Source organism: Antechinus flavipes, chromosome 2, assembly GCF_016432865.1.
Source record: "Antechinus flavipes isolate AdamAnt ecotype Samford, QLD, Australia chromosome 2, AdamAnt_v2, whole genome shotgun sequence".
NCBI lineage: Eukaryota > Metazoa > Chordata > Mammalia > Dasyuromorphia > Dasyuridae > Antechinus > Antechinus flavipes.
In genome coordinates this window covers 642,219,463-642,287,894 of record NC_067399.1, presented here as the reverse complement: position 1 = coordinate 642,287,894, position 68,432 = coordinate 642,219,463, and the positions used below count along the sequence as shown (strand labels likewise).

General features: G+C 44.4%; 2 protein-coding genes across 51 annotated transcripts in view; both read right to left on the bottom strand.

Annotated features, from left to right (window-relative positions):
• The window catches only part of LOC127551997 (stomatin-like protein 1), an 18,701-nt gene extending 880 nt beyond the window's left edge, over positions 1 to 17,821 (bottom strand). Inside the window, exons 1-3 of the mRNA XM_051982321.1 lie at positions 16,606 to 17,821; positions 6,942 to 7,163; positions 1 to 4,134 (exon numbers count right to left, since the gene is read on the bottom strand). The exon at positions 1 to 4,134 is cut by the window's left edge and continues 880 nt beyond it. Coding sequence (XP_051838281.1) covers positions 3,941 to 4,134; positions 6,942 to 7,163; positions 16,606 to 16,780 — 591 coding nt within the window. The 5' untranslated portion in view covers positions 16,781 to 17,821 and the 3' untranslated portion in view covers positions 1 to 3,940. The remainder of the gene's footprint in view (positions 4,135 to 6,941; positions 7,164 to 16,605) is intronic.
• A 7,357-nt stretch (positions 17,822 to 25,178) lies between these two features.
• On the bottom strand, positions 25,179 to 66,652 carry LOC127551993 (stomatin-like protein 1). Of its 50 annotated transcripts, none has more exons than XM_051982292.1 (6): positions 66,075 to 66,652; positions 53,621 to 53,730; positions 51,878 to 52,027; positions 50,303 to 51,001; positions 48,864 to 48,912; positions 25,179 to 25,375 (listed from the first exon to the last, which is right to left on the bottom strand). In XM_051982292.1, the coding sequence occupies exons 1-4, from the start codon at positions 66,217 to 66,219 to the stop codon at positions 50,705 to 50,707; spliced, it is 702 nt and encodes a 233-aa protein (XP_051838252.1). In that variant the 5' UTR covers positions 66,220 to 66,652; the 3' UTR covers positions 25,179 to 25,375; positions 48,864 to 48,912; positions 50,303 to 50,704. The 50 variants fall into 50 exon arrangements, with proteins under 50 accessions (XP_051838252.1, XP_051838245.1, XP_051838251.1 ...); XM_051982285.1 differs by lacking the exon at positions 25,179 to 25,375 and adding an exon at positions 25,885 to 26,028; XM_051982291.1 differs by lacking the exon at positions 25,179 to 25,375 and adding an exon at positions 33,751 to 34,015.
• Positions 66,653 to 68,432: the final 1,780 nt, after the last annotated feature.

Sequence of the window (68,432 nt, the reverse complement as noted above, 5' to 3'; positions counted from 1 at the left end):
CACCCAAAAGTCATGTTTAAGATTTTGAATGACCCAGTAAGATCAGGAGTGAAACAAGGTTGCCCACTCTCACTGTTACTGTTCAATATTGTATTAGAAACACTAGCCTCGGCAATAAGAATCGAGAAAGAGATTAAAGGAATTAGAGTAGGTAAAGAGGAAACCAAATTATCACTCTTTGCTGATGATATGATGGTATATTTAGAGAACCCCAGAGATTCTACTAAGTTATTAGAAATAATCTACACCTTTAGCAAAGTTGCAGGATACAAAATAAACCCACATAAGTCATCAGCATTCTTATATATCACTAACAAAATCCAACAGTCAGAGTTACAAAGAGAAATTCCATTTAAAGTAACTACTGATAGTATAAAATACTTGGGAATCTATCTGCCAAGGGAGAATCAGAAACTTTATGAGCAAAACTACAAAACACTTTCCACATAAATTAAGTCTGATCTAATCAATTGGAAGAATATTAAATGCTCTTGGATTGGGCGAGCAAATATAATAAAGATGACAATACTACCTAAATTAATCTATTTATTTAGCGCTATACTGATCAGGCTCTCAAAAAACTACTTTAATGACCTAGGAAAAATAACAAAGATTTTGAATGAGTCTCCATGTTACAGCTGGACTGTCCATCATGGCAGACATAAGAGCAAAAACTCTCGGGCTTTCTTGTCAGGAAGGAGGCATAAACTTGATCAGGCAGGCAGAAGCTAATCAAAGCTGAGAATCCCTTTGGTGTGAACTTTGTTTCTATTGGGAAGACAGAGAATTGAACCTAAGTATGGGTGTTCCACTGGTGAACCCCTGGTGAATCTGGTTGGGGTTTAGTGTGAGTATAAAAGGGCGAATTATGCTGATGGACCTACAAATTCAATTTGTAGTGGGTCAATTGGGTGGCAGGCACCCAAATTCAAAAGTATTCAAAAATTCAAAAGCTTTGGTATAATCAAAAAATACTCTAACAATATCTCACAAAAGGGAAAATAAGGTTGCTTCAACTAGACCCATGGAATGCTATTTAGAAAGGAAACTTTCAGTCTCTCCCCTTATTTTTCAAATGAACTGAAATGAGAGAGGGGAGGGGAGACCAATAACTTGGGTTTAATTAAACGGGGACTTGCATCCAGATCTCCTAAGACTGCTAATTCTATTTTAATATCTTAATAAGGATCAGCATTAAGTTTACTGATCTGTTTTAAGAAACTACTGTTTCTCCCACTAAAAACACTAAGTATGATGATAAGATTAAACTTTAGGTCCCTACAGAGCAGGCACGAATTAAGCAACTGAATGGGATTTAGGTTCTTATAGTGGATGTAGACAATAATAAAGTTCAGTGCTTTACCAAGATGGCGTGCCCTATCCCCACATGTGGCTTTGGATTTAAGGAGCTCCTTTGCCTCTTCAAGCATTAAGTGACAGGCCTAAGGCGTGACCGTTATCATCCTGTCTGGCTTTCTCTGGATATCTTACAACTTATCAATATCCTTCCTGAAATATGGCATTAAAACCGAACATAACCCTTCATTTTACAGAGAAGAAAACTGAAGTTTAGAGAGATTGTGATTTCTCTGATATCATACGACTAGTAAATGTGTGAGGGAGGATTCAAACATTTCAATAAATCTCAAGATCTACTCAAGCCTCAAGCTATTTAACTGCCTGTTTTTATTCAAGCTCTCAATTAAAAAATAATTTAAAAAAATCTGTCCAATTTAGGTTTTAACATTTTATCTTTTTCAGGAGAGAAGAGGAGGGTTCAGATCTATTTCATCCATAAAAGGAACTCTCAGTGTGCAGATTCCCTCTACTGATGCAAACTGTGAACCCATCTATAATTCAGAGAGTTATGGGGCATAGAGAAGTTAATGACCTGCTCCTGGCCATTCAGGAAGACTTGGATCCCAGTCTCCCTAGCTTTGTATCCAAATGAAAAGTGAAAGTATGGCTGTGTCAAGAATGCTCAGGCACGTGCTAACATCACAAAAAAAATACAAAATAAGAATAAAAAATGTCTTTAAAAAAAATGTTTTCCAATTTCTTGTTTGGTGAATAAAAATAACGTCCTATATAATTGCACATTTGGCATTTGGTCAGCTTAAAAGATGAAAACTAAAGTTCCTTGGGGACACACCTTGGGGATGCACTATACCATATCTGGTGGAAAGAAAGGGAAGGGAGCGTCACTTTTCCTTGTAAGGACAGGCGGGCCACCTTCCAAATAGCCCTAAATTGCCCTCCCTCAAACTCCACAACTAACAAGAGTAGTTTTGGTTTCCTTTCACTTCTGCTTCTCTACCCACCCTTTCTTATTTTTCAGAAACTGAAACTCTTGAGTGATGTTACCCATGTCATAGTTCTCCTTTCCCCTAAACTACGCTCCTTCCTGTCCCACATCCTGCTTCTTGTTCGTTCTCCCACTTGCCAAAAACATGTTCTTTGAGACTTGGGGCACAGAGGTAACTTTTTGCTCTTCTGGAAAGGGCCACTGGATTAGGAGTCATAAGTATAGGTCATCTTCTTAACCAGATTTACCACTTTGGGCAAGGCACTTACCTTCCCAAAGTCTGCTTCTCCATTTAGAAGAGCAGGTAGCCCAAGAAGTTCTCTGAGATCCTAAGAACTAAGCTGTAGACTGCAGTGATTCTCAAATTTTTGTTCTCAGTATCTTCATGTTGTTAAAAAACTATCGAGGATCTGTTCAAAGAGTTTTTGTTCACATGGGTTATATTTATAGCTATTTACTATATTAGAAATAAAAAATCATTTTGAATTTGTAGACCCTCTGAAAGGGTTTCAGAGACCCCAACAATTTTTTGGACTTTACTTTGAGGACCACAGCTAGAGTATCAAAGTGGAAGATCCAGCTGGTAAGTTTGCTAACAAAGCTGGGATTCCATGGCTCCTGGTCCTGGGATTTTTCCACTTGACTAAACTATTCCCCACCTTGGGGAAGACAGGAGCAGATCAGGCCCAGGGGAATGAGACTCTGGAATCTGTGATTTTCCTGAACTTTTCACTCCTTTACTTCCAGGATGAAAACAATGGCAGGAGAACCCGAGATTCATACCCTGTTTGGAAACACAGGTGATTTTTAACTAGCTGGGTGGGCTCTGGGATTCCTCCACAGAATCTGCCTTTCTTTCTCGATTTTAAACACACAAATCAGGTTTTTTAGTCTTTTAATTTAAAACACAAACAAAAACAATTCAGTCTAGAGCCAGGATCTGTAAACGTGCCCCACCTCCCCACCTCCCCATCACATGCAGCATGGGGAAGACAGACACCCCTCAGTCCCAAGAGGTTGCAGACCTGCTGGGGAAGGGGCCAGCCCCTTCTCCCCATTCTAAGGCGTTGCCAGGGCCCCAGAGCCCCCAGCTTCTGTCCCTAGTCCCCTGGTTCCTCTTCTGGATTCCATTGGTTGTAGGAGGCCTGTCTTCCTGGGCTGAGCTGGCAGTGTTCCCCTCTTCTTCCTTCTCCTCTTTCTCCTTCTCCTCCTCCTCCTCCTCCAAGGTCCAGCTGAAGCTTTCCCCATTATTGCAGTTCTTGATCATTACTGCCTTCCTGCTGACCTCCTGCCACACAATGTTCCCAGCAGCACACTCCAACACTGGGTTATAGATTGCCGGGTCATGCTCCTGGGGTTGCCCAGGGTGGTCCTGTCTCCACAGACACGGCAGGAGTCCCTGGAGAGCACACATTGGTCTTCTCCTGCTCCGTGGTGTCCCCGGCACAGGGCTGAACCTCAGGAAAATATCACAAGAATGAAACTGGGTGAGGAAGACGGGAGAACCAGAGCAGGAAAGGGCAGGAACCATCCCCTTTGCCAGTGCCATTTTATATTCCAAAGAAGTAGCCAACAAGCACCTCAGAGGGCTGGGGACTCGCGCAGGGGACAGAGGCAGACCTTGCCGCTCTTCCGCTACCCCATGGCTTTCAGGAGCAGCTCCAGCTTCATGGCCACGTTCAAATCCCCCTTCACCTTCAGCCGCCCGCTCATATAGGCTCCGAGGGGCCGCAGTTCCCCCGAAAACAGGGCTAGCAGATCGGCCTCGGTCATTTCCAAAACGACATCTGGGCTGCCTTCAGGCGCCCCGTGCCCGATCTTCCCGCTCCCTGGAGGACAAAAGAGAAGCGGGGGATGCCGTTAGAAAGACTTCAAGAGATTGGGTTAGTCCAGTCCTTCTGGAGAACAACCTGGACCTGCGCCCAAAGGGCCCTCTGACTCAGCAGTAGCACTAGGAGGTCTCCGTCTCAAAGAGATCAAAATAAAAAGGAAAAGGAGCCACACGTACAAAAATGTAACAGCAAAGAATGGAAATTAAGGGGAGGCTCAGCAGTTGGGGAATGACTGAAGTGGTGCTGTACAATTGGGATGAAATATCAGTGTGCTCCAAGAACTGACAGGCAGGACGATTCCAGATAAATCTGGGAAGACCTAGATGAACTGATACAAAGTGAAGTGAGTAGAACCAGATCATTGTACACAGTAACAGGAAGGCTGTGTGATAATCAATTGTGAAAGACTTGGCTGTTCGGATCAAGGCAATGATCCAAGACAATTCCAAAAGAACGATGATAAAAAATACCATTCATATGTTTAGAAGAATTGTATATGTTTCACTTATATTGGATTGTTTGCTGTCTGGGGAAGGGAGGAAGAAAAATCTGGAACACAAGCTTTTGTAAGGGTGAATGTTGGAAACTATCCTTGCATGTTTGAAAATAAAAAGCTATTATTAAAAAAAAATTCATCTCCAGAGAGGTAACTGATGAATTTTCAGTGCAGACTGAAGCATATTATCACATTTGAAAGGGCTTTGGAAATGGCAAAGTGCTTTATTATTATTATTTTAAAATTTTTATTATTTTGCTCTTCTTGAAGTAGGTAGTTAAGCATTTATGTGTCAGGTGCTATGCTAAGTGCTGGAAAGAGGGTTTGGCATGAGAGGACCTGAGTTCAAATTCAAGCTATGGCCTTTACTGGACGACTTTCAGGAAATCCCTTAACTTCTATCAGGAATGAGGGTGTCTGTCTCTAAGAGCTCCTAGGGACTGAAATCAGTAGATTTGGATCCGGAAGGAAGCAGGGTGGCTGAGGCTGTCTAGCCCAACTCCCTCATTTCAAAGAGAAGAAAACTTGCAGAGGTTTTGCATCCAACCTAAGATCAGCTAGTTAAGCATCTGAGGTAGAATCTGGAACCAGATCATCTAATTTCAAAGCCAGTACTTCCCTCAAGGTACCCTTTCAGCCCATAGAGGCAGCAGGGCCATGTAGCAATCAAAAACTGAGCCCGAGGTCCTGGGTTCAAATTCTACCTCTCATTACTATCAGTTCCTCATAGTCTTCTTCTATAATGAGGAGGTTGGAGGAGGCCTCCTAAATCCTCTTTCATTGATAAATCTATGAATCTTGGACTATTTGACAGCTTAGTTTCTTTGTGTTTTTCCTCACTGCATCCTTTCTCAAAGGATAAATGAGACCTGAATCTCAAGAGTTTGCTAGGAGATGACGTGAGACAATGTGTGTAAAACTTTTTGTGACCCAAATGTGGAAAGAAAGAAGGAAATGTGCATTTATTAAGAGCCTACTGTTTTCTAAGCACTGTGCTAAGTGCTTTATAAATATTATCTCCCTTGATTCAAACAGTAACCCAGACAGGCGGGTGCTATTATGGTCTCCACTTCACAGCCAAGGGTAAACCAGCAGGGAAGTGGTCCCACAACTAGTGAATTTTTCTAGTCTCCCTCATTTCAGTCCTGCTGCTCTAGTCACTGAACCACCAGCTGGGGACTATAGAACGCAGACATTATCCAGATCATTACCTTCTTGTCTTTTCTAAGAGAGTTTTCCCTTCACACTTAAAGTTCTACGGACTATTATTATCATCATAGTTGTTGTTGGCATTGCTTTCTCTAGGTCTCAGGGGCCTTAGATGGAATCCAAAAGACTTCTGGCCAATCATCATACAATTTGGGAGACTTCCTTTGGGGACCTACTTATCCATTGGTTTTAGAAATATTTTGGTAGCAAATGAATAAATAATAATGGCTAATATTTATGTGGTAGCTAGCTAGTGCAGTAGATAGAGCACCAGGCCTGGAGTCAGGAAGAACCAAATTCAAATCTGGCTTCAGATACTTACTAGCTGTATGATCCCGAGCAAGTCCCTCAGTTTGATCATCTGTAAAATAGGCTAGAGGAGGAAATGGCGGACCACGCCAGTATCTTTGCCAAGAAAACCCGATGTTCACAAAGAGTAGGACACAAATGAAACTACTAAATGATAACATTTCATATGTGGTTCTTTAAGATCTGCCAAGCACAAAATGGAAGGAAGGAAGGAAGGAAGGAAGAAAGGAAGAGATAGAGAAAGGAAGGGAGGGAGAAAGAGAGAAAGGAAGGAAGAAAAGGAGGGAGGAAGGGAGAAAAAAGAAACAAAGAAAAGAAATAAGGAAAACTTAAAATAAAAATTAAAAAAAGCACTTCACATATAGTCTCTTATTTGACGCTAAATGCAGCCAACTCTCCATTATCCAGAGATATAGACAACCTAAAACAATGGATAATCTCCAATTCCTTCCTATTCACCTTTGCAAGAACAGAGTAAGAGACACCCACATTCATCCACATAGTATCTCTCTACTACCCAGTACAGTGCCTGATACAAAGGAGGCTCTTAATATGCTGTTTATTCAATTGAACTGAATTTTCCAACTTCCCAAACTCCATTTGGCTACACTATCCTGGCAGGATCCAGCATCTCCTGGGATCATAAAAGGGGAGAAGTGGCAAAAAAAATTATCCAACTCCAAAATCATCTCTGAAATGGATGGATTATAGGGCAGATTGTCCCCAAACTGAAAAATCAAGATTCATGTTCAGAAAGGGACCCCAGAGGAATCTGGAAGGGCATCTCTACCTGTAGTGAGATCAATGAAGTAGGTGTTATGGGCACTGGTAGGCAGGAAGATGTTGAACTGGTAGCACGCTTGGACTTGACTGACCAAAGCTTCAGACAGAAACAGCTCCACGGCGGCCAGCAGCTCCTCCACCGTTGGCCTTTTCTCTGTGCTGCCATTGCCAGTTGGGTTGTTGGCAGAGGGGGGCGACCCTTCTACTTCATTCACTATCTCCATGGTGTCTAATAAGCAGAAAAATCAGATAATGGGAGAGAAGAGTGAGCAGATGGTTGTGTTCGCCAATTGCTGATCCAACCCAGAACTGCAGAACCTCAGTACTGGAAGGAACCTTAGAAACCCTATTAACCAACACTCACCTACAGCCAGCTATAGTGAGGGTTAAATGAGATAACGGAGCTAAAGGACTCTGCAAAGTCCTTAAGGGGCTGGGTAAAGGCTAGCTATGGTCATATTATCTTAGGCTTTCTATTTCTCACCAAACAACTCGGGCAGTGAATAGAGAAGGGAGCCCCCAAGTCAGGAAGACTAGGTTCTAACATTTACTGACTGTACAAATTTCTTTCTTACAGTACTCTGAGCAACTCTAAGACTAGATATCATAGAAAAGGGACCAACCTTCATCAGCAGAGATGCTTTGTCTAAGAGCTCCTAAATCAATTTCCTCCCTTCCTTCTCTTCCACCAATTGGTCTCTTTTTCAGACCGAGTTTCAAGAAAACGAGGGTCCCAAGATGGACCTTCCATGTCTCCCCCATCAGACTCTTTAAAAGAAAGCTCATCTATCCTCTGAATTGATTTTTCCATTCTGGGAAGTCTGCCAACCCCATCTCATACTGCCTTTCCCAGCCCCTTTATTTCCTATCAGATCAACGCAGCATTTCAACTTCAGTATCCCCTGGCAACATTTTCTACTGGCCCATCTTTTGAGGATCAAAAACCCAGTGGAAATTGCCCAAAATAAGAGACGAGGGGCAGAAAGTTATTGACAAAGGGGAGGGTTTATGGAGTCAAACTCGCTTTGGGAGCCCCAAAGAAATACAGATAAAAATTTGGGAGAAGACAAGAGGAAGCGGAGGGAAGCAGAGCATGACCTCAGAGACACCATCCTCAAAAGCTTAAAGATTCCTAGAAGAATCACAGGAGAGTCTTTAGACACCCTGATGCCGACCTTTCTCTCAATTTACAATCCCTTCCAGACCTCCCTGACTGGTGGATAACCAGACCCTTGCAGAGACAGCGAGCCGGCTCACTCCCAAGGCAAGTCCCATTGGGTAGCTGTTATGCTGAGCTGAAATCTCCCTCCCTTCCCCATTGGTCCTGTCTCTGTCCTCTGGGGCTTTGCAGGATGAAGCCCGTTCCTTGCCCTGGTACCATCTTTTCCTATATCTGAGCCACAAAAATGTGACTGGACAGAAGGTGATGCTCCAGGACGTGCTTGCTTAGCTTAGGGGACAACTCTTCTTCCCCTTAAGTTTAATTCCCTACAATGACCCATTCTCACTACCTTCATTACTTTTGTTGCTTTCCTCTCTACCTGCATGAAGAATCCTGGGATGGGATGAAGAGTTTCTCATCTATCCCCAAACATCTGGCTGCTGAGACTTTTTGATTTTACTCCAACACGGTTGGCAGGGCAGTTTTTAGAGCTTCATCTGGTACCAGGAGAACTGAGTTCAAATCACACCTGACACTAGCTCCGATACTGGCCGGGTGAACATGCAAAAGATACTTCACTTCTTTGCCTCCATTTTCTCATCTATAAAATGAAGGGGTTGGACCCAATGTCTTTAATCCTCCATCCAGTTCAAGAGCTCTTTTCTCGGACTTCTGGCCAAGATGGCAGAGAGGAGGCTCACAGCTGTGTAAGCTCTGCGTTTTTCTCTCAGAATCCTTTTCATTACAAGCCTCTGAATTAATGCTTGACTGAAAAAAAAACCCACAAATAGTTACCAAGAGAAGCCATCCTTGAGATTCTCCAAGAAAGGTCTGTTTTTGTGCGAGGGCGGGGACGGTTTTAGATCAGGCGCAGGCTGAGGGCAGACAGGCAGCAGCGGCGAGAGTACGGCAGGCAGCTCAGAGCCGAGCAGACCAGAGGGGGGTGGGGTGTGATCGCAGCCATCTCTGCTGGGAGAGCTTTGCTACAGGATTGGACACTTTGCCCTGGCAGCAACAGCCTAGCAGAGAAGCTAAAAACACCGGGTGGGGGGGGGGGTGAAGAATACAACCTCAAACAGCTGGAGTCTCTCGGGACCTGGCCACCCCTCCCCCACAGTGTCTAAGCACGCTCTCGGATCTCAGAATGCAGGCGCAGCAGCCATCGCTGTCCTGTTAGGGCCTCACTGCTGCCCCCCGCAGTCTGTAGAGGAAGCTCGATAACACCACCCGACCCCTCCCCCAAAAAAGCAGACTCCAAATTAGGGGTGATTTCTTTTTCTCTTTTTGCTAGTTTGTCTTTGATTCTTTGACAAAATGAGCAAAAAACTGAAGAGGACTTTAACCCTTGACAGCTTCTATACAGATAGAGAACAGACTCTAAATCCTGAGACTAAAAACAGACAGTCCCCAGGTGAATCCCCAAAGGAGGAGATCATCTGTTCCTCAGCACAGATGAACCTCATAGAAGTAATTAAAAAGGCTCTCACAAGGGAGCTAGAAGAAAAATGGGGAAAGCAGAATGAGGCTTGGCAAGACAGGCTGGAGAAGTCATCCCACTCAGTTAAAGAGAGAGTGGATAAAAAAATGAAATCCTTGAAAAATAGGATTAGTGAACTGGAAACAGAAAACAGCTCTCTAAAAAACAAAATTGGCGAAATGGAAAAAAATTCCACAGAACAAAAGAACTTAATGGAACAATTAGAAAAATATTTTTAAAAAGTGAGTGAAGAAAATACTTCATTGAAAATTGGACAATTTCACTCCCAAGGCAAGTCCCATTGGGTAGTTGTTATGCTGAGCTGAAATCTCCCTCTGTTTATGCTTTTCTCCCTTCTTGAATTGAACTGAATTGAACAATTGGAATTGAATGACTCGAGGAGACAAGAAGAATCAGTCAAGCAAATCCAAAAAAATCAAACAATGGAGAAAAATGTGAAATACCTTCTGGGAAAGACAACAGACCTGGAAAACAGATCCAGGAGAGACAACCTGAGAATCATCGGACTTCCAGAAAAGTATGATGAAAAAAAGAGCCTGGACACTATTTTCCAGGAAATTATCAAAGAGAACTGCCCAGAAGTCATAGAAACAGAGGGTAAAATAGACACTGAAAGAATTCATCGATCACCCACTGAAAGGGATCCTAAAATCAAAACACCAAGGAATATAGTGGCCAAATGCCAGGACCCTCAGATGAAGGAAAAAATATTGCAAGCGGCTAGAAAAACCCAATTCAAGTATCGAGGAGCCACAATAAGGATCACCCAGGATCTGGCAGCATCCACACTAAAAGATCGAAGGGCCTGGAATATGATATTCCGAAAGGCTAAGGAACTTGGTATGCAACCAAAAATAACTTACCCAGCGAGAATGAGCATCTTTTTCCAGGGAAGAAGATGGACATTCAACGAAGTAAGCGAATTTCACCTATTTTTGATGAAAAAGCCAGAACTTAACAAAAAGTTTGATCTACAAATATAGAACTCAAGAGAAATCTAAAAAGGTAAAGATTAATCTTGGGAACTATATTTCTGATATAAAGAGGTATAAAGAATACATGTATACCTTATTCTAGAACTGATGTGGAAAGGACATTGTACCAGAAAAAGGGGAAAGTGGGGGTACTACATCTCATGAAGAGGCAAAGGAACCTATTATATCTGAGAGAAAGAATGGAGGGGGATGAATATAGTGGGTATCTTACTGCCTTCAGAATTGGCTTTAAGAGAAAAATTTTAGACGTATTCAATCTATGGTGAAACTTCTCCCACCTCATTGAAAAGTGAGAAGGGAAAAGTGAAAAGGGAAGGAATAAGCTAAGGGGAAGGGAATACGGAAACTGGGAGGGAAAGGGGTAAGATAAGGGGAGGAACTCTAAGGCGGGGGGAGGGATACTAAAAAGGGAAGGCTGTGAGAAGCAAGTGATGCTCACAAGCTTAATACTGGGAAGGGGGGTAAAGGGGAAAGAAGGGAGAAAAGCATAAACCGGGGTTAACAAGATGGCAAGTAATACAGAATTGGTCATTTTAACCATAAATGTGAACGGGGTAAACTCCCCCATAAAGAGGAAGTGGTTAGCAGAATGGATTAAAAACCAGAATCCTACAATATGTTGTTTACAGGAAACACACCTGAAGTGGGGAGATACATGCAGATTAAAGGTAAAAGACTGGAGCAAAATCTACTATGCTTCGGGTGAAGTCAAAAAAGCAGGGGTAGCCATCCTGATCTCAGATCAAGCTAAAGCAAAAATTGATCTAATTAAAAGAGATAAGGGAGGGCACTATATCTTGCTAAAGGGTAGCATGGATAATGAAGCACTATCTATATTAAACATATATGCACCAAGTGGGGTAGCATCTAAATTCTTAAAAGAGAAATTAAGAGAGCTGCAAGAAGAAATAGACAGTAAAACTATAATAGTGGGAGATCTTAACCTTGCACTCTCAGAATTAGATAAATCAAACCACAAAATAAATAAGAAAGAAGTCAAAGAGGTAAATAGAATACTAGAAAAGTTAGATATGATAGATCTCTGGAGAAAATGTAATGGAGACAGAAAGGAGTACACTTTGTTTTCAGCAGTTCATGGAACCTCTACAAAAATTGACCATATATTAGGACATAAAAACCTCAAACTCAAATGCAGTAAGGCAGAAATAGTAAATGCATCCTTTTCAGACCACGATGCAATGAAAATTACATTCAACAAAAAACCAGGGGGAAGTAGACCAAAAAATAATTGGAAACTAAATAATCTCATACTAAAGAATGATTGGGTGAAACAGCAAATCATAGACATAATTAATAACTTCACCCAAGAAAACGATAATAATGAGACATCATACCAAAATGTATGGGATGAAGCCAAAGCGGTACTAAGGGGAAATTTCATATCTCTAGAGGCCTATTTGTACAAAATAGAGAAAGAGAAGGTCAATGAATTGGGCTTGCAACTAAAAATGCTAGAAAAGGAACAAATTAAAAACCCTCAGTCAAACCCTAAACTTGAAATTCTAAAAATAAAAGGAGAGATCAATAAAATTGAAAGTAAAAAAACTATTGAATTAATTAATAAAACTAAGAGTTGGTTCTGTGAAAAAACCAACAAAATAGACAAACCCTTAGTAAATCTGATTAAAAAAAGGAAAGAGGAAAATCAGATTATTAGTCTTAAAAATGAAAAGGGAGAACTCGCCACTAACGAAGAGGAAATTAGAGCAATAATTAGGAGTTACTTTGCCCAACTTTATGCTAATAAATTCGACAACTTAAATGAAATAGAAGAATACCTCCAAAAATATAGCTTGCCCAAACTAACAGAGGAAGAAGTAAATATCCTAAACAGTCCCATTTCAGAAAAGGAAATAGAACAAACTATCAACCAACTCCCTAAGAAAAAATCCGCAGGATCAGATGGATTTACATGTGAATTCTATCAAACATTTAAAGAACAATTAACTCCAATGCTAAATAAACTATTTGAAAAAATAGGGATTGAAGGAGTCCTACCGAACTCCTTTTATGACACAGACATGGTACTGATACCTAAACCAGGTAGGTTGAAAACAGAGAAAGAAAATTATAGACCAATCTCCCTAATGAATAGTGATGTTAAAATCTTAAATAAAATATTAGCAAAAAGATTACAGAAAATCATCCCCAGGATAATACACTATGACCAAGTAGGATTTATACCAGGAATGCAGGGCTGGTTCAATATTAGGAAAACTATTAGCATAATTGACTATATCAATAACCAAACGAACAAAAACCATATGATCATCTCAATAGATGCAGAAAAAGCATTTGATAAAATCCAACATTCATTCCTAATAAAAAAAACTTGAGAGCATAGGAATAAATGGACTTTTCCTTAAAATAGTCAGGAGCATATATTTAAAACCATCAGTAAGCATCATATGCAATGGGGAAAAACTGGAACCTTTCCCAGTAAGATCTGGAGTGAAGCAAGGTTGCCCACTATCACCATTATTATTCAATATCATATTAGAAACATTAGCCTTTCAATAAGAGTCGAGAAAGAGATTAAAGAAATTAGAGTAGGCAATGAGGAAACTAAACTATCACTCTTTGCAGATGATATGATGGTATACCTAGAGAACCCCAGAGATTCTACTAAAAAGATATTAGAAATAATTCATAATTTTAGCAAAGTAGCAGGATACAAAATAAATCCCCATAAATCCTCAGCATTTTTATACATCACCAACAAAATCCAAGAGCAAGAGATACAAAGAGAAATTCCATTCAAAATAACTGCTGATAGCATAAAATATTTGGGAATCTGTCTACCAAAGGAAAGTCAGGAATTATATGAGCAAAATTACAAAAAACTTTCCACACAAATAAAGTCAGACTTAAATAATTGGAAAAATATTAAGTGCTCTTGGATAAGCCGAGTGAATATAATAAAGATGACAATACTCCCTAAACTAATCTATTTATTTAGTGCTATACCAATCAGACTTCCAAGAAAATATTTTAATGATCTAGAAAAAATAACCACAAAATTCATATGGAACAATAAAAAGTCGAGAATCTCAAGGGAATTAATGAAAAAAAATCAAATGAAGGTGGCCTAGCTGTACCTGATCTAAATTATATTATAAAGCAGCAGTCACCAAAACCATTTGGTATTGGCTAAGAAATAGATTAGTTGATCAGTGGAAAAGGATAGGTTCACAAGACAGAATAGTCAACTATAGTAATCTAGTGTTTGACAAACCCAAAGATCCTAACTTTTAGGATATGAATTCATTATTTGATAAAAACTGCTGGGATAACTGGAAATTAGTATGGCAGAAATTAGGCATGGACCCACACTTAACACCATATACCAAGATAAGATCAAAATGGGTCCATGACCTAGGCATAAAGAACGAGATTATAAATAAATTAGAGGAACATAGGATAGTTTATCTCTCAGACATGTGGAGGAGAAAGAAATTTGTGACCAAAGATGAATTAGAGACCATTACTGATCACAAAATAGAAAATTTTGATTATATCAAATTAAAAAGCCTTTGTACAAACAGAACGAATGCAAACATGATTAGAACGGAAGCAACAAACTGGGAAAACATCTTCACAGTTAAAGGTTCTGATAAAGGCCTCATTTCCAAAATATATAGAGAACTGACTCTAATTTATAAAAAATCAAGCCATTCTCCAATTGATAAATGGTCAAAGGATATGAACAGACAATTTTCAGAGGATGAAATTGAAACTATTACCACTCATATGAAAGAGTGTTCCAAATCATTATTGATCAGAGAAATGCAAATTAAGACAACTCTGAGATATCACTACACACCTGTCAGATTGGCTAAGATGACAGGAAAAAATAATGATGAATGTTGGAGGGGACGCGGGAAAACTGGGACATTGATGCATTGTTGGTGGAGTTGTGAACGAATCCAACCATTCTGGAGAGCAATCTGTAATTATGCCCCAAAAGATTATCAAATTGTGCATACCCTTTGATCCAGCAGTGTTTCTACTGGGCTTATACTCCAAAGAGATAATAAAGAAGGGAAAGGTTCCTGTATGTGCCAAAATGTTTGTGGCAGCCCTGTTTGTAGTGGCTAGAAACTGGAAACTGAGTGAATGCCCATCAATTGGAGAATGGCTGGGTAAATTGTGGTATATGAATGTTATGGAATATTATTGTTCTGTAAGAAATGACCAGCAGGATGAATACAGAGAGGCTTGGAGAGACTTACATGATGCTAAGTGAAATGAGCAGAACTAGGAGATCATTATACACTTCGACAATGATACTGTTTGAGGATGTATTCTGATGGAAGTGGATTTCTTTGACAAAAAGACCTAACTCAGTTTCAATTGATCAATGATGGACAGAAGCAGCTACACCCAAAGAATGAACATTGGGAAACAAATGTGAACTATTTGCATCTTTGTTTTTCTTCCCAGGTTATTTTTACCTTCTGAGTCCAATTCTCCCTGTGCAACAAGAGAACTGTTCAGTTCTGCAAACATATATTGTATCTAGGATATACTGCAACATATCTAACATATATAGGACTGCTTGCCATCTAGGGGAGGGGGTGGAGGGAGGGAGGGGAAAAATTGAAATAGAAGCCAGTGCAAGGGATAATGTTGTAAAAAATTACCCTGGCATGGATTCTGTCAATATAAAGTTATTATTAAATAAAATGAAATAAAATATATAAAAAAAAGAGCTCTTTTCTCTTATATCCATGTTTTCTGGTCCCTCATCACTTCTTACTTGGACTATTAGAACAGCCTCCAAACTGAAATTGTGGGCTCTTCCCTCCTCAGCTACTAATATAATCCTCCTAACACCTGACCATTATCACTCCTTTCTTTTTTCCCTCCCCCACCTATCTACTGTTATTCAAAAGTCTTCCCCTCAAGCTTCATCCCTAAATCACCAATTACTACAGGACATTTCAAACTGTGTGTCCCTGGGACATCTGAAACCCAACCTGTCTAACCCTTAAATAACCACCTTTCCCGCCCCGCCCCAAACCCTTCTCCTCTTCCAAATTTCCTTATTTTTATGGAAGGAAACAGACATCCTTCTGAGCTCCCAGGTTCACAGAGCTGTCATTGCCCTAAGCTCCTCCCTCTCCCCCATAGCCAGTCTCTTCCCTTCCCTCCTGGCAATCTTTCTCCCATCCAGCATCTTTCTCCGCTCACTTCAGACCGCCATCACCCATGGCCTCCATCACTGCGCCCGCCTCCTCATACATCTCTCTGCCTAAAGACATTCACCTCTCCAACCCATCCCCCCACAATGGCTGCCCCAGTAATTTTCCTTAAGTGCCCATCTGACTACATAATTCTGCACTCAATAGACTCCAGCAGCTTCCAAATGCCTCTCAGAGAAAGGAAAAATCCCTCTTTAGCTCTGAAAGCCCCTCACAAGCTGGCCCTCCCTCCCTGCCTCATTGTCTCCCCTGCCACACTCACAGTCCGCCATGGGCCCCTCCAGGGTCTCTCCCTCCCATCTCTCTGTCTCCAGTGGCCAAAGCCTGTGTCTAAAATACTGCCTCACTGTCTCTCTTCCTTTAAGATACAGACTTGTACGGGAAGCCTTTTCTGGACCCATCCCCTTCCTCCCACCAAACTATCTTGGATTTAATTAACTACTTGGTGAATCAGTTAATTAGCAACTATTTGCACGTATTCACTACTTTCATGCCTCTATTATTTAGACATGTACCGGTCATCTTCCCTACTGGAAGGAAAGCTCCCTGGGAGCAGGCACCCAATAAACTCGTATCGATTGATGATTGATCCATTGATGCTTCCAGACCACTACCTCTCATTGCTGGCCCAAGAACACTCAGCCCTCAGCTCTCCTTTGCCCCATCACCTTCTACCTCGCCTTTTCCTCAATTATTCCCTGCTCACCACAACAATAAGCTTGTTCTGCACATCCATGGCTTGTAGATAACAGGACCCAATGTTTGTGGACTGAACGTCTCTCGGCCCCTACCTGTCTCGGTTGTCACAGGAGCGTGTCCGCTGCCGCCGGCACCAAAGAAGTGGAGCGCCAGCTGTTGGATGGCGCTGTCCAGGCCGGGCAGAGCGGGGGTCTCCGGGGGCGCCTGCAGCACGGCCTCCACCGTCAGCTCCACTCGGTCCACTTCCAGGCCCCACACCTTGGTCATGTCGTTGATCTCCAGCTGAAGGCAGGGTGACGGCAAGTCAGAATGGGCAGAGAGGATGGGAGGAAAGAAGGGTGGGGTTGGTAATAAGGGGGAAGTCGGCGGACAATCATGCGCTTTGTTTCATCCCCGGGCACCAAGCCGGCCCTGCCGGTCACCCAGGGGAAGCTGTGGGCTTGCTCGGTCTTCTGTCCGAGTCTAGGAGGGAATTCACACAGGGATCTCCAGCCGCGAGCATCGGGACACCCCGGGCTCAGCCCGCCCTGGAGAAGTGTCCCAGGAACCCACCCTGCTTCCTCAGAAAGTGCTTGTGGGCACAGGTGCATTTTATTTTGATGAGAGTTGTATAATGAAAATGTTCTGATTCTCACCAAAATTTGGGATCGCGAGGGTGAAAAAAACCTTAGACTAGGAATCAGGAGACCTGGCACTTGCCTTGAGCTTGCTACTGTCCCACAAATCCCTTCTCAGTTTCCACATCAGTAAAATGGGAATCACAATCCCTACCCTGCTTTCCTCACAGATGTGGAAGGTTTAAGTGAGGTGATGGGATAAAAAGTGCCATATGGGTGTGACATGCCGCCAAGGCCATCAGCCCTGATGATACCCTGTAAAATGAGGGTCAGGGACTTGGCCCCTCCCATGAGAACCTTCCATCCAGCCAGTCCCTGTTTCACTCTCCCCAGCCGCTTCAGGAAGGGAAACAGAAGGATCCTTAGGAGATCAGAACGCTGAGGGTCAGGAAACGACCCAGCCTCTACAGGTAAGGAGCCCTTTTCTGAGCCAGTGTTGCCCCTCAGGAGCAAGGAAATTCAGTCTGACTCTTTATGGACCATACACTATTTAAGAAGAGGTCGCAGTCAGAGATCCCAGTTATGGAAGAATGGCCTCTACATGTCCAAATAAAGCTGAAGGAATCCCTGGGGCAATTTAAAAACTCACAAATAAGGGAATTATAACATGGGATCCACTGACCACTGCTACAGCAGAAGGAGCCCTAGCTCCTTGACCTTGACTTGATTTCACTCTCTCTCTGTCCCCTCCCCTCCTTATCTCACTACTCCCCCTCCCTCCACCTTACTCTCTCTCTCCCACTATTTTTCTCAATTTTTCTCTCTTTCTGTCTTCCTTTCTCTTGCTTTTTCCTCTTTCCCCTCCCCCTCTGTCTGTCTCTGTCTCTCATTGTCTCTTTTTCCTCTTTCCCCTTCCCATCTCTCTATCTCTGTCTCTCATTGTGTCTTTTTCCTCTTTCCCCTTCCCGTCTCTCTGTCTCTGTCTCTCTTTGTCTCTTTTTCCTCTTTCCCCTTCCGTCTCTCTGTCTCTGTCTCTCTTTGTCTCTTTTTCCTCTTTCCCCTTCCCGTCTCTCTGTCTCTGTCTCTCATTGTCTCTTTTTCCTCTTTCCCCTTCCCGTCTCTCTGTCTCTGTCTCTCTTTGTCTCTTTTTCCTCTTTCCCCTCCCCCTCTGTCTGTCTCTGTCTCTCATTGTCTGTTTTTCCTCTTTCCCCTCCCCCTCTGTCTGTCTCTGTCTCTCATTGTCTCTTTTTCCTCTTTCCCCTTCCCCTCTCTCTGTCTCTGTCTCTCTTTGTCTCTTTTTCCTCTTTCCCCTTCCCGTGTATCTGTCTCTGTCTCTCATTGTCTCTTTTTCCTCTTTCCCCTTCCCGTCTCTCTGTCTCTGTCTCTCATTGTCTCTTTTTCCTCTTTCCCCTTCCCCTCTCTCTGTCTCTGTCTCTCATTGTCTGTTTTTCCTCTTTCCCCTTCCCGTCTCTCTGTCTCTGTCTCTCATTGTCTCTTTTTCCTCTTTCCCCTTCCCCTCTCTCTGTCTCTGTCTCTCATTGTCTCTTTTTCCTCTTTCCCCTTCCCCTCTCTGTCTCTCTTGTCTCTGTCTCTCATTGTCTCTTTTTCCTCTTTCCCCTTCCCATCTCTCTGTCTCTGTCTCTCATTGTCTCTTTTTCCTCTTTCCCCTTCCGTCTCTCTGTCTCTGTCTCTCATTGTCTCTTTTTCCTCTTTCCCCTTCCCCTCTCTTTGTCTCTTTCTCTCTTTGTCTCTTTTTCTCTTTCCCCTTCCCCTCTCTCTGTCTCTGTCTCTCATTGTCTCTTTTTCCTCTTTCCCCTCCCCCTCTCTCTGTCTCTGTCTCTCATTGTCTCTTTTTCCTCTTTCCCCTCCCCCTCTGTTTGTCTCTTTCTCTCATTGTCTGTTTTTCCTCTTTCCCCTTCCCATCTCTCTATCTCTGTCTCTCATTGTCTCTTTTTCCTCTTTCCCCTTTCCGTCTCTCTGTCTCTGTCACTCATTGTCTCTTTTTCCTCTTTCCCCTTCCCCTCTCTCTGTCTCTTTCTCTCTTTGTCTCTTTATTCTCTTTCCCCTTCCCCTCTCTCTGTCTCTGTCTCTCATTGTCTGTTTTTCCTCGTTCTCCTCCCCCTCTCTCTGTCTCTGTCTCTCATTGTCTCTTTTTCCTCTTTCCCCTCCCCCTCTGTTTGTCTCTTTCTCTCATTGTCTGTTTTTCCTCTTTCCCCTTCCCTTCTCTCTGTCTCTGTCTCTCATTGTCTGTTTTTCCTCTTTCTACTTCCCCTCTCTCTGTCTCTGTCTCTCATTGTTTGTTTTTCCTCTTCCCCCTTCCCGTCTCTCTGTCTCTGTCTCTCATTGTCTCTTTTTCCTCTTCTCCCTTCCCATCTCTTTGTCTCTGTCTCTCATTGTCTCTTTTTCCTCTTTCCCCTTCCCGTCTCTCTGTCTCTGTCTCTCTTTGTCTCTTTTTCCTCTTTCCCCTTCCCGTCTCTCTGTCTCTGTCTCTCTTTGTCTCTTTATTCTCTTTCCCCTTCCCGTCTCTCTGTCTCTGTCTCTCATTGTCTCTTTTTCCTCTTTCCCCTCCCCCTCTGTCTGTCTCTGTCTCTCATTGTCTCTTTTTCCTCTTTCCCCTTCCCGTCTCTCTGTCTCTGTCTCTCTTTGTCTCTTTTTCCTCTTTCCCCTTCCTGTGTCTCTGTCTCTGTCTCTCATTGTCTCTTTTTCCTCTTTCCTCTTCCCGTCTCTCTGTCTCTGTCTCTCTTTGTCTCTTTTTCTCTTTCCCCTTCCCCTCTGTCTGTCTCTGTCTCTCATTGTCTCTTTTTCCTCTTTCCCCTCCCCCTCTCTCTGTCTCTGTCTCTCATTGTCTCTTTTTCCTCTTTCCCCTCCCCCTCTCTCTGTCTCTGTCTCTCATTGTCTCTTTTTCCTCTTTCCCCTTCCCCTCTCTCTGTCTCTGTCTCTCTTGTCTCTTTTTCCTCTTTCCCCTTCCCGTCTCTCTGTCTCTTTCTCTCTCCATCTCTGTCTCTTTGTCTCTTTTTCTCTTTCCCCTTCCCGTCTCTCTGTCTCTGTCTCTCATTGTCTCTTTTTCCTCTTTCCCCTCCCCCTCTCTCTGTCTCTGTCTCTCTTTGTCTCTTTTTCCTCTTTCCCCTTCCCGTCTCTCTGTCTCTGTCTCTCTTTGTCTCTTTATTATCTTTCCCCTTCCCGTCTCTCTGTCTCTGTCTCTCATTGTCTCTTTTTCCTCTTTCCCCTCCCCCTCTGTCTGTCTCTGTCTCTCATTGTCTCTTTTTCCTCTTTCCCCTTCCCATCTCTCTATCTCTGTCTCTCATTGTCTCTTTTTCCTCTTTCCCCTTCCCGTCTCTCTGTCTCTGTCTCTCATTGTCTCTTTTTCCTCTTTCCCCTTCCCGTCTCTCTGTCTCTGTCTCTCATTGTCTCTTTTTCCTCTTTCCCCTTCCTCTCTCTGTCTCTGTCTCTCATTGTCTCTTTTTCCTCTTTCCCCTCCCCCTCTCTTTGTCTCTGTCTCTCATTGTCTCTTTTTCCTCTTTCCCCTTCCCGTCTCTCTGTCTCTGTCTCTCATTGTCTCTTTTTCCTCTTCTCCCTTCCCGTCTCTCTGTCTCTGTCTCTCATTGTCTCTTTTTCCTCTTTCCCATTCCCGTCTCTCTGTCTCTGTCTCTCTTTGTCTCTTTTTCCTCTTTCCCCTTCCCGTCTCTCTGTCTCTGTCTCTCATTGTCTCTTTTTCCTCTTTCCCCTTCCCGTCTCTCTGTCTCTGTGTCTCATTGTCTCTTTTTTCCTCTTTCTCCTTCCGTCTCTCTATCTCTGTCTCTCATTGTCTCTTTTTCCTCTTTCCCCTTCCCGTCTCTCTGTCTCTGTCTCTCATTGTCTATTTTTCCTCTTTCCCCTCCCCCTCTCTCTGTCTCTGTCTCTCATTGTCTCTTTTTCCTCTTTCCCCTTCCCCTCTCTCTGTCTCTGTCTCTCATTGTCTCTTTTTCCTCTTTCCCCTTCCCCTCTCTCTGTCTCTGTCTCTCTTTGTCTTTTTCCTCTTTCCCCTTCCCGTCTCTCTGTCTCTGTCTCTCATTGTCTCTTTTTCCTCTTTCCCCTCCCCTTCTCTCTGTCTCTTTCTCTCATTGTCTCTTTTTCCTCTTTCCCCTTCCCGTCTCTCTGTCTCTGTCTCTCATTGTCTCTTTTTCCTCTTTCCCCTCCCCCTCTCTTTGTCTCTGTCTCTCATTGTCTCTTTTTCCTCTTTCCCCTTCCCGTCTCTCTGTCTCTGTCTCTCATTGTCTCTTTTTCCTCTTCTCCCTTCCCGTCTCTTTGTCTCTGTCTCTCATTGTCTCTTTTTCCTCTTTCCCCTTCCCGTCTCTCTGTCTCTGTCTCTCTTTGTCTCTTTTTCCTCTTTCCCCTTCCCGTCTCTCTGTCTCTGTCTCTCATTGTCTCTTTTTCCTCTTTCCCCTCCCCCTCTCTTTGTCTCTGTCTCTCATTGTCTCTTTTTCCTCTTTCCCCTTCCCCTCTCTCTGTCTCTGTCTCTCATTGTCTCTTTTTCCTCTTTCCCCTTCCCGTCTCTCTGTCTCTGTCTCTCATTGTCTCTTTTTCCTCTTTCCCCTCCCCCTCTTTCTGTCTCTGTCTCTCATTGTCTCTTTTTCCTCTTTTTTCCTCTTTCCCCTCCCCCTCTGTCTGTCTCTGTCTCTCATTGTCTCTTTTTCCTCTTTCCCCTCCCCCTCTGTCTGTCTCTGTCTCTCATTGTCTCTTTTTCCTCTTCCCCTTCCCGTCTCTCTGTCTCTGTCTCTCTTTGTCTCTTTCTCTCATTGTCTTTTTCCTCTTTCCCCTTCCCCTCTCTCTGTCTCTGTCTCTCTTTGTCTCTTTTTCTCTTTCCCCTCCCGTCTCTCTGTCTCTGTCTCTCATTGTCTCTTTTTCCTCTTTCCCCTCCCCCTCTCTGTCTCTGTCTCTCATTGTCTCTTTTTCCTCTTTCCCCTTCCCGTCTCTCTGTCTCTGTCTCTCATTGTCTCTTTTTCTCTTTTTCCTCTTTCCCCTCCCGTCTCTCTGTCTCTGTCTCTCATTGTCTCTTTTTCCTCTTTCCCCTTCCCCTCTCTCTGTCTCTGTCTCTCTTTGTCTCTTTTTCCTCTTTCCCCTTCCCGTCTCTCTGTCTCTGTCTCTCATTGTCTCTTTTTCCTCTTTCCCCTTCCCGTCTCTCTGTCTCTGTCTCTCATTGTCTCTTTTTCTCTTTCCCCTCCCCCTCTCTCTGTCTCTGTCTCTCATTGTCTCTTTTTCCTCTTTCCCCTTCCCGTCTCTCTGTCTCTGTCTCTCATTGTCTCTTTTTCCTCTTTCCCCTCCCCCTCTCTCTGTCTCTGTCTCTCATTGTCTCTTTTTCCTCTTTCCCCTTCCCCTCTCTCTGTCTCTGTCTCTCATTGTCTCTTTTTCCTCTTTCCCCTTCCCCTCTCTCTGTCTCTGTCTCTCATTGTCTCTTTTTCCTCTTCCCCTTCCCGTCTCTCTGTCTCTGTCTCTCATTGTCTCTTTTTCCTCTTTCCCCTCCCCCTCTCTTTGTCTCTGTCTCTCATTGTCTCTTTTTCCTCTTTCCCCTTCCCGTCTCTCTGTCTCTGTCTCTCTTTGTCTCTTTTTCCTCTTTCCCCTTCCCGTCTCTCTGTCTCTGTCTCTCATTGTCTCTTTTTCCTCTTTCCCCTTCCCCTCTCTCTGTCTCTGTCTCTCATTGTCTCTTTTTCCTCTTTCCCCTTCCCGTCTCTCTGTCTCTCTGTCTCTCATTGTCTCTTTTTCCTCTTTCCCCTTCCCGTCTCTCTGTCTCTGTCTCTCATTGTCTCTTTTTCCTCTTTCCCCTCCCCCTCTTTCTGTCTCTGTCTCTCATTGTCTCTTTTTCCTCTTTCCCCTCCCCCTCTGTCTGTCTCTGTCTCTCATTGTCTCTTTTTCCTCTTTCCCCTCCCCCTCTGTCTGTCTCTGTCTCTCATTGTCTCTTTTTCCTCTTTCCCCTTCCGTCTCTCTGTCTCTGTCTCTCATTGTCTCTTTTTCCTCTTTCCCCTTCCCCTCTCTCTGTCTCTGTCTCTCTCTGTCTCTCTTTGTCTCTTTTTCCTCTTTCCCCTCCCGTCTCTCTGTCTCTCTCTGTCTCTTTCTCTCATTGTCTTTTTCCTCTTTCCCCTCCCCCTCTGTCTGTCTCTGTCTCTCATTGTCTCTTTTTCCTCTTTCCCCTTCCCGTCTCTCTGTCTCTGTCTCTCATTGTCTCTTTTTCCTCTTTCCCCTTCCCGTCTCTCTGTCTCTGTCTCTCATTGTCTCTTTTTCCTCTTTCCTCTTTCCCCTCCCCCTCTCTCTGTCTCTGTCTCTCTTTGTCTCTTTTTCCTCTTTCCCCTTCCCGTGTCTCTGTCTCTGTCTCTCATTGTCTCTTTTTCCTCTTTCCCCTTCCCGTCTCTCTGTCTCTGTCTCTCTTTGTCTCTTTTTCTCTTTCCCCTTCCCCTCTCTCTGTCTCTGTCTCTCATTGTCTCTTTTTCCTCTTTCCCCTTCCCGTCTCTCTGTCTCTGTCTCTCATTGTCTCTTTTTCCTCTTTCCCCTCCCCCTCTCTCTGTCTCTGTCTCTCATTGTCTCTTTTTCCTCTTTCCCCTCCCCCTCTGTCTGTCTCTGTCTCTCATTGTCTCTTTTTCCTCTTTCCCCTTCCCCTCTCTCTGTCTCTGTCTCTCATTGTCTCTTTTTCCTCTTTCCCCTTCCCGTCTCTCTGTCTCTGTCTCTCATTGTCTCTTTTTCCTCTTTCCCCTTCCCCTCTCTCTGTCTCTGTCTCTCATTGTCTCTTTTTCCTCTTTCCCCTTCCCGTCTCTCTGTCTCTGTCTCTCTTTGTCTCTTTTTCCTCTTTCCCCTTCCCGTCTCTCTGTCTCTGTCTCTCATTGTCTCTTTTTCCTCTTTCCCCTTCCCGTCTCTCTGTCTCTGTCTCTCATTGTCTCTTTTTCCTCTTTCCCCTCCCCCTCTGTCTGTCTCTGTCTCTCATTGTCTCTTTTTCCTCTTTCCCCTCCCCCTCTCTCTGTCTCTTTCTCTCTCCATCTCTGTCTCTTTGTCTCTTTTTCCTCTTTCCCCTCCCCCTCTCTCTGTCTCTGTCTCTCATTGTCTCTTTTTCCTCTTTCCCCTTCCCGTCTCTCTGTCTCTGTCTCTCATTGTCTCTTTTTCCTCTTTCCACTTCCCGTCTCTCTGTCTCTGTCTCTCTTTGTCTCTTTTTCCTCTTTCCCCTTCCCCTCTCTCTGTCTCTGTCTCTCATTGTCTCTTTTTCCTCTTCCCCTTCCCGTCTCTCTGTCTCTGTCTCTCATTGTCTGTTTTTCCTCTTTCCCCTTCCCTTCTCTCTGTCTCTGTCTCTCATTGTCTTTTTCCTCTTTCCCCTTCCCGTCTCTCTGTCTCTGTCTCTCATTGTCTCTTTTTCCTCTTTCCCCTTCCCGTCTCTCTGTCTCTGTCTCTCATTGTCTCTTTTTCCTCTTTCCCCTTCCCGTCTCTCTGTCTCTGTCTCTCATTGTCTCTTTTTCCTCTTTCCCCTTCCCGTCTCTCTGTCTCTGTCTCTCATTGTCTCTTTTTCCTCTTCCCCTTCCCCTCTCTCTGTCTCTGTCTCTCATTGTCTCTTTTTCCTCTTTCCCCTCCCCCTCTCTCTGTCTCTGTCTCTCATTGTCTCTTTTTCCTCTTTCCCCTTCCCCTCTCTCTGTCTCTGTCTCTCATTGTCTCTTTTTCTCTTTCCCTTCCCGTCTCTCTGTCTCTGTCTCTCATTGTCTCTTTTTCTCTTTTTCCTCTTTCCCCTTCCCGTCTCTCTGTCTCTGTCTCTCATTGTCTCTTTTTCCTCTTTCCCCTTCCCGTCTCTCTGTCTCTGTCTCTCTTTGTCTCTTTTTCCTCTTTCCCCTTCCCCTCTCTCTGTCTCTGTCTCTCATTGTCTGTTTTTCCTCTTTCCCCTTCCCCTCTCTCTGTCTCTGTCTCTCATTGTCTCTTTTTCCTCTTTCCCCTTCCCCTCTCTCTGTCTCTGTCTCTCTTTGTCTCTGTCTCTCTTTGTCTCTTTTTCTCTTTCCCCTTCCCGTCTCTCTGTCTCTGTCTCTCATTGTCTCTTTTTCCTCTTTCCCCTTCCCGTCTCTCTGTCTCTGTCTCTCATTGTCTCTTTTTCCTCTTTCCCCTTCCCCTCTCTCTCTCTGTCTGTGTCTCTCATTGTCTCTTTTTCCTCTTTCCCCTTCCCGTCTCTCTGTCTCTGTCTCTCATTGTCTCTTTTTCCTCTTTCCCCTCCCCCTCTCTCTGTCTCTGTCTCTCATTGTCTCTTTTTCCTCTTTCCCCTTCCCCTCTCTTTGTCTCTGTCTCTCATTGTCTCTTTTTCCTCTTTCCCCTTCCCATCTCTCTGTCTCTGTCTCTCATTGTCTCTTTTTCCTCTTTCCCCTTCCCGTCTCTCTGTCTCTGTCTCTCATTGTCTCTTTTTCCTCTTTCCCCTTCCCTTCTCTCTGTCTCTGTCTCTCATTGTCTCTTTTTCCTCTTTCCCCTTCCCGTCTCTCTGTCTCTGTCTCTCATTGTCTCTTTTTCCTCTTTCCCCTCCCTTCTCTCTGTCTCTGTCTCTCATTGTCTCTTTTTCCTCTTCCCCTCCCCCTCTCTGTCTCTGTCTCTCTTTGTCTCTTTTTCTCTTTCCCCTTCCCCTCTCTCTGTCTCTGTCTCTCATTGTCTTTTTCCTCTTTCTCCTCCCCCTCTCTCTGTCTCTGTCTCTCATTGTCTCTTTTTCCTCTTTCCCCTCCCCCTCTCTCTGTCTCTCTTTGTCTCTTTCTCTCATTGTCTGTTTTTCCTCTTTCCCCTTCCCTTCTCTCTGTCTCTGTCTCTCATTGTCTCTTTTTCCTCTTTCCCCTTCCCCTCTCTCTGTCTCTGTCTCTCATTGTCTCTTTTTCCTCTTTCCCCTTCCCGTCTCTCTGTCTCTGTCTCTCATTGTCTCTTTTTCCTCTTTCCCCTTCCCCTCTCTTTGTCTCTGTCTCTCATTGTCTCTTTTTCCTCTTTCCCCTTCCCGTCTCTCTGTCTCTGTCTCTCTTGTCTCTTTTTCCTCTTCCCCTTCCCGTCTCTCTGTCTCTGTCTCTCTTTGTCTCTTTTTCCTCTTTCCCCTCCCGTCTCTCTGTCTCTGTCTCTCATTGTCTCTTTTTCCTCTTTCCCCTCCCCCTCTCTGTCTCTGTCTCTCATTGTCTCTTTTTCCTCTTTCCCCTTCCCATCTCTCTGTCTCTCTGTCTCTCATTGTCTCTTTTTCCTCTTTCCCCTTCCCGTCTCTCTGTCTCTGTCTCTCATTGTCTCTTTTTCCTCTTTCCCCTCCCCCTCTGTCTGTCTCTGTCTCTCATTGTCTATTTTTCCTCTTTCCCCTCCCCCTCTCTGTCTCTGTCTCTCATTGTCTCTTTTTCCTCTTTCCCCTCCCCCTCTCTCTGTCTCTGTCTCTCATTGTCTCTTTTTCTCTTTTTCCTCTTTCCCCTTCCGTCTCTCTGTCTCTGTCTCTCATTGTCTCTTTTTCCTCTTTCCCCTTCCCGTCTCTCTGTCTCTGTCTCTCATTGTCTTTTTTTCTCTTTCCCCTTCCCGTCTCTCTGTCTCTGTCTCTCATTGTCTCTTTTTCCTCTTTCCCCTCCCCCTCTGTCTGTCTCTGTCTCTCATTGTCTCTTTTTCTCTTTTTCCTCTTTCCCCTTCCGTCTCTCTGTCTCTGTCTCTCTTTGTCTCTTTTTCCTCTTTCCCTTCCCCTCTCTCTGTCTCTGTCTCTGTCTCTCTCATTGTCTCTTTTTCCTCTTTCCCCTTCCCGTCTCTCTGTCTCTGTCTCTCTTGTCTCTTTTTCTCTTTCCCCTTCCCCTCTCTCTGTCTCTGTCTCTCATTGTCTCTTTTTCCTCTTTCTCCTCCCCCTCTCTCTGTCTCTGTCTCTCATTGTCTCTTTTTCCTCTTTCCCCTCCCCCTCTCTCTGTCTCTGTCTCTCATTGTCTCTTTTTCCTCTTTCCCTTCCCCTCTCTCTGTCTCTCTTTGTCTCTTTTTCCTCTTTCCCCTTCCCGTCTCTCTGTCTCTGTCTCTCATTGTCTCTTTTTCCTCTTTCCCCTTCCCGTCTCTCTGTCTCTGTCTCTCATTGTCTCTTTTTCCTCTTTCCCCTCCCCCTCTCTCTGTCTCTGTCTCTCATTGTCTCTTTTTCCTCTTTCCCCTTCCCGTCTCTCTGTCTCTGTCTCTCTTGTCTCTTTTTCCTCTTTCCCCTTCCCGTCTCTCTGTCTCTGTCTCTCATTGTCTCTTTTTCCTCTTTCCCCTTCCCGTCTCTCTGTCTCTGTCTCTCATTGTCTCTTTTTCTCTTTTTCCTCTTTCCCCTTCCCCTCTCTTTGTCTCTTTTTCTCTTTCCCTTCCCGTCTCTCTATCTCTGTCTCTCATTGTCTTTTTTTCTCTTTCCCCTTCCCGTCTCTCTGTCTCTGTCTCTCATTGTCTCTTTTTCCTCTTTCCCCTCCCCCTCTCTCTGTCTCTGTCTCTCATTGTCTCTTTTTCTCTTTTTCCTCTTTCCCTTCCCATCTCTCTGTCTCTCTGTCTCTCATTGTCTGTTTTTCCTCTTTCCCCTCCCCCTCTCTCTGTCTCTGTCTCTCATTGTCTCTTTTTCCTCTTTCCACTTCCCCTCTCTCTGTCTCTGTCTCTCATTGTCTCTTTTTCCTCTTTCCCCTTCCCGTCTCTCTGTCTCTGTCTCTCTTGTCTCTTTTTCCTCTTTCCCCTTCCCGTCTCTCTGTCTCTGTCTCTCATTGTCTCTTTTTCCTCTTTCCCCTTCCCCTCTCTCTGTCTCTGTCTCTCTCTGTCTCTCATTGTCTTTTTTCCTCTTTCCCCTTCCCGTCTCTCTGTCTCTGTCTCTCATTGTCTCTTTTTCCTCTTTCCCCTTCCCGTCTGTCTGTCTCTGTCTCTCTTTGTCTCTTTTTCCTCTTTCCCCTTCCCCTCTCTGTCTCTGTCTCTCATTGTCTCTTTTTCCTCTTTCCCCTTCCCGTCTCTCTGTCTCTGTCTCTCATTGTCTCTTTTTCCTCTTTCCCTTCCCGTCTCTCTGTCTCTGTCTCTCATTGTCTCTTTTTCCTCTTTCCCCTTCCCATCTCTCTGTCTCTGTCTCTCATTGTCTCTTTTTCCTCTTTCCCCTTCCCGTCTCTCTGTCTCTGTCTCTCTCTGTCTCTCTTTGTCTCTTTTTCCTCTTCCCCTTCCCGTCTCTCTGTCTCTGTCTCTCATTGTCTCTTTTTCCTCTTTCCCCTTCCCATCTCTCTGTCTCTGTCTCTCATTGTCTCTTTTTCCTCTTTCCCCTTCCCGTCTCTCTGTCTCTGTCTCTCATTGTCTCTTTTTCCTCTTTCCCCTTCCCGTCTCTCTGTCTCTGTCTCTCATTGTCTCTTTTTCCTCTTTCCCCTTCCCCTCTCTCTGTCTCTGTCTCTCTTTGTCTCTGTCTCTCATTTTCTCTTTTTCCTCTTTCCCCTTCCCTTCTCTCTGTCTCTGTCTCTCATTGTCTCTTTTTCCTCTTTCCCCTTCCCGTCTCTCTGTCTCTGTCTCTCATTGTCTCTTTTTCCTCTTTCCCCTTCCCGTCTCTCTGTCTCTGTCTCTCATTGTCTCTTTTTCCTCTTTCCCCTTCCCGTCTCTCTGTCTCTGTCTCTCTTTGTCTCTTTTTCCTCTTTCCCCTTCCCGTCTCTCTGTCTCTGTCTCTCATTGTCTTTTTTCCTCTTTCTCCTTCCCGTCTCTCTGTCTCTGTCTCTCATTGTCTCTTTTTCCTCTTTCCCCTCCCCCTCTTTCTGTCTCTGTCTCTCTCTGTCTCTCATTTTCTCTTTTTCCTCTTTCCCCTCCCCCTCTGTCTGTCTCTGTCTCTCATTGTCTGTTTTTCCTCTTTCCCCTCCCCCTCTGTCTGTCTCTGTCTCTCATTGTCTCTTTTTCCTCTTTCCCCTTCCCGTCTCTCTGTCTCTGCCTCTCATTGTCTCTTTTTCCTCTTTATCCTTCCCGTCTCTCTGTCTCTGTCTCTCATTGTCTCTTTTTCCTCTTTCCCCTCCCCCTCTCTTTGTCTCTGTCTCTCATTGTCTCTTTTTCCTCTTTCCCCTTCCCGTCTCTCTGTCTCTGTCTCTCATTGTCTCTTTTTCCTCTTTCCCCTTCCCGTCTCTCTGTCTCTGTCTCTCATTGTCTCTTTTTCCTCTTTCCCATTCCCGTCTCTCTGTCTCTCTCTCTCTCTGTCTCTCTTTGTCTCTTTTTCCTCTTTCCCCTCCCCCTCTCTCTGTCTCTGTCTCTCATTGTCTCTTTTTCCTCTTTCCCCTTTCCGTCTCTTTGTCTCTGTCTCTCATTGTCTCTTTTTCCTCTTTCCCCTCCCCCTCTCTCTGTCTCTCTCTCTCTCTGTCTCTCTCTCTCTCTTCTCTCTCTCTCTCCTCTCTCTCTCTCTGTCTCTCATTGTCTCTTTTTCCTCTTTCCACTTCCCCTCTCTCTGTCTCTGTCTCTCTTTGTCTCTTTTTCCTCTTTCCCCTTCCCGTCTCTCTGTCTCTCATTGTCTCTTTTTCCTCTTTCCCCTTCCCGTCTCTCTGTCTCTGTCTCTCATTGTCTCTTTTTCCTCTTTCCCTTCCCCTCTCTTGTCTCTGTCTCTCATTGTCTCTTTTTCCTCTTTCCCCTTCCCGTCTCTCTGTCTCTGTCTCTCTTTGTCTCTTTTTCCTCTTTCCCCTTCCCTTCTCTCTGCCTCTGTCTCTCATTGTCTGTTTTTCCTCTTTACCCTTCCCGTCTCTCTGTCTCTGTCTCTCATTGTCTATTTTTCCTCTTTCCCCTCCCCCTCTCTCTATCTCTGTCTCTCATTGTCTCTTTTTCCTCTTTTCCCTTTTCATCTCTTTCTCTCTGTCTCTCATTGTCTGTTTTTCCTCTTTTCACTTCCCCTCTCTCTGTCTCTGTCTCTCTTTGTCTCTTTTTCCTCTTTCCCCTTCCCGTCTCTCTGTCTCTCATTGTCTCTTTTTCCTCTTTCCCCTTCCCGTCTCTCTGTCTCTGTCTCTCATTGTCTCTTTTTCCTCTTTCCCCTTCCCGTCTCTCTGTCTATGTCTCTCATTGTCTATTTTTCCTCTTTCCCCTCCCCCTCTCTCTGTATCTGTCTCTCATTGTCTGTTTTTCCTCTTTCCACTTCCCCTCTCTCTGTCTCTGTCTCTCATTGTCTCTTTTTCCTCTTTCCACTTCCCATCTCTCTGTCTCTGTCTCTCTTTGTCTCTTTTTCCTCTTTCCCCTCCCCCTCTCTCTATCTCTGTCTCTCATTGTCTCTTTTTCCTCTTCCCCTTCCCGTCTCTCTATCTCTGTCTCTCATTGTCTCTTTTTCCTCTTTCCACTTCCCCTCTCTCTGTCTCTGTCTCTCATTGTCTCTTTTTCCTCTTTCCCCTTCCCGTCTCTCTGTCTCTGTCTCTCATTGTCTGTTTTTCCTCTTTCCCCTTCCCGTCTCTCTGTCTCTGTCTCTCTTTGTCTCTTTTTCCTCTTTCCCCTCCCCCTCTGTCTGTCTCTGTCTCTCATTGTCTGTTTTTCCTCTTTCCCCTCCCCCTCTGTCTGTCTCTGTCTCTCATTGTCTCTTTTTCCTCTTTCCCCTTCCCGTCTCTCTGTCTCTGTCTCTCTTTGTCTCTTTTTCCTCTTTCCCCTTCCCGTCTCTCTGTATCTGTCTCTCTTTGTCTCTTTTTCCTCTTTCCTCTTCCCGTCTCTCTGTCTCTGTCTCTCTTTGTCTCTTTATTCTCTTTCCCCTTCCCCTCTCTCTGTCTCTGTCTCTAATTGTCTCTTTTTCCTCTTTCTCCTCCCCCTCTCTCTGTCTCTGTCTCTCATTGTCTCTTTTTCCTCTTTCCCCTCCCCCTCTCTCTGTCTCTGTCTCTCATTGTCTCTTTTTCCTCTTTCCCCTTCCCGTCTCTCTGTCTCTGTCTCTCATTGTCTCTTTTTCCTCTTTCCCCTCCCCCTCTCTCTGTCTCTGTCTCTCTTTGTCTCTGTCTCTCTTTGTCTCTTTTTCCTCTTTCCTTCCCGTCTCTCTGTCTCTGTCTCTCATTGTCTCTTTTTCCTCTTTCCCCCTTTCGACTCTCTGTCTCTGTCTCTCATTGACTCTTTTTCCTCTTCTCCCTTCCCGTCTCTTTGTCTCTGTCTCTCATTGTCTCTTTTTCCTCTTTCCCCTTCCCGTCTCTTTGTCTCTGTCTCTCATTGTCTCTTTTTCCTCTTTCCACTTCCCGTCTCTCTGTCTCTGTCTCTCATTGTCTCTTTTTCCTCTTTCCCCTTCCCGTCTCTCTGTCTCTGTCTCTCATTGTCTCTTTTTCCTCTTTCTCCTTCCGTCTCTCTGTCTCTGTCTCTCATTGTCTCTTTTTCCTCTTTCCCCTTCCCGTCTCTCTGTCTCTGTCTCTCATTGTCTCTTTTTCCTCTTTCCTCTTCCCCTCCCCCTCTCTCTGTCTCTGTCTCTCATTGTCTCTTTTTCCTCTTTTCACTTCCCCTCTCTCTGTCTCTCTGTCTCTGTCTCTCATTGTCTCTTTTTCCTCTTTCCCCTCCCCCTCTCTCTGTCTCTGTCTCTCATTGTCTTTTTTCCTCTTTCCCCTTCCCGTCTCTCTGTCTCTGTCTCTCATTGTCTCTTTTTCCTCTTTCCCCTTCCCTTCTCTCTGTCTCTGTCTCTCATTGTCTCTTTTTCCTCTTTCCCCTTCCCGTCTCTCTGTCTCTGTCTCTCATTGTCTCTTTTTCCTCTTTCCCCTCCCCCTCTCTCTGTCTCTGTCTCTCATTGTCTCTTTTTCCTCTTTCCCCTTCCCGTCTCTCTGTCTCTGTCTCTCATTGTCTCTTTTTCCTCTCCTCCCTTCCCGTCTCTCTGTCTCTGTCTCTCATTGTCTCTTTTTCCTCTTTCCCCTTCCCGTCTCTCTGTCTCTGTCTCTCTTTGTCTCTTTTTCCTCTTTCCCCTTCCTCTCTCTGTCTCTGTCTCTTTCTCTCTCCATCTCTGTCTCTTTGTCTCTTTTTCTCTTTCCCCTCCCCCTCTCTCTGTCTCTGTCTCTCATTGTCTCTTTTTCCTCTTTCCCCTTCCCCTCTCTCTGTCTCTGTCTCTCATTGTCTCTTTTTCCTCTTTCCCCTTCCCGTCTCTCTGTCTCTGTCTCTCATTGTCTCTTTTTCCTCTTTCCCCTTCCCGTCTCTCTGTCTCTGTCTCTCATTGTCTCTTTTTCTCTTTCCCCTTCCCGTCTCTCTGTCTCTGTCTCTCATTGTCTCTTTTTCCTCTTTCCCCTCCCCCTCTCTTTGTCTCTGTCTCTCATTGTCTCTTTTTCCTCTTTCCCCTTCCCGTCTCTCTGTCTCTGTCTCTCATTGTCTCTTTTTCCTCTTTCCCTTCCCCTCTCTTTGTCTCTGTCTCTCATTGTCTCTTTTTCCTCTTTCCCCTTCCCGTCTCTCTGTCTCTGTCTCTCTTTGTCTCTTTTTCCTCTTTCCCCTTCCCGTCTCTCTGTCTCTGTCTCTCATTGTCTCTTTTTCCTCTTTCCCCTTCCCGTCTCTCTGTCTCTGTCTCTCATTGTCTCTTTTTCCTCTTTCCCCTCCCCCTCTCTCTGTCTCTGTCTCTCATTGTCTCTTTTTCCTCTTTCCCCTTCCCATCTCTCTGTCTCTGTCTCTCATTGTCTCTTTTTCCTCTTTCCCCTTCCGTCTCTCTGTCTCTGTCTCTCATTGTCTCTTTTTCCTCTTTCCCCTTCCCGTCTCTCTGTCTCTGTCTCTCATTGTCTCTTTTTCCTCTTTCCCCTTCCCGTCTCTCTGTCTCTGTCTCTCATTGTCTCTTTTTCCTCTTTCCCCTTCCCGTCTCTCTGTCTCTGTCTCTCATTGTCTCTTTTTCCTCTTTCCCCTCCCCCTCTCTCTGTCTCTGTCTCTCATTGTCTCTTTTTCCTCTTTCCCCTCCCCCTCTCTCTGTCTCTGTCTCTCATTGTCTCTTTTTCCTCTTTCCCCTTCCCCTCTCTCTGTCTCTGTCTCTCATTGTCTCTTTTTCCTCTTTCCCCTTCCCGTCTCTCTGTCTCTGTCTCTCATTGTCTCTTTTTCCTCTTTCCCCTTCCCGTCTCTCTGTCTCTGTCTCTCTTTGTCTTTTTCCTCTTTCCCCTTCCGTCTCTCTGTCTCTGTCTCTCTTTGTCTCTTTTTCCTCTTTCCCCTTCCGTCTCTCTGTCTCTGTCTCTCATTGTCTCTTTTTCCTCTTTCCCATTCCCGTCCCTCTGTCTCTGCCTCTCATTGTCTCTTTTTCCTCGTTCCCCTTCCCGTGTCTCTGTCTCTGTCTCTCATTGTCTCTTTTTCCTCTTTCCCCTTCCGTCTCTCTGTCTCTGTCTCTCATTGTCTCTTTTTCTCTTTCCCCTTCCCGTCTCTCTGTCTCTGTCTCTCATTGTCTCTTTTTCCTCTTTCCCCTTCCCGTCTCTCTGTCTCTGTCTCTCATTGTCTCTTTTTCCTCTTTCCCCTTCCCGTCTCTCTGTCTCTGTCTCTCTTTGTCTCTTTTTTCTCTTTCTCCTTCCCGTCTCTCTGTCTCTGTCTCTCATTGTCTGTTTTTCCTCTTTCCCCTCCCTTCTGTCTGTCTCTGTCTCTCATTGTCTCTTTTTCCTCTTTCCACTTCCCCTCTCTCTGTCTCTGTCTCTCATTGTCTCTTTTTCCTCTTTCCCCTTCCCGTCTCTCTGTCTCTGTCTCTCATTGTCTCTTTTTCCTCTTTCCCCTTCCCGTCTCTCTGTCTCTGTCTCTCATTGTCTCTTTTTCCTCTTTCCCCTTCCCGTCTCTTTGTCTCTTTCTCTCTCCATCTCTGTCTCTTTGTCTCTTTTTCCTCTTTCCCCTCCCCCTCTCTTTGTCTCTGTCTCTCATTGTCTGTTTTTCCTCTTTCCCCTTCCCCTCTCTCTGTCTCTGTCTCTCATTGTCTCTTTTTCCTCTTTCCCTTCCCCTCTCTCTGTCTCTGTCTCTCATTGTCTCTTTTTCCTCTTTCCCCTTCCCCTCTCTCTGTCTCTGTCTCTCATTGTCTCTTTTTCCTCTTTCCCCTTCCCCTCTCTTTGTCTCTGTCTCTCATTGTCTCTTTTTCCTCTTTCCCCTTCCCGTCTCTCTGTCTCTGTCTCTCATTGTCTCTTTTTCCTCTTCTCCCTTCCCGTCTCTTTGTCTCTCTCTCTCATTGTCTCTTTTTCCTCTTTCCCATTCCCGTCTCTCTGTCTCTGTCTCTCTTTGTCTCTTTTTCCTCTTTCCCCTTCCCTTCTCTCTGCCTCTGTCTCTCATTGTCTGTTTTTCCTCTTTCCCCTTCCCGTCTCTCTGTCTCTGTCTCTCATTGTCTATTTTTCCTCTTTCCCCTCCCCCTCTCTCTGTCTCTGTCTCTCATTGTCTCTTTTTCCTCTTTCCCCTTCCCATCTCTCTGTCTCTCTGTCTCTCATTGTCTCTTTTTCCTCTTTCCCTTCCCCTCTCTCTGTCTCTGTCTCTCATTGTCTCTTTTTCCTCTTTCCCCTTCCCGTCTCTCTGTCTCTCATTGTCTCTTTTTCCTCTTTCCCCTTCCCGTCTCTCTGTCTCTGTCTCTCATTGTCTCTTTTTCCTCTTTCCCCTTCCCGTCTCTCTGTCTCTGTCTCTCATTGTCTCTTTTTCCTCTTTCCCCTTCCCGTCTCTCTGTCTCTGTCTCTCTTTGTCTCTTTTTCCTCTTTCCCCTTCCCTTCTCTCTGTCTCTCTCTCTCCTCTGTCTCTCTTTGTCTCTTTTTCCTCTTTCCCCTTCCGTCTCTCTGTCTCTGTCTCTCATTGTCTCTTTTTCCTCTTTCCCCTCCCCCTCTCTCTGTCTCTGTCTCTCATTGTCTCTTTTTCCTCTTTCCCTTCCCCTCTCTCTCTCTCTGTCTCTCATTGTCTCTTTTTCCTCTTTCCCCTTCCCCTCTCTCTGTCTCTGTCTCTCATTGTCTCTTTTTCCTCTTTCCCCTTCCCGTCTCTCTGTCTCTCTTTGTCTCTTTCTCTCATTGTCTCTTTTTCCTCTTTCCCCTTCCCATCTCTCTGTCTCTGTCTCTCATTGTCTCTTTTTCCTCTTTCCCCTCCCCCTCTCTCTGTCTCTGTCTCTCATTGTCTCTTTTTCCTCTTTCCCCTTCCCCTCTCTCTGTCTCTGTCTCTCATTGTCTCTTTTTCCTCTTTCCCCTCCCCCTCTCTTTGTCTCTGTCTCTCATTGTCTCTTTTTCCTCTTTCCCCTTCCCGTCTCTCTGTCTCTGTCTCTCATTGTCTCTTTTTCCTCTTTCCCTTCCCCTCTCTTGTCTCTGTCTCTCATTGTCTCTTTTTCCTCTTTCCACTTCCCCTCTCTCTGTCTCTGTCTCTCATTGTCTCTTTTTCCTCTTTCTCCTTCCCGTCTCTCTGTCTCTGTCTCTCATTGTCTCTTTTTCCTCTTTCCCCTCCCCCTCTCTCTGTCTCTGTCTCTCATTGTCTGTTTTTCCTCTTTCCCCTCCCCCTCTCTCTGTCTCTGTCTCTCATTGTCTCTTTTTCCTCTTTCCCCTTCCCGTCTCTCTGTCTCTGTCTCTCATTGTCTCTTTTTCCTCTTTCCCCTTCCCGTCTCTCTGTCTCTGTCTCTCTTGTCTCTTTTTCCTCTTTCCCCTTCCCGTCTCTCTGTCTCTGTCTCTCTTTGTCTCTTTATTCTCTTTCCCCTTCCCGTCTCTCTGTCTCTGTCTCTCATTGTCTCTTTTTCCTCTTCCCCTCCCCCTCTCTCTGTCTCTGTCTCTCATTGTCTCTTTTTCCTCTTTCCCCTCCCCCTCTCTCTATCTCTGTCTCTCATTGTCTCTTTTTCCTCTTTCCCCTTCCCGTCTCTCTGTCTCTGTCTCTCATTGTCTCTTTTTCCTCTTTCCCCTCCCCCTCTCTCTGTCTCTGTCTCTCATTGTCTCTTTTTCCTCTTTCCCATTCCCGTCTCTCTGTCTCTGTCTCTCTTTGTCTCTTTTTCCATTTTCCCCCTTTCGACTCTCTGTCTCTGTCTCTCATTGACTCTTTTTCCTCTTCTCCCTTCCCGTCTCTTTGTCTCTGTCTCTCATTGTCTCTTTTTCCTCTTTCCCCTCCCCTCTCTCTGTCTCTCTTGTCTCTGTCTCTCATTGTCTCTTTTTCCTCTTTCCCCTCCCGTCTCTCTGTCTCTGTCTCTCATTGTCTCTTTTTCCTCTTTCCCCTTCCCGTCTCTCTGTCTCTGTCTCTCATTGTCTCTTTTTCCTCTTTCCCCTTCCCGTCTCTCTATCTCTGTCTCTCATTGTCTGTTTTTCCTCTTTCCCTTCCCGTCTCTCTGTCTCTGTCTCTCATTGTCTATTTTTCCTCTTTCCCCTCCCCCTCTCTCTATCTCTGTCTCTCATTGTCTCTTTTTCCTCTTTCCACTTCCCCTCTCTCTGTCTCTGTCTCTCATTGTCTCTTTTTCCTCTTTCCACTTCCCCTCTCTCTGTCTGTGTCTCTCTTTGTCTTTTTCCTCTTTCCCCTTCCCGTCTCTCTGTCTCTGTCTCTCATTGTCTCTTTTTCCTCTTTCCCCTTCCCGTCTCTCTGTCTCTGTCTCTCATTGTCTCTTTTTCCTCTTTATCCTTCCCGTCTCTCTGTCTCTGTCTCTCATTGTCTCTTTTTCCTCTTTCCCCTTCCCGTCTCTCTGTCTCTGTCTCTCATTGTCTCTTTTTCCTCTTTCCCCTCGCCGTCTCTCTGTCTCTGTCTCTCTTTGTCTCTTTTTCCTCTTTCCCCTCCCCCTCTGTCTGTCTCTGTCTCTCATTGTCTGTTTTTCCTCTTTCCTCTTTCCCCTCCCCCTCTGTCTGTCTCTGTCTCTCTTTGTCTCTTTTTCCTCTTTCCCCTTCCCGTGTATCTGTCTCTGTCTCTCATTGTCTCTTTTTCCTCTTTCCTCTTCCCGTCTCTCTGTCTCTGTCTCTCTTTGTCTCTTTATTCTCTTTCCCCTTCCCCTCTCTCTGTCTCTGTCTCTCATTGTCTGTTTTTCCTCTTTCCCCTTCCCGTCTCTCTGTCTCTGTCTCTCATTGTCTCTTTTTCCTCTTTCCCCTCCCCCTCTCTCTGTCTCTGTCTCTCATTGTCTCTTTTTCCTCTTTCCCCTCCCCCTCTGTTTGTCTCTTTCTCTCATTGTCTGTTTTTCCTCTTTCCCCTTCCCATCTCTCTATCTCTGTCTCTCATTGTCTCTTTTTCCTCTTTCCCCTTTCTGTCTCTCTGTCTCTGTCACTCATTGTCTCTTTTTCCTCTTTCCCCTCCCCCTCTCTCTGTCTCTTTCTCTCTTTGTCTCTTTATTCTCTTTCCCCTTCCCCTCTCTCTGTCTCTGTCTCTCATTGTCTGTTTTTCCTCGTTCTCCTCCCCCTCTCTCTGTCTCTGTCTCTCATTGTCTCTTTTTCCTCTTTCCCCTCCCCCTCTCTTTGTCTCTTTCTCTCATTGTCTGTTTTTCCTCTTTCCCCTTCCCCTGTCTCTGTCTCTCTGTCTCTGTCTGTCATTGCCTCTTTTTCCTTTTTCTCCTTCCCGTCTCTCTGTCTCTGTCTCTCTTTGTCTCTTTTTCCTCTTTCCCCTTCCCGTCTCTCTGTCTCTGTCTCTCATTGTCTCTTTTTCCTCTTCTCCCTTCCCATCTCTTTGTCTCTGTCTCTCATTGTCTCTTTTTCCTCTTTCCCCTTCCCGTCTCTCTGTCTCTGTCTCTCTTTGTCTCTTTTTCCTCTTTCCCCTTCCCGTCTCTCTGTCTCTGTCTCTTTGTCTCTTTTTCCTCTTTCCCCTTCCCGTCTCTCTGTCTCTGTCTCTCATTGTCTCTTTTTCCTCTTTCCCCTCCCCCTCTGTCTGTCTCTGTCTCTCATTGTCTCTTTTTCCTCTTTCCCCTTCCCGTCTCTCTATCTCTGTCTCTCTTGTCTCTTTTTCCTCTTTCCCCTTCCCGTCTCTTTGTCTCTTTTTCCTCTTTCCCTTCCCGTCTCTCTGTCTCTTTCTCTCTCCATCTCTGTCTCTTTGTCTCTTTTTCCTCTTCCCCTCCCCCTCTGTCTGTCTCTGTCTCTCATTGTCTCTTTTTCCTCTTTCCCCTCCCCCTCTGTCTGTCTCTGTCTCTCATTGTCTCTTTTTCTCTTTTTCCTCTTCCCCTCCCCCTCTGTCTGTCTCTGTCTCTCATTGTCTCTTTTTTCCTCTTTCCTCTTTCCCCTTCCGTCTCTCTGTCTCTGTCTCTCATTGTCTCTTTTTTCCTCTTTCCACTTCCCCTCTCTTTGTCTCTTTTTCTCTTTCCCCTTCCCCTCTCTCTGTCTCTCTCTCTGTCTCTCTTTGTCTCTTTATTCTCTTTCCCCTTCCCGTCTCTCTGTCTCTGTCTCTCATTGTCTCTTTTTCTCTTTTTCCTCTTTCCCTTCCCCTCTCTTTGTCTCTTTTTCCTCTTTCCCCTCCCCCTCTGTCTGTCTCTGTCTCTCATTGTCTCTTTTTCCTCTTTCCCCTTCCGTCTCTCTGTCTCTGTCTCTCATTGTCTATTTTTCCTCTTTCCCTTCCCGTCTCTCTGTCTCTGTCTCTCATTGTCTCTTTTTCTCTTTTTCCTCTTTCCCCTTCCCGTCTCTCTGTCTCTGTCTCTCATTGTCTATTTTTCCTCTTTCCTCCCCCTCTCTCTGTCTCTTTCTCTCTTTCTCTCTCCATCTCTGTCTCTTTGTCTCTTTCTCTCATTGTCTCTTTTTCCTCTTTCCCCTCCCCCTCTGTCTGTCTCTGTCTCTCATTGTCTCTTTTTCCTCTTTCCCCTTCCCGTCTCTCTGTCTCTGTCTCTCTCTCTGTCTCTCTTGTCTCTTTTTCCTCTTTTCCCCTTCCCGTGTCTCTGTCTCTGTCTCTCATTGTCTCTTTTTCCTCTTTCCTCTTCCCGTCTCTCTGTCTCTGTCTCTCTTTGTCTCTTTTTCCTCTTTCCCCTCCCCCTCTGTCTGTCTCTGTCTCTCATTGTCTCTTTTTCCTCTTTCCCCTCCCCCTCTCTCTGTCTCTGTCTCTCTTTGTCTTTTTCCTCTTTCCCCTCCCCCTCTCTCTCTGTCTCTGTCTCTCATTGTCTCTTTTTCCTCTTTCCCCTTCCCCTCTCTCTGTCTCTGTCTCTCTTTGTCTCTTTTTCCTCTTTCCCCTTCCCGTCTGTCTGTCTCTGTCTCTCATTGTCTGTTTTTCCTCTTTCCCCTTCCCGTCTCTCTGTCTCTGTCTCTCATTGTCTCTTTTTCCTCTTTCCCCTCCCCCTCTCTCTGTCTCTGTCTCTCATTGTCTCTTTTTCCTCTTTCCCCTTCCCCTCTCTCTGTCTCTGTCTCTCTTTGTCTCTTTCTCTCATTGTCTTTTTCCTCTTCCCCTTCCCGTCTCTCTGTCTCTGTCTCTCATTGTCTCTTTTTCCTCTTTCCCCTCCCCCTCTGTCTGTCTCTGTCTCTCATTGTCTCTTTTTCCTCTTTCCCCTTCCGTCTCTCTATCTCTGTCTCTCATTGTCTCTTTTTCCTCTTTCCCCTTCCCGTCTCTCTGTCTCTGTCTCTCATTGTCTGTTTTTCCTCTTTCCCCTCCCCCTCTTTCTGTCTCTGTCTCTCACTGTCTATTTTTCCTCTTTCCCCTCCCCCTCTGTCTGTCTCTGTCTCTCATTGTCTGTTTTTCCTCTTTCCCCTCCCCCTCTGTCTGTCTCTGTCTCTCATTGTCTCTTTTTCCTCTTTCCCCTTTCCGTCTCTCTGTCTCTGTCTCTCATTGTCTGTTTTTCCTCTTTCCCCTTCCCCTCTCTCTGTCTCTTTCTCTCTTTGTCTTTTTATTCTCTTTCCCCTTCCCGTCTCTCTGTCTCTGTCTCTCATTGTCTCTTTTTCCTCTTTCCCCTCCCCCTCTGTCTGTCTCTGTCTCTCATTGTCTCTTTTTCCTCTTTCCCCTTTCCGTCTCTCTGTCTCTGTCTCTCATTGTCTATTTTTCCTCTTTTCCCTTCCCGTCTCTCTGTCTCTGTCTCTCATTGTCTCTTTTTCCTCTTTCCCCTTCCCGTCTCTCTGTCTCTGTCTCTCACTGTCTATTTTTCCTCTTTCCCCTCCCCCTCTGTCTGTCTCTGTCTCTCATTGTCTGTTTTTCCTCTTTCCCCTCCCGTCTCTCTGTCTGTCTCTGTCTCTCATTGTCTCTTTTTCCTCTTTCCCCTTCCCGTCTCTCTGTCTCTGTCTCTCTTTGTCTCTTTTTCCTCTTTCCCCTTTCTGTGTCTCTGTCTCTGTCTCTCATTGTCTCTTTTTCCTCTTTCCTCTTCCCGTCTCTCTGTCTCTGTCTCTCTTTGTCTCTTTATTCTCTTTCCCCTTCCCCTCTTTCTGTCTCTGTCTCTCATTGTCTCTTTTTCCTCTTTCTCCTCCCCCTCTCTCTGTCTCTGTCTCTCATTGTGTCTTTTTCCTCTTTCCCCTCCCCCTCTCTCTGTCTCTGTCTCTCATTGTCTCTTTTTCCTCTTTCCCATTCCCCTCTCTCTGTCTCTGTCTCTCTTTGTCTCTTTTTCCTCTTTCCCCTTCCCGTCTGTCTGTCTCTGTCTCTCATTGTCTGTTTTTCCTCTTTCCCCTTCCCGTCTCTCTGTCTCTGTCTCTCATTGTCTCTTTTTCCTCTTTCCCCTCCCCCTCTCTCTGTCTCTGTCTCTCTTTGTCTCTTTTTCCTCTTTCCCCTTCCCGTCTCTCTGTCTCTGTCTCTCTTTGTCTCTTTATTATCTTTCTCCTTCCCGTCTCTCTGTCTCTGTCTCTCATTGTCTCTTTTTCCTCTTTCCCCTCCCCCTCTGTCTGTCTCTGTCTCTCATTGTCTCTTTTTCCTCTTTCCCCTTCCCATCTCTCTATCTCTGTCTCTCATTGTGTCTTTTTCCTCTTTCCCCTTCCCGTCTCTCTGTCTCTGTCTCTCATTGTCTCTTTTTCCTCTTTCCCCTTCCCGTCTCTCTGTCTCTGCCTCTCATTGTCTCTTTTTCCTCTTTATCCTTCCCGTCTCTCTGTCTCTGTCTCTCATTGTCTCTTTTTCCTCTTTCCCCTTCCCCTCTCTCTGTCTCTGTCTCTCATTGTCTCTTTTTCCTCTTTCCCCTTCCCGTCTCTCTGTCTCTGTCTCTCATTGTCTCTTTTTCCTCTTCTCCCTTCCCGTCTCTTTGTCTCTCTCTCTCATTGTCTCTTTTTCCTCTTTCCCATTCCCGTCTCTCTGTCTCTGTCTCTCTTTGTCTCTTTTTCCTCTTTCCCCTTCCCGTCTGTCTGTCTCTGTCTCTCATTGTCTCTTTTTCCTCTTTCCCCTTCCCGTCTCTCTGTCTCTGTGTCTCATTGTCTCTTTTTCCTCTTTCTCCTTCCGTCTCTCTATCTCTGTCTCTCATTGTCTGTTTTTCCTCTTTACCCTTCCCGTCTCTCTGTCTCTGTCTCTCATTGTCTATTTTTCCTCTTTCCCCTCCCCCTCTCTCTATCTCTGTCTCTCATTGTCTCTTTTTCTCTTTTTCCTCTTTTCACTTCCCCTCTCTCTGTCTCTCTGTCTCTCATTGTCTGTTTTTCCTCTTTTCACTTCCCCTCTCTCTGTCTCTGTCTCTCTTTGTCTCTTTTTCCTCTTTCCCCTTCCCGTCTCTCTGTCTCTCATTGTCTCTTTTTCCTCTTTCCCCTTCCCGTCTCTCTGTCTCTGTCTCTTATTGTCTCTTTTTCCTCTTTCCCCTTCCCGTCTCTCCGTCTCTGTCTCTCATTGTCTATTTTTCCTCTTTCCCCTCCCCCCCTCTCTGTCTCTGTCTCTCATTGTCTGTTTTTCCTCTTTCCACTTCCCCTCTCTCTGTCTCTGTCTCTCATTGTCTCTTTTTCCTCTTTCCCCTTCCCGTCTGTCTATCTGTGTCTCTCTTTGTCTCTTTTTCCTCTTTCCCCTCCCCCTCTCTCTATCTCTGTCTCTCATTGTCTCTTTTCCCTCTTTCCCCTTCCCGTCTCTCTATCTCTGTCTCTCATTGTCTCTTTTTCCTCTTTCCACTTCCCCTCTCTCTGTCTCTGTCTGTCATTGCCTCTTTTTCCTTTTTCTCCTTCCCGTCTCTCTGTCTCTGTCTCTCATTGTCTCTTTTTCCTCTTTCCCCTTCCCGTCTCTCTGTCTCTGTCTCTCATTGTCTATTTTTCCTCTTTCCCCTTCCAGTCTCTCTGTCTCTGTCTCTCATTGTCTCTTTTTCCTCTTTCCCCTTCCCGTCTCTCTGTCTCTGTCTCTTATTGTCTCTTTTTCTCTTTTTCCTCTTCCCCTTCCCGTCTCTCTGTCTCTGTCTCTCATTGTCTATTTTTCCTCTTTCCCCTCCCCTTCTCTCTGTCTCTCTGTCTCTGTCTCTCATTGTCTCTTTTTCCTCTTTCCCCTCCCCCTCTGTCTGTCTCTGTCTCTCATTGTCTCTTTTTCCTCTTTCCCCTTCCCATCTCTCTGTCTCTGTCTCTCATTGTCTCTTTTTCCTCTTTCCACTTCCCCTCTCTTTGTCTCTGTCTCTCATTGTCTCTTTTTCCTCTTTCCCCTTCCCGTCTCTCTGTCTCTGTCTCTCATTGTCTCTTTTTCCTCTCCTCCCTTCCCGTCTCTCTATGTCTGTCTCTCATTGTCTCTTTTTCCTCTTTCCCCTTCCCGTCTCTCTGTCTCTGTCTCTCTTTGTCTCTTTTTCCTCTTTCCCCTCCCCCTCTGTCTGTCTCTGTCTCTCATTGTCTCTTTTTTCTCTTTCCCCTTCCCGTCTCTCTGTCTCTGTCTCTCTTTGTCTCTTTTTCCTCTTTCCCCTCCCCCTCTGTCTGTCTCTGTCTCTCATTGTCTCTTTTTCCTCTTTCCCCTTCCCGTCTCTCTGTCTCTTTCTCTCTTTCTCTCTTTGTCTTTTTTCCTCTTTCCCCTCCCCCTCTCTGTCTCTGTCTCTCATTGTCTGTTTTTCCTCTTTCCACTTCCCCTCTCTCTGTCTCTGTCTCTCATTGTCTCTTTTTCCTCTTTCCCCTTCCCCTCTCTCTGTCTGTGTCTCTCTTTGTCTCTTTTTCCTCTTTCCCCTCCCCCTCTCTCTATCTCTGTCTCTCATTGTCTCTTTTTCCTCTTTCCCCTTCCCGTCTCTCTGTCTCTGTCTCTCATTGTCTCTTTTTCCTCTTTCCACTTCCCCTCTCTCTGTCTCTGTCTCTCATTGTCTCTTTTTCCTCTTTCTCCTTCCCGTCTCTCTGTCTCTGTCTCTCATTGTCTCTTTTTCCTCTTTCCCCTTCCCGTCTCTCTGTCTCTGTCTCTCTTGTCTCTTTTTCCTCTTTCCCCTCCCCCTCTGTCTGTCTCTGTCTCTCATTGTCTGTTTTTCCTCTTTCCCCTCCCCCTCTGTCTGTCTCTGTCTCTCATTGTCTCTTTTTCTCTTTTTCCTCTTTCCCCTCCCCCTCTGTCTGTCTCTGTCTCTCATTGTCTCTTTTTCCTCTTTCCCCTTCCCGTGTCTCTGTCTCTGTCTCTCATTGTCTCTTTTTCCTCTTTCCCCTTCCCGTCTCTCTGTCTCTGTCTCTCTTTGTCTCTTTATTCTCTTTCCCCTTCCCCTCTCTCTGTCTCTGTCTCTAATTGTCTCTTTTTCCTCTTTCTCCTCCCCCTCTCTCTGTCTCTGTCTCTCATTGTCTCTTTTTCCTCTTTCCCCTCCCCCTCTCTCTGTCTCTGTCTCTCATTGTCTCTTTTTCCTCTTTCCCATTCCCGTCTCTCTGTCTCTGTCTCTCTTTGTCTCTTTTTCCTCTTTCCCCTTCCCGTCTCTCTGTCTCTGTCTCTCATTGTCTCTTTTTCCTCTTTCCCCTCCCCCTCTCTCTGTCTCTGTCTCTCATTGTCTCTTTTTCCTCTTTCCCATTCCCGTCTCTCTGTCTCTGTCTTTCTTTGTCTCTTTTTCCATTTTCCCCCTTTCGACTCTCTGTCTCTGTCTCTCATTGACTCTTTTTCCTCTTCTCCCTTCCCGTCTCTTTGTCTCTGTCTCTCATTGTCTCTTTTTCCTCTTCTCCCTTCCCTGTCTCTTTGTGTCTGTCTCTCATTGTCTCTTTTTCCTCTTTCCACTTCCCGTCTCTCTGTCTCTGTCTCTCATTGTCTCTTTTTCCTCTTTCCCCTTCCCGTCTCTCTGTCTCTGTGTCTCATTGTCTCTTTTTCCTCTTTCTCCTTCCGTCTCTCTATCTCTGTCTCTCATTGTCTGTTTTTCCTCTTTACCCTTCCCGTCTCTCTGTCTCTGTCTCTCATTGTCTATTTTTCCTCTTTCCCCTCCCCCTCTCTCTATCTCTGTCTCTCATTGTCTCTTTTTCCTCTTTTCACTTCCCCTCTCTCTGTCTCTGTCTCTCATTGTCTCTTTTTCCTCTTTCCACTTCCCCTCTCTCTGTCTGTGTCTCTCTTTGTCTTTTTCCTCTTTCCCCTTCCCGTCTCTCTGTCTCTGTCTCTCATTGTCTCTTTTTCCTCTTTCCCCTCCCCTTCTCTCTGTCTCTGTCTCTCATTGTTTGTTTTTCCTCTTTCCCCTTCCCGTCTCTCTGTCTCTGTCTCTCATTGTCTCTTTTTCCTCTTCTCCCTTCCCGTCTCTTTGTCTCTGTCTCTCATTGTCTCTTTTTCCTCTTTCCCCTTCCCGTCTCTCTGTCTCTGTCTCTCTTTGTCTCTTTTTCCTCTTTCCCCTTCCCGTCTCTCTGTCTCTCTCTCTCATTGTCTATTTTTCCTCTTTCCCCTCCCCCTCTCTCTGTATCTGTCTCTCATTGTCTCTTTTTCCTCTTTCCACTTCCCCTCTCTCTGTCTCTGTCTCTCATTGTCTCTTTTTCCTCTTTCCCCTTCCCGTCTCTCTGTCTCTGTCTCTCATTGTCTCTTTTTCCTCTTTCCCCTTCCTCTCTCTGTCTCTGTCTCTCATTGTCTCTTTTTCCTCTTTCCCCTTCCCCTCTCTCTGTCTCTCTCTCTCTCATTGTCTCTTTTTCCTCTTTCCCCTCCCCCTCTCTTTGTCTCTGTCTCTCATTGTCTCTTTTTCCTCTTTCCCCTTCCGTCTCTCTGTCTCTGTCTCTCATTGTCTCTTTTTCCTCTTTCTCCTTCCCGTCTCTTTGTCTCTGTCTCTCATTGTCTCTTTTTCCTCTTTCCACTTCTCCTCTCTTTGTCTCTGTCTCTTATTGTCTCTTTTTCCTCTTTCCCCTTCCCTTCTCTCTGTCTCTGCCTCTCATTGTCTCTTTTTCCTCTTTCCCCTTCCGTCTCTCTGTCTCTGTCTCTCATTGTCTGTTTTTCCTCTTTCCCCTTCCCGTCTCTCTGTCTCTGTCTCTCATTGTCTCTTTTTCCTCTTTCCCCTTCCCCTCTCTCTGTCTCTTTCTTTCTCTCTTTGTCTCTTTATTCTCTTTCCCCTTCCCGTCTCTCTGTCTCTGTCTCTCATTGTCTCTTTTTCCTCTTTCCCCTCCCCCTCTTTCTGTCTCTGTCTCTCATTGTCTCTTTTTCCTCTTTCCCCTTCCCTCTCTGTCTCTGTCTCTCATTGTCTCTTTTTCCTCTTTCCCTTCCCGTCTCTCTGTCTCTGTCTCTCATTGTCTCTTTTTCCTCTTCCCCTTCCCGTCTCTCTGTCTCTCTCTCTCTCTGTCTCTTTGTCTCTTTTTCTCTTTCCCCTTCCCATCTCTCTGTCTCTGTCTCTCATTGTCTCTTTTTCCTCTTTCCCTTCCCGTCTCTCTGTCTCTGTCTCTCATTGTCTCTTTTTCCTCTTTCTCCTTCCCGTCTCTCTGTCTCTGTCTCTCATTGTCTGTTTTTCCTCTTTCCCCTCCCCCTCTGTCTGTCTCTGTCTCTCATTGTCTCTTTTTCTCTTTCCCCTTCCCCTCTCTGTCTCTGTCTCTCATTGTCTGTTTTTCCTCTTTCCACTTCCCGTCTCTCTGTCTCTGTCTCTCTTTGCCTCTTTTTCCTCTTTCCCCTTCCCGTCTCTTTGTCTCTGTCTCGCATTGTTGCTTTTTCTCCTTTCCCCTTCCCCTCTCTTTGTCTCTGTCTCTCATTGTCTCTTTTTCCTCTTTCCCCTCCCCTCTCTTTGTCTCTGTCTCTCATTGTCTCTTTTTCCTCTTTCCCCTTCCCGTCTCTCTGTCTCTGTCTCTCATTGTCTCTTTTTCCTCTTTCCCCTTCCCATCTCTCTGTCTCTGTCTCTCATTGTCTCTTTTTCCTCTTTCCACTTCCCCTCTCTTTGTCTCTGTCTCTCATTGTCTCTTTTTCCTCTTTCCCCTTCCCGTCTCTCTGTCTCTGTCTCTCATTGTCTCTTTTTCCTCTTTCCCCTTCCTCTCTCTGTCTCTGTCTCTCATTGTCTGTTTTTCCTCTTTCCCCTCCCCCTCTGTCTGTCTCTGTCTCTCTTGTCTCTGTCTCTCATTGTCTTTTTTCCTCTTTCCCCTCCCCCTCTCTCTGTCTCTCTCTCTCTCTGTCTCTCTTTGTCTCTTTTTCCTCTTCCCCTTCCCGTCTCTCTGTCTCTGTCTCTCATTGTCTCTTTTTCCTCTTCTCCCTTCCCGTCTCTTTGTCTCTGTCTCTCATTGTCTCTTTTTCCTCTTTCCACTTCCCCTCTCTTTGTCTCTGTCTCTTATTGTCTCTTTTTCCTCTTTCCCCTTCCCTTCTCTCTGTCTCTGCCTCTCATTGTCTCTTTTTCTCTTTTTCCTCTTCCCCTTCCCGTCTCTCTGTCTCTGTCTCTCATTGTCTGTTTTTCCTCTTTCCCCTTCCCGTCTCTCTGTCTCTGTCTCTCATTGTCTCTTTTTCCTCTTTCCCCTTCCCCTCTCTCTGTGTCTTTCTCTCTTTGTCTCTTTATTCTCTTTCCCCTTCCCGTCTCTCTGTCTCTGTCTCTCATTGTCTCTTTTTCCTCTTTCCCCTCCCCCTCTATCTGTCTCTGTCTCTCATTGTCTCTTTTTCCTCTTTCCCCTTCCCTCTCTGTCTCTGTCTCTCATTGTCTCTTTTTCCTCTTTTCCCTTCCCGTCTCTCTGTCTCTGTCTTTCATTGTCTCTTTTTCCTCTTTCCCCTTCCCGTCTCTCTGTCTCTGTCTCTCACTGTCTATTTTTCCTCTTTCCCCTTCCCATCTCTCTGTCTCTGTCTCTCATTGTCTCTTTTTCCTCTTTTCCCTTCCCGTCTCTCTGTCTCTGTCTCTCATTGTCTCTTTTTCCTCTTTCTCCTTCCCGTCTCTCTGTCTCTGTCTCTCATTGTCTGTTTTTCCTCTTTCCCCTCCCCCTCTGTCTGTCTCTGTCTCTCATTGTCTCTTTTTCTTCTTTCCCCTTCCCATCTCTTTGTCTCTGCCTCTCATTGTCTGTTTTTCCTCTTTCCACTTCCCGTCTCTCTGTCTCTGTCTCTCATTGTCTTTTTTCCTCTTTCCCCTTCCCGTCTCTTGTCTCTGTCTCTCATTGTGTCTTTTTCCTCTTTCCCTTCCCCTCTCTTTGTCTCTGTCTCTCATTGTCTCTTTTTCCTCTTTCCCCTCCCCTCTCTCTGTCTCTGTCTCTCATTGTCTCTTTTTCCTCTTTCCCCTTCCCGTCTCTCTGTCTCTGTCTCTCATTGTCTCTTTTTCCTCTTTCCCCTTCCCATCTCTCTGTCTCTGTCTCTCATTGTCTCTTTTTCCTCTTTCCACTTCCCCTCTCTTTGTCTCTGTCTCTCATTGTCTCTTTTTCCTCTTTCCCCTTCCCGTCTCTCTGTCTCTGTCTCTCATTGTCTCTTTTTCCTCTTTCCCCTTCCCGTCTCTCTGTCTCTGTCTCTCATTGTCTGTTTTTCCTCTTTCTCCTCCCCCTCTGTCTGTCTCTGTCTCTTATTGTCTGTTTTTCCTCTTTCCCCTCCCCCTTTGTCTGTCTCTGTCTCTCATTATCTCTTTTTCCTCTTTCCCCTTCCCGTCTCTCTGTCTCTGTCTCTCATTGTCTCTTTTTCCTCTTTCCCCTTCCCGTGTCTCTGTCTCTGTCTCTCATTGTCTCTTTTTCCTCTTTCCCCTTCCGTCTCTCTGTCTCTGTCTCTCTTTGTCTCTTTATTCTCTTTCCCCTTCCCCTCTCTCTGTCTCTGTCTCTCTGTCTGTGTCTCTCTTTGTCTCTTTTTCCTCTTTCCCCTTCCCCTCTCTGTCTCTGTCTCTCATTGTCTCTTTTTCCTCTTTCCCCTCCCCCTCTCTCTGTCTCTGTCTCTCATTGTGTCTTTTTTCCTCTTTCCCCTTCCCCTCTCTCTGTCTCTGTCTCTCTTTGTCTCTTTTTCCTCTTTCCCCTTCCCGTGTCTCTGTCTCTGTCTCTCATTGTCTCTTTTTCCTCTTTCCCCTTCCCGTCTCTCTGTCTCTGTCTCTCTTTGTCTCTTTATTCTCTTTCCCCTTCCCCTCTCTCTGTCTCTGTCTCTCATTGTCTCTTTTTCCTCTTTCCCCTCCCCCTCTCTCTGTCTCTGTCTCTCATTGTCTCTTTTTCCTCTTTCCCCTCCCCCTCTCTCTGTCTCTGTCTCTCATTGTCTCTTTTTCCTCTTTCCCCTTCCGTCTCTCTGTCTCTGTCTCTCATTGTCTCTTTTTCCTCTTTCCCCTTCCCGTCTCTCTGTCTCTGTCTCTCTTTGTCTCTTTTTCCTCTTTCCCCTCCCCCTCTGTCTGTCTCTGTCTCTCATTGTCTGTTTTTCCTCTTTCCCCTCCCCCTCTGTCTGTCTCTGTCTCTCATTGTCTCTTTTTCCTCTTTCCCCTTCCCCTCTCTCTGTGTCTGTCTCTCTTTGTCTCTCTTTCTCTCTTTCTCTCTTTCTCTCTCTCTCTCTGTCTCTCATTGTCTCTTTTTCCTCTTTCCACTTCCCCTCTCTCTGTCTCTGTCTCTCATTGTCTCTTTTTCCTCTTTCCCCTTCCCATCTCTCTGTCTCTGTCTCTCTTTGTCTCTTTTTCCTCTTTCCCCTTCCCGTCTCTCTGTCTCTGTCTCTCATTGTCTCTTTTTCCTCTTTCCCCTTCCCGTCTCTCTGTCTCTGTCTCTCATTGTCTCTTTTTCCTCTTTCCCTTTTCGTCTCTCTGTCTGTCTCTGTCTCTCTTGTCTCTTTTTCCTCTTTCCCCTTCCCTTCTCTCTGTCTCTGTCTCTCATTGTCTCTTTTTCCTCTTTCCCCTTCCCTTCTCTCTGTCTCTGTCTCTCATTGTCTGTTTTTCCTCTTTCCACTTCCCCTCTCTCTGTCTCTGTCTCTCATTGTCTGTTTTTCCTCTTTCCCCTTCCTGTCTCTCTGTCTCTTTCTCTCTCCATCTCTGTCTCTTTGTCTCTTTTTCCTCTTTCCCCTTCCTGTCTCTCTGTCTCTCTTTGTCTCTTTTTCCTCTTTCCCCTTCCCGTCTCTCTGTCTCTGTCTCTCATTGTCTTTTTTCCTCTTTCCCCTTCCCGTCTGTCTATCTGTGTCTCTCTTTGTCTCTTTTTCCTCTTTCCCCTTCCCGTCTCTCTGTCTCTGTCTCTCATTGTCTCTTTTTCCTCTTTCCCCTTCCCATCTCTCTGTCTCTGTCTCTCTTTGTCTCTTTTTCATTTTCCCCTTTTCGTCTCTCTGTCTCTGTCTCTCATTGTCTCTTTTTCCTCTTTCCCCTTCCCGTCTCGCTGTCTCTGTCTCTCATTGTCTCTTTTTCCTCTTTCCCCTTCCCATCTCTCTGTCTCTGTCTCTCATTGTCTCTTTTTCCTCTTTCCCCTTCCCGTCTCGCTGTCTCTGTCTCTCATTGTCTCTTTTTCCTCTTTCCCCTTCCCATCTCTCTGTCTCTGTCTCTCATTGTCCCTTTTTCCTCTTTCCACTTCCCCTCTCTCTGTCTCTGTGTCTCATTGTCTCTTTTTCCTCTTTCTCCTTCCCGTCTCTCTGTCTCTGTCTCTCTTTGTCTCTGTCTCTTTGTCTCTTTTTCTCTTTCCCCTTCCCGTGTCTCTGTCTCTTTCTCTCTTTGTCTCTTTTTCCTCTTTCCCTTTTCGTCTCTCTGTCTCTGTCTCTCATTGTCTGTTTTTCCTCTTTCCCCTTCCCTTCTCTCTGTCTCTGTCTCTCATTGTCTCTTTTTCCTCTTTCCCCTTCCCGTCTCTCTTCTCTGTCTCTCATTGTCTCTTTTTCCTCTTTCCCCTTCCCATCTCTCTGTCTCTGTCTCTCATTGTCTCTTTTTCCTCTTTCCCCTTCCCCTCTCTCTGTCTCTGTCTCTCATTGTCTCTTTTTCCTCTTTACCATTCCCGTCTCTCTCTCTCTCTGTCTCTCTTAGTCTCTTTTTCCTCTTTCCCCTTCTAGTCTCTCTGTCTCTGTCTCTCATTGTCTCTTTTTCCTCTTCCCCTTCCCGTCTCTCTATCTCTGTCTCTCATTGTCTCTTTCTCTCTTTCTCTCTCCATCTCTGTCTCTTTTTCTCTCTCTGTATCTCTGTCTGTCTCTGTCTCTTTGTCTTTTTTCCTCTTTCCCCTTCCGTCTCTCTGTCTCTGTCTCTCATTGTCTCTTTTTCCTCTTTACCATTCCCGTCTCTCTCTCTCTGTCTCTCTTAGTCTCTTTTTCCTCTTTCCCCTTCTAGTCTCTCTGTCTCTGTCTCTCATTGTCTCTTTTTTCCTCTTTCCCCTTCCGTCTCTCTGTCTCCGTGTCTCATTGTCTCTTTTTCCTCTTTCACCTTCCCGTCTCTCTGTCTCTGTCTCTCATTGTCTCTTTTTCCTCTTTCACCTTCCCGTCTCTCTGTCTCTGTCTCTCATTGTCTCTTTTTCCTCTTTCCCCTTCCCATCTCTCTGTCTCTGTGTCTCATTGTCTGTTTTTCCTCTTTCCCCTTCCCGTCTCTCTGTCTCTGTGTCTCATTGTCTCTTTTTCCTCTTTCACCTTCCCGTCTCTCTGTCTCTGTCTCTCATTGACAATCGTGCATGAAGCCAAGAAATGGGGGAATACGGATGACCCCCATGTCACTTCTAACCCTAGTACTGTGATCACTTCCCATCTAATGTAGACAATAGATTTATTCCAACTCATAGCAGAAATATTCCTTCCAGCTTCTCTTTGATGTTAGCATTTTCCTGTTCATTTTCTATCTCATGAACAGATATGATGAGATAGAAAATCTCCCCTCCCCCTGTCCTGGACCCTGCTTTGGGGACAAATAAGATGCTAGGGTGCTTACCAGGAGCTGTTCCCCGATCTTCAGCTTTTCCATCTGGATCTCGCGCAGCGGCTTCTTCAGCAAGGTCTTGGTCATGGCGTTCTGGGCCGTCATGCGGGTGGCCGAGTTCAGGTCCTTCACCATCATCACTGAGAGCACCGGGTCCCAGATGCGGAACTGGACGTCCGCCCCCACGGAGACCAGGGCGCCATCCTTGGAGGTCAGCTGGAAGGGAGGAGGGGTCGGAGCGGGCCCGGTTCTGAGCAGGGTCGGGCGCCCGTCTCCCCCACACACTCAGACACTCCCCGGGACGCCAGAGCTATGGCCGCCCGGGCCCGCTCTGCAAGGCCCGCGGGGGGTGTGGGTGCCGGCCCGTAAGACACAGAGACTCACAGCCTCGGTCACAGACCCCGACGACCTAACAGCCAGTGCACGTGGGTCCTTGCTGCGAAGGGAATCTGGCCCTGGAGAGGCAGGCGCGGGTTTGAGTCCCATCCATGAGGACCATGTGGGAGAGGGGAGATCACCCCCCCAAAATCTACAAAACACGGGGCCTGGACTGGCTGGACTCTGGATTCCCTCCTACTGAGAGAGGGGGCAACGTGCTGGGACGGGCAAAGACTCACTGAGGTGGAGAGCTCCCTCCGACGTGTGTGGGCATTCTCTCCCCCAGATCTCCTCTGCCCCTCACTCACCGGGAGGGGAGACTGGTACGGGAGTCATTCACCTTTCCCAACGGGCCCTGGGAACCCCCCTGGGGACCCCCCAAACTGGCCGTACCAGGAAAAGGTTTGCAGAAAGGATGGGAGCCGTTGTCTGTGAGACTTAGCCCCTCCCCCGTGCTTCTTCATTAGTCTCGTGTTTCTGAGGGTGTGAGCTTCCCCTCTTGTGCCCCATGGGGGGGTGAGCTCTCTGAAAGCAGGACCCCCCTCTTTTCCTTCTGGGTCTCCCACAGTGGGGGGCTGGGCCTGCAGATGGGCTTGCTGGGGCAGGAACCAGAACAAGCTTCCGCCATAAGTGACCCTTCTGCCCTTCCCGATGGCCTCTTCCTGTCCACAGACCCAACAGCAGGGACGATGGGACCCAGGTAGCCCTTCTCACCTTACAAGGAGGGACGTTGAACGCTCTTGTCCTCAGATCTACCCTCTGCCATGAGTCGATGAAAGGAAGCACGAGGACCATACCTGGGCCCTGGGGGCCCCGGATCCGGCCCAGACGAAACACGACCATCCGTTCGTAGGTAGGGACGATCTGCAAACGAGGCACACGGGAACAGATGGGGGCGCGGGGACCAAGATGGCCCCTGCCCCGGAGACCCCACACTGGTCCCTGCGACAGCCTCTGATGCCCTCGGTCCCATCTAGTTTAAAATCTCCCTTCTTCCTGCTGGAAAGTCGACCTACGAGGAGGGCAAAGTACTGTATTCCCTTTCTGTTCCAGAAGCCAGCAAAGAAACCTAGTTAAGAGAATAAAGTGAGACCCAACGAGGTCATGACTTGCCCCACACCACTAAGCAACTGATGGATCACGGGGCCAGCTTAGAACCTCCCAAGCACGATCCATGACACAAAACCCCCTTCCCTGGTCCATCCAGCTCAGGATTCTCCAGGTTGTTTTATGGGAAAAGCAGGTCATCCCCCAAGTCTCTCTCAAGTCTTCATCATTCTATCCAAATCCTTCCAAGGCCCCCTTGTTTTTCCTCTTAGGGGATGGATCCCATACGCACCTCCTCTGCCGGATGGTCATCTAACTATTTTTCCCAGATTGGCCTGGCAGGTCCAACTATCTGGGATTGGTGAAAAAGTCCAAGTTCAGCTTCTCGATAGCTAGACTGATTTTCCGGCTCTTGAATATGTCATTATTCAAATATAATTATGACTCTCAGGGGCAGCTGATAGAGCACCTGTCCTGAAGACAGAAGGACAGAGTCCAAATCTGTTCTCAGACACAATACTTCGTGGCTGTGTGACCCTGGGCAAGTCACTTAACCCCAATTGCCTCAGGGGGACAAATAATAACTCTTTCTTATAAATGACTCTCAAAGGGGTACAAAGTGGCCCTCATATTTGTGACATATCATCCTCATTTTAGAGACAAGTCAAAAGTGCAATGAGGTTGTTCGTCAGAAAGGCAGGATCAAGGGATCACCTACTAAGAGCTGAGAGGGTCCTTCAAAAGCTTTCTTGCCAGTTCCTTCACTTTACAGATGAAGAAGCTGAGAGCCACTGAATTTAAGTGATTTTTATTCAAATCCCACAGATGGCAAGTAATGGAATTGGAATCTGGGGCTTCTGACTACAGTTATCTGGCTATTATGGCCCACAGATGGCAGACTCAAAGCCAGGTCTGTGGCTCAGAGTCCAATCCAATTTTAGCAGACCATGTAGCTACTCCAGAGTCTTGTAGGCCAAAGAGTACCTTTCTGGCCTACATATGTAAACATAGATGTATATGTATATAAGATTCCAGATGTGGAGACACAGCCATCACAGTCGGCGTCAGGACACGGCCTTTTGTTCTGTCTCTGCTCACTTCCTGATAATTAAGGAGAAGGGCTCTGGGCTTGTCCCAGGGACACACGTGGACTGGCTGCATTCTCCAAAGTAGAACCATTGTTCCTAAGACTAAGAAAGTACCTGGAATCAATGAATGGGGCTCTCCTGTAGTAAGTCCCCATGCTCCAATTTCCTCCCCTGACTAAGTGGTCAGTATTTGTCGGCCATCTTGGGCCACTGCAAGGAAGAAGGGGAAGGAATAAGGCAGGAAACCCCAGAGTCCTCTGCAGAGATTAGAGCTGCTGGGCAGATCGTGCAGAGGACGGTCCCCAGCCCTCCTCAGTTTTACCTTCAAAGCAAACCATCCGGAAATGGGAAAAGTGACCACGAGCAGCAGGAACACCAGGAAGCTGATAATGCTGTGGCAGATGTAGGACGGCCAGCTCTGGGGAGAGTCTGCTGGAGAAGGAGACAGAGGCAAAGGCTAAGCAGCCACTCAGAGCGGACCACGAGGGTGGGCCGGGAATGACTGCCAGCTAAGGAAGCTTCATCAGGGAAAGGATCCCGGGCTAGGAGCCAGGAAACTTCAATTCTCCCACTCACTTCCTCATTTCTCTGGGTTCCTTGAGAGTGGGGACTGTTCCAGAGTAATCTGGCAAACAGGAGGCAATTAAAAAATGTTTATTGAATTGTTAAGACACCTCCATCCCTCCAGTCACACAATTTTGAGATATTCAGAGGGAGTCTTACCTTCTGTCTCTCTTATTGTACCCTGATTCAAGCCCTCATCAACTCTTATTTGGATCATCACAGTAGCCCCCCAGTTTCTAGCATCCTCTCCGAGAACAGCTGCCAAAACAATCTTCTTAAAGGACAGGTTTAATACTGTCATTCCCCTGCTCAGGAACATTCATTGACTCCCTATTTCCTCAAAACAAATCAACAAATTCAGCTTGACATTTTAAACCCTTTTAGTCTGTTCCAGCTCACCTTTTCAGATTGATTTCCTTTCAGTCCCTTCATGCTCATGGCCAGTTCCATCCAGCCAATCTAGACTGCTTGCCCACTCAGCCTTCTATCTCTCCCTGGGCCTTCCTGCCCAAGCTATCTCCTGTGACTGAAATGTGCCCCCCTCACCTCTGCCCCTTGGGATCCTAACTTTCCTTAAAAGTTCAATTCCCCGTTTCACCCTTTGTGGGAAGTCCTTCCTGATTTCTTGAGCTAATCATTTCCCCAAATTATCACATGTACATACATAGGCTTACAGAGCTACGAATGAATGAATGAATAAAACATTTTAAGTCCTTCCTATGTGCAGAGAGCCATGCTAAGGACTGGGGCTGCAAATGAAAAAGTGAGAAAGTCCCTTCCTCGAGGAGCTCCCAATCTAACAACTTACATGGGAGGTTGAGCTGTAGCACCATCTCCATGCATAAAACCACACCGAACCATTTCCCAGCGCCAGGGATTTTGGTGGTTAGAACTTATGGATACATAAACGTGAGCTATATTCCCCTGCCCTAGAATGGAAGCTCCCCGAAGGCAGGAGATGTTTTCTTTTTGCCATCGGATCCCAGCCCCTTACATAGTGCCTTGAAAATATGAAGCGCTTAATGCATGCTCACTGCATTAAATTGTGCTGGATCTTGGGTGACTCACTTCCCTATGTTTCAGCTTCCGAATCTGTAAACTGATACTGTCTGAGGTTCTTTCCAGCTCAGTTTCTTTTTCTGTAAAATGGGGATATAAATGGCTACGATTTCACAGGATTGTTATAAGAATCTAAGGGGAAAATATAAGTAAGGTGCTCTACAGACCTTAAAGTGTTATATAAATATCAGTTATTATTATTTGTTATTATTGTTACAGACTTTCTCTGGTTCTCAGCTACATAAAAAAGTGACTCATGCTCTAGCTTATTACCTCACAGCCTTATTTTTGTGAGAGAACTTATATGATGCAAAGGTTTAATTTATCCTTTTTCTGAAAAAATAGTCTATTATTACTGTGAGAAATGTTTGCTGGCCCATACTCCATCGGACATCACTGATAGCTGGAGAACTCTCAGGACCAGAGAGTGAATTAGCACCCACACCATTCAGCATATTGACATCACTGGAACACAAAGGAGGACCAACTTTCAATACTCTATGAATTGCAATAAGATCCTCCTCCCGATTCAGAAAAATAAGATGATCGTCTCATCCCCACCTTTTATTGCTCCACCCCTCTCTCTATCTTGCTACCCCCCAAACCCTATTCTTCATCCTCACTGGGACCTCCGGCCCACGGTCTTTTCCTGGGCTATCACCACATGCACTGGCTACACTCCTCCCTTTCCCCATCCTGATCTTCTAGTGAACAAATTCAGCTCCACACTTTCCTCTGTGCTGGAGGCCCTTGTTCCCTTAGCTGATTGAAGATGTTGCCCTGGCAACCCTCAACCTCAGACCCTTCCCAGCATCAGCTTCTTTTCCTTTAGGTTATGTGAATGAAACTGGAGAAACACCAAAAACCCAACCATTCTACCAGCTCCAATAAAATGTATGACCCATAATCTCAACTGGGTCCTCACTTTGGCACAGTAATATTTTCGCATCTCTCTAATGGATTCACTCTGTTGCTCACCAAGAGGCTCCTCCTAAAATTTTCCAGTTCTCCTCTAACCTCCCGTGGCTCACCCTCCCACTTTCTCTCAGCTGAGTACCTTGCCTCACATTTCACTGGGGGAAATTTGACAGAAGCATCCCTTCTTCCCTCCTCCTCATCCCACATCACTCAGACATCTGCCTCTATATCTTCCATCACCCCTGGTTATGGGGAAAAGTGATCTTTCTCCTCACCAATATCCACAAATGAACCCATTCCATCCCATTTCCTCCAGCCAATGGCTCCTCAATCTCCCCAATCCCTTTATTCTTCAATCTCTACCCTCTGGCTGCTTCCCAGATGCCTACAAATACCCACATACCTCCCCTATTCATTAAAACCCCAACCTTGAATCCATCATCTTTGCTAGCCATCATCCTATCTCTCTCTTCCCATTAGTGACCAAATTTCCTTGAGACAGCTGTCTAAAAACAGGCACCTTCTCTCTTCTCTTCAGAATGACTTCTAAACTAATCATTCAACTGAAACCATTATCTAAAATTACCAGCGATCCCTTAATTGACAAATCAAATGGCCTTTCCTCTACCCTCTTCCTTCCTGACTCTCTCCAGCCTCTGACACTGTTGATCTTTCTTCTCTTTCATGGTAACTTCTCACTGTTCTGGTTCTCTTTCTGTTTGAATATCCCTTCTCATTCTCTCATCCTTTTACTAAGGTCATTTTAGGTGTTTAATAAATGCACACTGACTTTTGAGGGTATCACAGGACAAATTATAAATAGCAAGTAAAGTACTTCACTTAACCAAGACTACATTAAAATAGGCAAATCTGCAAGATCCCAGCATCCTCGTCTAAAAATCTATTTCATGTGATAGCAAGAATCTACATGGAAAATAAGAGAAATAGGTCATCTTTTTGCATGGCAAAATCTAAACACAACCCCAAAATTTTAATAAGATCATATTTCTGATCAATATTAAGAAACCTAACATATGCCTTATGTATATATATATTTTGCTGAGGCAATTGGGGTTAAGTGACTTGCCCACGGTCACACAGCTAGGAAGTGTTAAGTGTCTGAGATCAGATCTGAACTCAGGTGCTCCTGACTTCAGGACTGTGCTCTATCCACTGCACTACCTAGCTGCCCCCAATAATTTTCTGAAGGGACTTCAGATGTTTCCTGAGAATCACAGTTCAATCTCCCCAACTTTTGTAGGTTCTTGGCGATCTAAATTACTGCCATCAAAACAGAAACTATTCATCCTTTCATAATGAAAAAAATTATTCTTGGATCAGTAAAAATGTTCTAGAATCTCCTAAAAAAAACTGTTTTTTTTTTTTTAAATCAAGAAACGGGAGAGTAAAGGAAATGACTTGCTGAGTTCTCCCCCAATCCCCTTCAAATTTCTTTAAATAATGGCCCTAGACAAACTTGAGAGCATTAGAACACACAGAAAAATGGAGTGAAATGTTGTCCAGTTGAAGATAGCAGCTACATCCAAAGCCTCCAAGAAAAATAAGAACTAGGCTCAGGCCATGGAAGAACTCCAAAAGAATTCTGAAAATCAAGAAAAAGAGCTAGAGAAAATATTTGGAAGAAAATTGAGAGTGATGAAAAAAGAAATACAAAAAGCTAATGAGAAGAATACCTTTGCTTTTTGCAAAATTAACCAAATGGGAAAGGAGGTACAAAAGCTTACTGAAGAAAATAATTCCTTGAAAATTATAAATCATTTTTAAATTAGAAAATAGAAATAACAAATGGAAGCTAATGACTTTATAAGAGATTAAGAAACAATAAAACAAAACAAAGAATGAAAAAATATAAAACAATGTGAAATATCTCAATGGAAAAACAACTGACTCAGGAAATAAATCCAGAAGAAATCATTCAAAAATTATTGGTCTACCTGAAAACGATGATAAGAAAAAGAACCTGGCCATCATATTTTAAGAAATTATCAAGAAAATCTGTCCTGATATTCTAGAACCAGAGAATAAAGTAGAAATTGAAAGAATCCACTGATCAGTTCCTGAAAAAGATCCCAAAATGAAAACTTCCAGAAATATTATAAACAAATTCTGGAACTCCCAGATCAAGGAGAAAATGCATGTAGAAAGAAACAATTCAAGTATAGTGGAGCCATATGATAACACAAGATTAGTAGCTTCTACCTTGTAGAACAAGAAGGCTTAGAATATGATATTCTGGAAAGCAATGGAGCTAGGATTATAACCAAGAATTACCCAGCAAAACTGAATATAATACTTTAGGGGAAAAGGTGGAAATTTAGTGAAACAGAGGTCTTTCAAGCATTTGTGATGAAAAACCAGAGCTGAATAGTATATATGATTTTCATATACAGGAGTCAGGAGAAGCATAAGAAAGTAGTCAGGAAAAGGATATCATAAGGGACTTAATATGGTTTACCTCTTTATTTTCCTACATAGGAAGATGACACTTGCAACTCATTATAACTTTTTCATTATTATGGAAGTTAGAAGGAGGATATATAGACAGAAGACATAGGTGTAAAGTGAATAGGAAAAGATAATATTAAAAAAGTAAAGGGTGAGAAATATACTGGGAAAATGGGAAAGGGAGAGAGAAAATGGTGTAAATAATCTGCCATTGAAAGAGGCATGAAAAAGCTCTGACTTATGATGAAAAATGTTATCCATACTCAGAGAAAGAATTGATTGTGTCTGAATACAGACTGAAGCATACTTTTTTTTTTTTTAACTTATTTTTCTTGAGGAATTTTTTGGCAGGAAGGGAGATCTATGTTTTCTTTCACAACATGACTTTTATGGAAATGTTTTGCATAACTTCACATGTGCTTTCTAATAAGGAACTCAAAGGATTTTTAAGAAATGTAAAAAATTGTCTTAAATGTAACTGGGGGAAATGAAAAATATTAAAATGTTAAAGAAGAAATTGAGGACCTCCCCCCAAAAAATGAAGAGGCTATTGTATCTGTAATCTTTGGATTTAGCAATTCTGAAAGCTGAATCTAGCTAAGCTTCAAATAGTTAATATTCACTTTCAGAGTCAGATCTGATTAATGAGAAAACAAAATTGAAATACTTCAACAGGAAGACAGATGTCCAGGTTTAGACAGTCATCCAAAAAAACAGCTTACCACTCAGGATTGTAATTTAAAAGTCTGCTTCACCGTATGAAAAGGAGAAGAAATGCAAAAGCTGAAAATTTATTTAAGGAACCCAAAAAGAAAAAAAAAATAGTTATCCACTTGTTATCATACTTTCATATCCATGGCCAGTACAAAGATCCAGAGATGGAATATGGAAAATGTGAGGAACCACACAAAGACAGTTTGGTTGGACTGGAGAGTAGTGGGTAATAAGGCATTAAATGCCAAACAGAAGATTTTATATTTTATATTGAGTAGAAAGGCAACATGGTCCATGGTCCATGAACTTCAGGAAAATCCCTAAAAGGAATGAACTATTAAGAATATTTTTCAGGGCTCATGATGATAGCATGATAGTGGGCAAATGCCTGATGATACTTCTATCCCAAATATGCTAGATTTATGTTTCTGGGTGGGATTTGGAAGGCCCACCAAATTAGTCCATCAAGCAGGCTCAGACTGAACTGGAGGTGGGATATGAGATACTCAACCCAAGCTAGAGAAAGAAAAGGTAATATTACCTGATCAGGTCTGATATCCCCACACCTGATGAAACAATATTTCCCTTAAGTCCAGTTATGAGATTCTTCAACGTCAATGGAAAATTTTTTTGTATCAATCATCTGATCTGACTGAGTTTCTGGCCAGCCTAGCCTTGCTCCTGAGTTATGCATTAAATAAATCTAGTCTCTAAGCAACAAGCAGGGCTTCTCAGTCATGAAGGGCTAGGTTCAAACAATGTAATAATGTTTTTTCATGGCTACACATTTTAAGAAATCCATATTCCTTCTCTGATAACTGATCCCATACTTGTCAATCAGTGCTGGTCCTTTAAAAAAATGCATTTTTAAACAATATTTTAAAAAAAAGAAAGAAAAATGTACATCTTTGGAATAAAAAAAAATAAAAGCAGAAACTTAAAGAAAAATACATATTTCAAGAATAAAGTTATAGAGAAAAACATTTTCTCTTTTTTGTGGGATTTTTTCCCTCTAAGAGCAAATATTGCAATACTTGTTATTTTGATTGAATACAAACATTTGGGGATGAGTGGGATATCTATTTTTCTGATTTCAAAGAATTGTACTTACTTTCCCTCCCAACTTGGAAAATCCCTAATTTTTCCTCCAATTAGAAATCAGATTATTTAATCCCGTAGCCTGGGTTATATTCTATTGTTTTCTTTTAATGCAAAAAAAAAAATCTGTCTTTCTTTGTATTTAGGATCCAGTGCCTAGCAGAGGGGCTCTATTTTTGATTTGTTGTACAATTGGTGCACTGACAATAAATCGGTATGCTCAGAAACTCAAACCTTTGTTTCCCAGTCATTTCAATCAATCTACCTGCCACAATTCCACTTGGTGGACCACTATATGCTTTACCACATCCCATGACTCTTTTCCCCCTCTTTTCTTCCCTTTCTCCCCTACCCCCTACCTAGCAAACCTCAACCTATGAACCCTCAACATTTTTCATCTGTCTAAAATCAAATTCCTAACCTTCACAAAGACAATACATTAATTAACATTTTAGGGTAAAATCACAGGACATTTGAGGAGATAAAATTGATTTAGGCAGCTCATGTGTAGGGCAAACCCTGTATCCAATGGTGGGGAAGGCAAAATGCTGTTCTGGGTCAGTAGCCCAGGAGATTTTAATGCCTGATGTGTAGATGGCTCCCCTTCTACTTCTCTCTGTCCACTGTTACCAATTCCCTCTTTATCTATTTTTTCTTTCTCTTACCAGATTGTATGTTTATTAAGGTTTGCTTACTTAGTAGAGGTTAAATATACATGCACTCTAATTCCTCTGGGAAGTTCAAGCAGTTCACAATTCAATTCCACCTGGAATTGAGGGAGGAGACAAAGTGACAGAAGGAACCTCAAAACCTTTGCCAACAATTAAGTCTCCAGCAAGAAACTTAAGATCATGACACAGGTTAGGTTTTCTTCACTTTGTCAATTTACAAAAAGGGATGTGGAAAAGAGAAATTAATTTGGGAGATAAATAAATGGCTAAGTGGTCTGAGGAGCTAAGGAGGGGATGTGAGAAAACTGGGACACTAATACATAGCTGGTGAAGTTGTGAACTGATCCAACCATTCTGGAGAGCAAATTGGAACTATATCCAAAGGGCTATCAAACAGTGCATACCCTTTGACCCAGAAGTGTTATTACTGGGCTTATATCCCAAAGAGATCTTAAAGGAGGGAAAGGGACCTGGATGTGCAAAAATGTTTGCAGCAGCCCTCTTTGTAGTGGCCAGAAACTGGAAACTGAGTAGATGTCCATCAGTTGGAGAATGATTGAACAAATTGTGGTATATGAATGTTATGGAGTATTATTGTTCTGTAAGAAACAATCAGCAAGATGATTTTAGAGAGATGCTAAGTGAAGTAAGTAGAACCAGGAGAACATTGTACATAGCAACAGCAAGATTATGGCCAGTTCCAATGGTCTTGTGATGGAGAGAGCCATCTGCACCCAGAGAGAAGACTGTGGGGATTGAATGTGAATCACAACGTAGTATTTTCACTGTTGTTGTTTGCCAGCATTTTGTTTTCTTTCTCCTTTTTTTTCCCTTTTGGACCTGATTTTTCTTGTGCAGAATGATAATTATGGAAATAGATATAGAAGAATTGCACATGTTTAACATATATTGGATTACATGCCGCCTAGGGGAGGGATGAGGGAGAGGAGGGAAAAATTTTGGATCACAAGGTTTTGCAAGAGTGAATGTTGAAAATTACCTATGCATATGTTTTGAAAATAAAAAGCTTTAATGAAAAAAGACAAAGTGGCATCTGAGAAGATATATTGGTCATAATTATAAGGATAATAGATTCCTTGTCTGGCGTGGGAGTATACCTGTCAAAGAGAGGTGAAAATGAATTTTCAGGGGACTTGTAAAACTAATTTAAAAGATTTTATATTAAAAAAAGATGAGGGAAGGGTTGGAGAAAACTACTTAGGTCAATCCCCTAAATTAAATATTTCAGAGAGTAACCACAGAGAAGGAAAAAAAAAAAACATATCTGAGAGACCCTGAAATTCATGAGACAGATAATTCATTGTCAGATTGTCAGATACTAGAATGAATATTTCCTATAAAAATGGTGCCAGTAAAGTGAAAGTTCAGAATGCAAATGTTAATATTAAAAACAAGGAAAGCAAAAAAGAAATATATATATATATAGAGAGAGAGAGAGAATAGGAAAGATCAAAGATGGGATAGGGTCTTTGGGTAGGCTTAATTTTATAAGAACTTACAACAGAAAGAAGAAAGAGCTGTTCAAATCTTATTTTATTAATTGTTTTCTCAGCAAAAGAAAATATAAATTCACACAGGAAATGGAAGAACCAAAATGATTATAGGGGAGTTGATTCCCCAAATCAGAGGATATGTAACTACCCTCAATAAATTCAAGTCACCCAACCCAGGTAAACTACCTCCTCAGGTGCTGAAAGAAAAGGCAGAAGTGAGTGCTGAGAAGCTGTTAGAAAGAGATGAAAGAAGAGACACAGAAGCACCATGTCTTTGGAGAAGTGCAAATGGTCCAGTTTTCAAAAAAGGAAAGAAAAAAGAATCTGAAATCATTGGTCAAGGAGCTTCACTTCAATTCCTGGAAAATTGTTTATAAAGGATAATTAACATGAGGGCTGAATAATAAGTAATAAGGAAAGCAGTGATTACAAAGAGCCAAGCACGATTTTATCAAGAACAAATCATGGAAGACTAAGCTCCCATGAATGATTAAACTAATGGATGAGTGGAATGCTATTATTAAATTATTTCATTTAAATGATTAAACTTGTAGATGACATAGTTTGTTCAAATCCTAGAAATACTTTTTTGATAAAGCATCTCATTATTTCTGAGGAAAAGATAAAGGGACAGAGATTAGATGATGCAATTAGATGTTCAGAACTGAGAAAATTAAATTGATATTGTTTCCATTTCTATAACTGATTTAATTCTGTATCACAGTCGACATTTTGTATAACTGTCTAAGTCATATTACTTTGTCTCTGAGTTAAGTTTAAAAATTCAGTTTCCCTATAAATCACTTTTATTTAAAAACAAAACAAAACAACAACAATTAAAAAAACAACAACAAAAAAAAAAAAACCCAGTTATCTCTACGCCACTAGCTGACCAATTGGAGGAAATCTGTTATCTTTACAACACTAGTTATCCCTGCAATTGGATGATAGCATTCAGAATCTTAGAGGAAGGAAAAACTGTTGCTAGCCTCACATTGCTGATTTCCAGCCAATCATGTTGTGCCCCATGCCTGTAATGCTGCGGGATTTGTGACCAATCATATTGTTTTCCCCATCTATGATGCTGTCTTCCAGTTTTTCAATGTGCGTCTTTTTCTCTGTAAAAATGATTGGTCGGCCCTCATCTGCAGTCTTTTTTTTGCCTTGGTGATGAACTAAAGACCCTTTTAAAGGTAATTACTAGCCTTACCAATAAACTAAACATACTCTAAACTTTGCATCTCAGTTTGCCTTCATTTCAATTGTTCTAGAATTCATTGGATGGTTCACAGAGTGGTTATGAACAGTTCACAGTCAACACAGCAGGACATCTCTAGATGAGGATCCATGCTTAGCTCTGTGCTGCTTAACATTTCTTATTAATTATAATTAATACTAATTGTTAATTACCCGTTCTTATTAATGCCTCGAATGAAGGCATACTCATCATATCTGCAGATGACAGAATGAGAGATCACACACTGAATATCAGAATCCAAAAGTATCTTGACAGGCTAGGGCAGTGGGATAAATCTAACAAGCTGAAATTGATAAAGAGAAAGGTAAAGCTGTATTTGCAGACTAAAGCTCAGCTTCATAAATAGAAGCTGCTGGTGTTCATGGCCAGAAAGCCATTATTTTGAATGAATCAGTAGCAGCCACCAAAGAGCCCTGGTCTTGTTGGATCTCATCTGAAGTGCTGTGTCCAATTCCGGATGACTTGGTTTAAGGACATCAATAAGCTACAAAATGTCTAAGAAGGGAATCGAGAATGCTGAGGCCCTAATGCCATGTCAAATGAGGAGCTGGGATGTTTGGAAAAGAGGAGACCCACCCTTTGAAGGAAGGATTCGATTGGTTCTGCTTGCCCTCAAAGGGACCGATACCCCAAGAAAGCCTGTCAAATGTATTATAGTGGGGATCCCTTTTGTGGATTTGTTGGCCATGGAGATTCCATTTTTTGTAAGGCTAGAGAGGGAAGATCTAGATGCAAGGGTCCTCAAACTTTTTAAATAGGGGGTCAATTCACTGTCCCTCAGACTGTTGGAGAGCCGGACTATAGTAAAAACAAAAACTTTGTTTTGTGAGCCTTTAAATAAAGAAACTTCATAGGCCTGGGTGAGGGGGATAAATGTTCTCAACTGCAGCATCTGGCCCACGGGCTGTAGTTTGAGGACCCCTGAATTCTAGAGCAAGTGCCAAAGTAAGGAGTTTTGATTTTATCCTGAAGATAATGGAGACCCACTGAAAGTTGAGGAGCTGTCATGTTTTAGGAAGTGAGTGATAACATTGAGCTTACTAAGTCTGCGCTGGCAAAGGGCAGGGCAGCCCAACAAATACAGCATGGCTGGATGAATGCAAGTTTTTATTCCTGATGCCCTGGATCTTAGTATATACATCTGGGAAATGGGAATAATATTCTTATTCCATTTCTAAATTTAGTTCTCCTTTTATAATTCCCTTGAACTTGTCTATAACTGTTAAGTTCTCGTTAAGAGACTCGGTCTCCCAATTTGTAAAGTGGCAGTAATTCCTGCCCTATATACACCATGGGGAGGTGTGGTAGGCATCAAACTGGATAATTTAGAGGAAAGTCCTTGAGAGAGTACAAAATGGGCTGTACATACATGGGGGAGTGATTGATGTTATCAGAGGTAAGGGCACAGTTCCCACAAATTATAAAAGAGCTTAAAATATCCTATTTCCAAGGCCTTCTAGAATTTGTCACTATAACGCTGCTGAGTCCCATCTTGCATAATGTCAATGGCCTTGACATGACTGATCTGGAACTGGAAGAGACCTTCAAGCTTATCTAATGTTTTTCAGTTGGAGAAACTGAGATAAGATGGTTAAGCAATTGGAGGTCATACGGAGGGGGAATTTCAATATAGGTAACAATAACAAATGATAATAATAATAATAGCTAACATAATAAAGCACCTACTAAGCACTCACTTGATCCTCACAACAACCCTGGGAAGTAGATAAATAAATATGAACTCTATTTTAGATGTAAGGAGAATCGTTTCCCGGCCAAGCTGGGAGGGAGGATCCCAGAGGTGAGACTGTTCAGAAGTGGGGAGGGACCTGGATACAGAGGAAGGGGTGCACTATGGAAGGTAGAGGAGAGTAAGTTTCACTGGGACACAGTCAAACTCTGGAGCACGGGGATTCCAACCCCACCTCCGATCACTACTTGCACAAACTGGCAGGCTTCAGTCTCAGCTATAAAGTGAGAGCACGGCTTCCAGTTCTGCCTCAGTGGTCCCTCAGAGGCCTCCTGTTCCTGAGGCCCCCTCAGCCTAAGCCCTCCCTGGGGAAAACACTAGGAGAGGGACCCGGGGACTGGCCCATCAGCCAGGATGACAAGAGGGCCCAGCCCTCACCCCTGGAAGGGGAATGGTAAATAAGTCCTTGGAGGTTACATTATTTCATTTGGGCCTTAACAGCCTGTGGTTTCAATGTTGCACTTATTACTGTTCTTACTTTACAGATGAGGAAACTGAGACAGGGAGAGATGAAGTGGCTTTCCTGGGAGCACATAGCCAGTAAAAGCTCCAAAACTGGGAGGGAATTTTCCTGACTGAGCTCATTCAGCTCTGCTCAGGGGCCACACTAGCCCAAGTCCCGGTCTCCTCGGGAGGCCGGGCGGCTAACCTCCAGGACCTGAGAGCTGGAACGTGGGAAAGAGGCTAGTAATCATCCCTGCCCCCCCATCCCTTTGCGGAGAACTGCGGCGGGCACAAGCCCTCTCCCCTCTGACGTCACTCACCCACGTCCTGCGCCGGGCTCAGGCGGTCTCGGCTCAGAATGGTGGGGAAGAAGCCCTGCTTGGAGCCATAGATGCCCAGGCTGGACTGCTGGAAGCGGTCAAAGTCGCCCAGGGGCAAGGCCCGGTAGCCCGACCTGCTGAACATGACGTTTGGCGTGAGGGGTCGCTCCGGCCCTCCTCGAGGGGCACGACCCACCTGCAGCCTCGGCTCCGCTCTCTGTTGCTAGGCAATTCAGAGAGCAAGCAAGAGCCGCATCAAGTCCGGCATCAGCCAGTCATAGTCCAGCAGGGTCTCAGCCCTCCGGGCGGGGACCAGGGGCACCTTCCTAGAGAAAGGGGGAAAAAGGAAGCAGACGCTGGGGGCCTCCCGTGCACCGGCCGGGGGCCACCCCCGCCCTGGGGTCCTCCCTTCTTCCCCCGGTCTCTAGCCCATGCACCTGAGGGACCCCTGCCCAGGGGTACCGGCCACCCTCCCCGGCAGGGGCCAGCGGCTTCCTGATCGGTGACGTCACTCAGGAGCCCCAGATGGGGACAGGGGAAGAGGAGGAGCCACGAGCAGCCGCTTCCACCGCCCAGCCTGCTCCAGGCAGCCTGCGCGCTCCCTCTAGCAGGGAGGACCTGGCAGGATGAGCCCACTGCAAGGTGGGACGTGCCCCCAACAGCAGAGGGGTGCCAGCGGGCGGTTCCCGAGAGAGGGACTGACAGCCCACCCTCAGGGGTGGTTAGGGCTTAAGACAGGATGTCCTGAGGGCAATCTTTAAAATGCACAGTTCCACAACATATACAAACGTAAATAGTGCATATTACGTTATTGCAAAATCAAATACAGTACATGAATTATTCATTGCACCAAAACGCAATTTTAAAAATTCACATATAATGGATTTGATACACGTAATATACATGTATAAAATCCAATAACATGGAGTTATTAATTAGACCCAAAAATACAATTAAAAATTTTTTATAACTACATTTATTATATCTGTACAAAATCAAATAAAGTGCAGAAGTTATTAATTGGAACAAAATGTGATTTTAAAAGTTCACATATAAGATGAATTTTATACAATAAGTATTACATATTATATATTGCATACATTTTATATATCATATATAGTAAGAGTATTACATATTATATCCACATAATCAAATAAAGTGTAAGTATTATTAATTTTACCAAAATGCAGTTTTAAAAATTCATATATTATGGTTTTTATACATATCAGCATCTGGGAGGAATATGTATTTTATACATATATGCATATACATGCATGTATTTTATATGCATACACATTTTATACAAATTCAGTACATGTTGTTGTTACATGTATAAAATCCAATAACATGGAGTTATTAATTGGACCCCAAAATACAATTTTAAAAATTCTTATAATAACACTTATTACATATCAGCAAAATCAAATAAAGTGCAGAAGTTATTACCTGGACCAAAATGCAATTTTTAAAAGTCCTAAATATAATGAATTTTATACGTAGACATTTTTATATTATACATGAAAATCCAAATAAAAATATAGGAGCTATTCATGACATTCAAAAATGCAACTTTAAAAAATCCATATATGTGATGAATTTTAACCATAAACAGTTTGTGTTTATAGTACATATTATCTGTGTATAAAATCAAACAAAGTGTAGGTATTATTAATTGGACAAAAATGCAATTTTAAAAATTCACCAAGTATAAGGAAATTTATATATATGTATGTATGCACACACACATGTATGTGATTTATATGTGTGTATATTACTATATTTGTATACTATAATATACATTACAAGAATAGTAGGGCATAATGAAAAGACAGAAAGACTTAATTCAAGCCATGTCTGTGACACATAAATAGCTCTGGAACTCTGGGTGAACCAATTTCTCTGTAGCCCCAAGAGATCCTCTAAGAACAGGAATCTGAATTTTTTTTTTTTTGGTCATAGATCCCTTTGGCCATCTGGTGAAGCTTATAACCCCCTTTTTAGAATTATGTTTTTTTTAAATTTATCAAATAAAATACAGAAAATGACAAAGGAAAGTAGTTATATAAATTATATATATATGCATATATATAAAGATGTAGATATAGATATATTTAATTTGCAGTCTTTTTGTAGTGACAAGGAATTGGAAATTGAGTCTGTTCCTCAGTTGGGGAATGCCTGAATAAGTTATAGTATGTGAATGGAATGGAATATTCTTTTATAAGAAGTGATGAACAGGTTGATTTAAGAAAAGCCTGGGAAGACCTATGTGAACTGATGGGAGCAGAACCAAGAGAACATTATGCACAGTAACAATATTATGTGATGATCAACTGTCATGGACTTGGCTCTTTTCAA

What these genes read in the sequence shown, in the direction of transcription:
- LOC127551993 (XM_051982292.1), bottom strand. Translation starts at nt 66,219, where the DNA reads ATGTTCAGCAGGTCGGGCTACCGGGCCTTGCCCCTGGGCGACTTTGAC. An exon ending in GAGCCCGGCGCAGGACGTGG is followed by an intron (nt 53,731 to 66,074) that starts GTGAGTGACGTC and finishes CTCCTTCTCCAG; the next exon opens with CAGACTCTCCCCAGAGCTGG. An exon ending in TCAACGTCCCTCCTTGTAAG is followed by an intron (nt 51,002 to 51,877) that starts GTGAGAAGGGCT and finishes CCTCCCTTCCAG; the next exon opens with CTGACCTCCAAGGATGGCGC.